The sequence below is a fragment of the Melospiza melodia genome, chromosome W, assembly GCF_035770615.1.
Source record: "Melospiza melodia melodia isolate bMelMel2 chromosome W, bMelMel2.pri, whole genome shotgun sequence".
Taxonomy (NCBI): domain Eukaryota; kingdom Metazoa; phylum Chordata; class Aves; order Passeriformes; family Passerellidae; genus Melospiza; species Melospiza melodia.
Window position 1 is genome coordinate 58,123,079 of NC_086225.1, and position 71,778 is coordinate 58,194,856.

The 71,778-nt window shown below is 39.0% G+C and overlaps 3 protein-coding genes and 2 long non-coding RNA genes across 5 annotated transcripts in view; 3 read left to right on the top strand and 2 right to left on the bottom strand.

Annotated features, from left to right (window-relative positions):
- The first annotated feature begins 5,514 nt into the window (after positions 1-5,514).
- Positions 5,515-35,524, top strand: LOC134431406 (mothers against decapentaplegic homolog 4-like). Its single transcript, XM_063179423.1, is given in 12 exon segments — positions 5,515-5,815; positions 12,980-13,081; positions 13,180-13,246; positions 19,410-19,439; positions 20,366-20,593; positions 24,230-24,340; positions 26,970-27,020; positions 30,709-30,892; positions 32,036-32,156; positions 32,158-32,205; positions 34,724-34,885; positions 34,959-35,524. Coding segments are annotated over 12 exon segments (1,557 nt in total). The 5' UTR covers positions 5,515-5,575; the 3' UTR covers positions 35,172-35,524.
- Positions 35,525-35,579: 55 nt separating this feature from the next.
- LOC134431547 (netrin receptor DCC-like) lies at positions 35,580-47,963 on the top strand. Its single transcript, XM_063179543.1, has 13 exons — positions 35,580-35,723; positions 35,853-35,862; positions 37,671-37,748; positions 38,933-39,025; positions 39,512-39,619; positions 40,580-40,773; positions 42,455-42,594; positions 43,184-43,380; positions 44,200-44,250; positions 44,499-44,591; positions 44,998-45,141; positions 46,224-46,287; positions 47,803-47,963. Exons 1-13 carry the CDS (start codon positions 35,580-35,582, stop codon positions 47,822-47,824), a joined length of 1,338 nt encoding a protein of 445 aa, XP_063035613.1. The 3' UTR covers positions 47,825-47,963.
- Positions 47,964-52,031: 4,068 nt separating this feature from the next.
- Positions 52,032-64,966, bottom strand: MBD2 (methyl-CpG binding domain protein 2). Its single transcript, XM_063179424.1, is given in 6 exon segments — positions 52,032-52,255; positions 54,195-54,323; positions 57,442-57,619; positions 60,338-60,427; positions 62,021-62,171; positions 64,793-64,966. Coding segments are annotated over 5 exon segments (717 nt in total). The 3' UTR covers positions 52,032-52,255; positions 54,195-54,199.
- A 2,137-nt stretch (positions 64,967-67,103) lies between these two features.
- On the top strand, positions 67,104-69,074 carry LOC134431512 (uncharacterized). Its single transcript, XR_010031013.1, has 2 exons — positions 67,104-67,893; positions 68,875-69,074. It is a non-coding gene; the product is annotated as an uncharacterized LOC134431512 (long non-coding RNA).
- A 1,202-nt stretch (positions 69,075-70,276) lies between these two features.
- LOC134431445 (uncharacterized) overlaps positions 70,277-71,778 on the bottom strand; it is a 1,925-nt gene continuing 423 nt past the window's right edge. The window contains exon 2 of the long non-coding RNA XR_010030978.1: positions 70,277-70,522. This is a non-coding gene — a long non-coding RNA (uncharacterized LOC134431445). The remainder of the gene's footprint in view (positions 70,523-71,778) is intronic.

Below are 71,778 nucleotides of genomic sequence, written 5' to 3' on the forward strand. Positions count from 1 at the left end.
CAGCCCCTGTGCCAGCCCCTGTGCCAACCCCTGTGCCAACCCCTGTGCCAGCCCCTGTGCCAGCCTCTGTGCCAACCCCTGTGCCAACCCCTGTGCCAACCCCTGTGTCAACCCCTGTGCCAACCCCTGTGCCAGCCCCTGTGCCAGCCCCTGTGCCAGCCTCTGTGCCAACCCCTGTGCCAGCCCCTGTGCCAACCCCTGTGCCAACCCCTGTGCCAGCCCCTGTGCCAGCCCCTGTGCCAACCTTGTGGGCATTTTTTTGGCATTTTTTGGGCATTTTTTGGGCACCTTGTGGGCATTTTTTGGGCATTTTTTGGGCACTTTATGGGCATTTTTTGGGCATTTTTTGGGCACCTTGTGGGCATTTTTTGGGCATTTTTTGGGCACCTTTTGGGCATTTTTTGGGCATTTTTTGGGCATTTTTTGGGCACCTTTTGGGCATTTTTTGGGCATTTTTTGGGCACTTTTTGAGCACCTTTTGGGCATTTTTTGGGCACCTTGTGGGCACTTTTGGGGCATTTTTTGGGCATTTTTTGGGCACCTTGTGGGCATTTTTTGGGCACCTTTTGGGCATTTTTTGGGCACTTTTTGGGCATTTTTTGGGCACCTTGTGAGCATTTTTTGGGCACCTTTTGGGCACCTTGTGGGCATTTTTTGGGCACCTTTTGGGCACTTTTTGGGCATTTTTTGGGCACCTTTTGGGCACCTTGTGGGCATTTTTTGGGCATTTTTTGGGCATTTTTTGGGCACCTTTTGGGCACCTTTTGGGCATTTTTTGGGCATTTTTGGGCATTTTTTGGGCATTTTTGGGCACCTTTTGGGCACCTTTTGGGCATTTTTTGGGCACCTTTTGGGCACCTTTTGGGCATTTTTTGGGCACCTTTTGGGCACCTTTTGGGCATTTTTTGGGCACCTTGTGGGCATTTTTTGGGCACCTTTTATGCATTTTTGGGCATTTTTTGGGCACCTTGTGGGCACTTTTTGGGCATTTTTTGGGCACCTTTTGGGCATTTTTTGGGCACTTTTTGGGCATTTTTTGGGGCACCTTTTGGGCATTTTTGGGGCATTTTTTGGGCACCTTTTGGGCATTTTTTTGGGCACCTTTTGGGCATTTTTTGGGCACCATTTGGACATTTTTTGGGCATTTTTTGGGCATTTTTTGGGCATTTTTTGGGCACCTTGTGGGCATTTTTTGGGCACCTTTTGGGCACCTTTTGGGCATTTTTTGGGCATTTTTTGGGCACTTTTTGGGCACCTTTTGGGCATTTTTGGGCACCTTGTGGGCACTTTTTGGGCATTTTTTGGGCATTTTTTGGGCACCTTGTGGGCATTTCTTGGGCACCTTTTGGGCATTTCTTGGGCACTTTTTGGGCATTTTTTGGGCATTTTTTGGGCATTTTTTGGGCACCTTTTGGGCATTTTTTGGGCATTTTTTGGGCATTTTTTGGGCACTTTTGGGCATTTTTTGGGCACTTTTTGGGCATTTTTTGGGCACCTTTTGGGCATTTTTTGGGCACCTTTTGGGCACTTTTTGGGCACCTTTTGGGCATTTTTTGGGCACCTTTTGGGCATTTTTTTGGGCATTTTTTGGGCATTTTTTGGCATTTCTTGGGCACCTTGTGGGCATTTTTTGGGCATTTTTTGGGCACCTCGTGGGCATTTTTTGGGGCATTTTTTGGGCACCTTGTGGGCACTTTTTGGGCATTTTTTGGGCACCTTTTGGGCATTTTTTGGGCACCTTGTGGGCATTTTTTGGGCACCTTGTGGGCATTTTTTGGGCACTTTTTGGGCACTTTTTGGGCACCTTTTGGGCATTTTTTGGGCACTTTTTGGGCATTTTTTGGGCACCTTGTGGGCATTTTTTGGGCATTTTTTGGGCACCTTTTGGGCATTTTTTGGGCACCTTGTGGGCATTTCTTGGGCACCTTTTGGGCACTTTTTGGGCATTTTTTGGGCACCTTTTGGGCATTTTTTGGGCATTTTTTGGGCACCTTGTGGGCATTTTTTGGGCACTTTATGGGCACCATTTGGGCATTTTTTTTGGGCACCATTTGGGCACCTTTTGGGCATTTTTTGGGCATTTTTAGGGCACCTTTTGGGCATTTTTTGGGCATTTTTTGGGCACCTTGTGGGCATTTTTTGGGCATTTTTTGGGCACCTTCTGGGCATTTTTTGGGCATTTTTTGGGCATTTTTTGGGCACCTTCTGGGCATTTTTTGGGCATTTTTTGGGCACCTTGTGGGCATTTTTTGGGCACCTTGTGGGCATTTCTTGGGCACCTTTTGGGCACCTTGTGGGCATTTTTGGGCATTTTTTGGGCATTTTTTGGGCACCTTGTGGGCATTTTTTGGGCACCTTTTGGGCATTTTTTGGGGCATTTTTTTGGCACCTTTTGGGCATTTTTTGGGCATTTTTTGGGCATTTTTTTGGGCATTTTTTGGGCACCTTTTGGGCACCTTTTGGGCATTTCTTGGGCACCTTTTGGGCATTTTTTGGGGCATTTTTTGGGCATTTTTTGGGCACCTTTTGGGCATTTCTTGGGCACCTTTTGGGCATTTCTTGGGCACCTTTTGGGCATTTTTTGGGCACCTTTTGGGCACCTTTTGGGCATTTTTTGGGCACCTTTTGGGCATTTTTTGGGCACCTTTTGGGCACTTTTTGGGCATTTTTTGGGCATTTTTTGGGCACCTTTTGGGCATTTTTTGGGCACCTTTTGGGCATTTTTTGGGCACCTCGTGGGCATTTTTTGGGCACCTTTTGGGCACCTTGTGGGCATTTTTTGGGCACCTTGTGGGCATTTCTTGGGCATTTTTTGGGCATTTTTTGGGCACCTTTTGGGGCATTTTTTGGGCATTTTTTGGGCATTTTTTGGCCACCTTGTGGGCATTTTTTTGGGCATTTTTTTGGGCATTTTTTGGGCATTTCTTGGGCACCTTTTGGGCATTTTTTGGGCATTTTTTGGGCACTTTTTGGGCACCTTGTGGGCATTTTTTTGGGCATTTTTTGGGCACCTTTTGGGCACCTTTTGGGCATTTTTTGGGCATTTTTTGGGCACTTTTTGGGCACTTTTTGGGCATTTTTTGGGCACCTTTTGGCTGCTGTCTGGGTGCCCATTTTTGTGCCCATTTTGGTGCCCATTCTGGGTGCCCATTTCAAAATCATTTTCAGGTCGAAAAATCCAAATTTCCAAATTTCCAAATCATTTTAACGTCGATTTTTTTTTTTTTTTTTCCTCTCCTAGGTTTGGCTTGGATCGTCGCCTGGAAAATCCCCAAAAAAATTCGAAAATTTTGATTTCGCTCGGATTTTCTCGTGTTCCTCACCTCAAAAATCCCCAAAAAAATTCCAAAATTTGATTTTCGCTCGGATCTTCACCTGGAAAATCCCAAAAAAAATTCCAAAAATTTTGATTTTGCTCAGATTTTCTCGTGTTCATCACCTCAAAAATCACAAAAAAAATTCCAAAATTTTGATCTGGAAGAGTTTGACTCGGATCTTCTCGTGTTCCTCACCTGGAAAATCCCCAAAATAATCGAAAATTTTGATTTCACTCGGATCTTCTTGTGGTCATCACCTCGAAAATCACAAAAAAAAATCCAAAATTTGATTTTCGCTCGGATCTTCACCAGGAAAATCCCAAAAAAAAATCCCAAAATTTTGATTTCGCTTGGATCTTCTGGTATTCACCACCTTGAAAATCCCAAAAAAAAATCAAAAATTTTGATTTCACTTGGATCTTCTTGTGGTCATCACCTCAAAAATCCCCAAAAAAAACCCCAAAAAATTTGATTTCGCTCGGATTTTCTCCTGTTCCTCACCTCGAAAATCCCAAATAAAATCAAAATTTTGATCCGGACGGACCCGGGACGGACAGACGGATGCCAAAATTTGATTTCACTCTTATCATCTCTTGATCATCACCTCAAAAATCCCCAAAAAAACTCCAAAAAATTCGATTTCGCTCGGATTTTCTCCTGTTCCTCACCTCGAAAATCCCAAAAAAAAATCGAAATTTTGATTTCACTCAGATCTTCTTGTGTTGATCAGCTCGAAAATCCCCAAAAAAATTCAAAATTTTGATTTCACTCGGATCTTCTCGTGTTCCTCACCTCAAAAATCACAAAAAAAAATCCAAAAATTTGATTTCACTCGTGTTCATCACCAGGAAAATCCCAAAAAAAAATCCAAAAATTTTGATTTTGCTCGGATTTTCTCGTGGTCATCACCTCAAAAATCCCCAAAAAAAAATCCCAAAATTTTGATTTCGCTTGGATCTTCTCGACTTCACCACCTTGAAAATCCCAAAAAAAAATCAAAAATTTTGATTTCACTTGGATCTTCTCGACTTCATCACCTTGAAAATCCCAAAAAAAATCCCAAATTTTGATTTCGCTCGGATCTTCTCGTGGTCGTCACTTCAAAAATCACAAAAAAAATTCCAAATTTTGATCTGAGAGAGTTTCAGTGGGATCATCACCTGGAAAATCACCTGGAAAATCCCCAAAAAAAATCCAAAATTTTGATTTCACTCGGATCTTCTTGTGTTCATCACCTCGAAAATCACAAAAAAAATCCAAAAATTTGATTTTGCTCGGATTTTCTCGACTTCCTCACCTGGAAAATCACGACAAAAACCCAAAATTTTGATTTCACTTGGATTTTCTCGACTTCACCACCTCAAAAATCCCAAAAAAAATTCCAAAATTTTGATTTCACTCTGATCATCACCTGGAAAATCCCAAAAAAAAATTCAAAATTTTGATCTGGAAGAGTTTCACTGGGATCATCACGTGGAAAATCACACAAAAAAAATCCCAAAAATTTGATTTCACTTGTGTTCATCACCAGGAAAATCCCAAATAAAACCAAAATTTTGATCGGGACAGACACCCAACCAGGACAGACAGACGCCAAAATTTGATTTCACTCTTATCATCTCTTGATCATCACCTCAAAAATCCCCAAAAAAAACCCCAAAAAATTTGATTTCGCTTGGATTTTCTCGTGTTCCTCACCTCCAAAATCCCAAAAAAAAATCGAAATTTTGATTTCACTCGGATCTTCTTGTGTTGATCACCTGGAAAATCCCCAAAAAAAATCCAAATTTCACCTCAAAAATCCCAAAAAAAACCCCAAAAATTTTGATTTCGCTTGGATCTTCTGGTATTCACCACCTGGAAAATCCCAAAAAAAAATCAAAAATTTTGATTTCACTCGGATCTTCTCGTGTTCATCACCTCAAAAATCCCAAAAAAAATTCCAGAAATTTGATTTCACTCTGATCATCACCTGGAAAATCCCAAAAAAAACCCCAAAAATTTGATTTTCACTCCGATCATCACCTCAAAAACCCAAATAAAATCAAAATTTTGATCGGGACGGACCCGGGACGGACAGACGGACGCCAAAATTTGATTTCACTCTTATCATCTCTTGATCATCACCTCAAAAATCCCCAAAATAACCCCAAAAAATTTGATTTCGCTCGGATTTTCTCGTGGTCATCACCTGGAAAACCCCCAAAAAATCCCAAATTTTGACCGGGGACGCACGGACGGACGGACGGACGGACGCCATGTCCATGCCCGCCACGCCCACCAGCAACGACGCCTGCCTGAGCATCGTGCACAGCCTGATGTGCCACCGGCAGGGCGGCGAGAGCGAGACCTTCGCCAAGCGCGCCATCGAGAGTTTGGTTAAAAAATTAAAAGAGAAAAAAGACGAGCTGGATTCGTTAATTACGGCGATAACGACGAACGGAGCACACCCCAGCAAGTGCGTGACCATCCAGAGGACGCTGGACGGCAGGCTGCAGGTGGGTGGAGAAAATTCCAGAAAAATTGGAAATTTGGGGAGGTTGAGGGTGGAAAAAATGCAAAAAATTGGGAGAAAATGGAAAAAATTTGGAGAAAATACAGAAAAATTTGGGTGGAAATCCCAAAAAATTTGGGTGGAAATCCCAAAAAATTTGGGTGGAAATCCCAAAAAATTTGGGAGAAAATTCAAAAAATTTGGGAGAAAATGGAAAAAATTTGGGTGGAAATCCCAAAAATTTGGGTGGTTGAGGGTGAGGGTGGGGGATGGGAAGATGAAAATGGAAATTGTGGCGGGAAATTTGAAAAAAAAGAGGTAAAATTTGGAGAAATTTGGAAATTTGGAGAAAAAAAAGATTGAAATTTGGAGAAATGAAATTTCGAAATTTGGAGAAATAAAATGTCGAAATTTGGAGGAAAAAAATGTCGAAATTTGGAGAAATGACATTTCGAAATTTGGAGAAATTTCGAAATCTGGAGAAATAAAATGTCGAAAATTGGAGAAATAAAAGATGGAAAGTTGGAGAAATTTCAAAATTTGGAGAAAGATCGAAATTTGGAGAAATTTGCAAATTTGGAGAAAAAAAAATGTCGAAATTTGGAGAAATAAAAGATCGAAATTTGGAGAAATAAAAGATTGAAAGTTGGAGAAATAAAAGATCGAAATTTGGAGAAATCAAATTTCGAAATCTGGAGAAATCAAATCTTCAAATTTGGAGAAATCAAATATCCAAATTTGGATAAATAAAATATTCAAATTTGGAGAAATCAAATCTCCAAATCTGGAGAAATAAAATCTCCAAATTTGGAGAAATAAAATGTCGAAATTTGGAGAAATCAAATTTCCAAATTTGGAGAAATCTCCAAAGACGAGTTGGATTCGTTGATCACGGCGATAACGACCAACGGGGCGCATCCCAGCAAGTGCGTGACCATCCAGAGGACGCTGGACGGGAGGTTGCAGGTGGGTGGAGAAAATTCCAGAAAATTTGGGAGAAAATGCAAAAAAATGTGAAATTTGGGGGGGTTGGGAAGAGAAAAATGGAAAAAATTTGGGAGAAAATCCCAAAAATTTGGTTGAGGGTGGAGAAAATGCAAAAATTTCAGAGGAAATTCCAAAAAATTTGAAATTTGGGGTGGTTGGTCCATGGGAGGTGGACAAAAAAATAAAAATGGAAATTGTGGAAAAGGAACCGGCAAAATGTCGAAATTTGGAGAAATCAAAATTTCGAAATGTGGAGAAGTTTCAAAATCTGGAGAAAAAAAAATGTCGAAATTTGGAGAAATAAAAGATTGAAAGTTGGAGAAAAGAAATTTCGAAATTTGGAGAAATAAAAGATCGAAATTTGGAGAAATAAAATTTCCAAATCTGGAGAAATCAAATTTCGAAATTTGGAGAAATTTCCAAATTTGGAGAAATAAAATTTCGGAATTTGGAAAAATCAAATTTCGAAATTTGGAGAAATTTCCAAATTTGGAGAAATAAAAGATCGAAATTTGGAGAAAGATCCAAATTTGGAGAAATAAAATTTCGAAATTTGGAGAAATGAAATCTGAAAATTTGGAGAAATCTTCAAATTTGGAGAAATAAAAGATCCAAATTTGGAGAAATCAAAGATCGAAATTTGGAGAAATTTCCAAATTTGGAGAAATAAAATTTCGAAATCTGGAGAAATTTCCAGATCTGGAGAAAATCCAAAAATTTGGGTGGTTGAGGGTGGAGAAAATGCAAAAAAATTTGAAATTTGGGGGGGTTGGGAAGAGAAAAATGGAAAAATTTGGGAGAAAATGGAAAAAATTTGAGTGGAAATGGAAAAAATTTGGGAGAAAATTCCAAAAAATTGGAAATTTGGGGGGGTTGGGAAGAGAAAAATGCAAAAAATTTGGGAGAAAATGGAAAAAATTTGGGTGGAAATGGAAAAAATTTGGGAGAAAATGGAAAAAATTTGGGAGAAAATGGAAAAAATTTGGGTGGAAATGGAAAAAAATTGGGAGAAAATGGAAAAAATTTGGGAGAAAATGGAAAAAATTTGGGTGGAAATCCCAAAAAATTGGGGTGGTTGAGGGTGGAGAAAATGCAAAAAAATTTGGGAGAAAATGGAAAAAATTTGGGTGGAAAATCGAAAAAATTTGTGTGGTTGAGGGTGGAGAAAATGCAAAAAATTGGGAGAAAATTGAAAAAAATGTGAAATTTGGGGGGGTTGGGAAGAGAAAAATGGAAAAAATTGGGAGAAAATGCAAAAATTTTTGGGTGGTTGAGGGTGGAGAAAATGCAAAAAATTTGAAATTTGGGGAGGTTGAGGGTGGAAAAAATGCAAAAATTTGGGTGGTTGAGGATGGAGAAAATGCAAAAAATTGGGTGGAAATCCCAAAAATTTGAAATTTGGGGTGGTTGGGAAGAGAAAAATGGAAAAATTTGGGTGGAAATGGAAAAAATTTGGGAGAAAATCCCAAAAATTGGGGTGGTTGAGGGTGGAGAAAATGCAAAAAATTGGGGTGGTTGAGGGTGGAGAAAATGGAAAAAATTTGGGTGGAAATCCAAAAAATTGGGTGGAAAAAATGCAAAAAATTGGGAGAAAATGGAAAAAATTTGGGAGAAAATCCCAAAAAATTGGGGTGGTTGAGGGTGGAGAAAATCAAAAAAATTTGGGTGGTTGAGGGTGAAAAAAATCCCAAATATTTGAAATTTGGGGTGGATGGGAAGAGAAAAATGGAAAAATTTGGGAGAAAATGCAAAAATTTGGGAGAAAATGGAAAAAATTTGGGTGGAAATGGAAAAAATTTGGGAGAAAATCAAAAAAATTGGGGTGGTTGAGGGTGGAGAAAATGGAAAAAATTTGGGTGGAAATGGAAAAAATTTGGGAGAAAATCCCAAAAAATTTGGGAGAAAATACAAAAAATTTGAGTGGAAAATCGAAAAAATTGGGGTGGTTGAGGGTGGAGAAAATGCAAAAAATTTTGGGAGAAAATTGAAAAAAAATGTGAAATTTGGGGTGGTTGAGGGTGGAGAAAATCCCCAAAAATTTGAAATTTGGGGGGGTTGGGAAGAGAAAAATGGAAAAATTTGGGAGAAAATGGAAAAATTTTGGGAGAAAATGGAAAAAATTTGGGAGAAAATGGAAAAAATTTGGGTGGTTGGTCCATGGGAGGTGTTGAGGGTGGGGGATGGGAAGATGAAAATGGAAATTGTGGCAGGAAATTGAAAAAAAAAGAGGTAAAATTTGGAAATTTGGAGGAAAAAAGTTTCGAAATGTGGAGAAATTTCGAAATTTGGAGAAATAAAAGATTGAAAGTTGGAGAAAAGAAATTTCGAAATTTGGAGAAATCAAATTTCGAAATTTGGAGAAATTTCGAAATTTGGAGAAATAAAATTTCGAAATTTGGAGAAATCAAATTTTGAAATTTGGAGAAATAAAATTTCAAAATTTGGAGAAATAAAATTTGAAAATTTGGAGAAATTTCCAAATTTGGAAAAATAAAATTTCGAAATTTGGAGAAATAAAATTTCGAAATTTGGAAAAATAAAATTTCCAAATTTGGAGAAATTTCCAAATCTGGAAAAATCAAAAATTCGAAATTTGGAGAAATTTTGAAATTTGGAGAAATCAAATTTCGAAATTTGGAGAAATCAAATTTCGAAATTTGGAGAAATAAAATTTCCAAATTTGGAGAAATAAAATTTCCAAAATTTGGAGAAATAAAATTTCGAAATTTGGAGAAATCTCCAAATTTGGAAAAATCAAAAATTTGAAATTTGGAGAAATTTTGAAATTTGGAGAAATAAAATTTCGAAATTTTGAAAAATCAAATTTCAAAATTTGGAAAAATCAAATTTCCAAATTTGGAGAAATAAAATTTTGAAATTTGGAGAAATCAAATTTCAAAATTTGGAGAAATTTCCAAATCTGGAAAAATCAAAAATTTGAGATTTGGAGAAATTTCGAAATTTGGAGAAATTTCGAAATTTGGAGAAATCAAATTTCAAAATTTGGAGAAATTTCCAAATCTGGAGAAATAAAATTTCGAAATTTAGAGAAATAAAATTTCAAAATTTGGAAAAATCAAAATTTTGAAATTTGGAGAAATCAAATTTCCAAAATTTGGAGAAATTTCCAAAATTGGAGAAATTAAATTTCGAAATTTGGAAAAATAAAATTTCAAAATTTGGAGAAATCTCGAAATTTGGAGAAATCAAATTTCGAAATTTGGAGAAATAAAATTTCCAAAATCTGGAGAAATAAAATTTTGAAATTTGGAGAAATAAAATTTCAAAATTTGGAGAAATTTCGAAATTTTGAGAAATAAAATTTCCAAATTTGGAGAAATTTCCCAAATTTGGAGAAATAAAATTTCGGAATTTGGAAAAATCAAATTTCAAAATTTGGAGAAATTTTGAAATTTGGAGAAATAAAATTTCCAAATCTGGAGAAATTTCGAAATTTGGGGAAATAAAATTTCGAAATTTGGAGAAATTTTGAAATTTGGAGAAATAAAATTTCCAAAATTTGGAGAAATAAAATTTCGAAATTTGGACAAATAAAATTTCGAAATTTGGAGAAATAAAATTTCCAAATGTGGAGAAATTTTGAAATTTGGAGAAATAAAATTTCAAAATTTGGAGAAACCAAATTTCGAAATTTGGACAAATAAAATTTCGAAATTTGGAGAAATGAAATTTCCAAAATCTGTAGAAATAAAATTTCGAAATTTGGAAAAATCAAATTTTGAAATTTGGAGAAATTTCCAAATTTGGAGAAATTTCCAAATCTGGACACCGCGGGCACCGGAGCTGTTGGTGCCAACCTTGCCGGCGGTGCCAACCTTGTGCCAGGGCATCGAGTGAGAATCGCAGAGCGGGCACCGAAGGCGTTGGCATGGCTGAGGTGCCAACCTCCATTTTGTATTGGAGCTGGTGCCAACCGTGCCAACCTTGACCGTGGTGCCAACCCTGTGGCATCGACTCAACTGTGCCAGGGCATCGAGAATCCCAGACCTGGCACACCAAACCTCTTTCCCTTGGCATTGCCTGATTGGCACACCTCAATTTGGTGTTGTTGATGCCAACCGTGCCCGTGATGCCAACCTTGTGCCATTGACTCAATTGTGCCAGGGCATTGCCTGAGAATGCCAGGGCTGGCACAACCCAGATAGAAAGGTGTTGCTGTTGGCATTGGGCATGGCTGAGGTGCCCACCTCCATTATGTGGTGTTGGTGGTGCCCTTCATGCCAGCCTTGCCCGTGATGCCAACCCCATGCCATTGACTAAGAATGGCAGGGCATTGACTGAGAATCCCAGAACTGGCACACAAAGGTGTTGGCATTGGCTTGGCCTGATTGGCACACCTCCATTGTGTGCCCTTCATGCCAACCCCCAACCATGGTGCCAACCTTGTGGCATCGACTCAATTGTGCCAAGCATTGAGTGAGAACCACAGGGCATCGACTCGACTGTGCCAGGGCATCGAGAATCCCAGAGCTGGCACCAAACCTGTTGGCATTGGGTTGGCCTGATTGGCACACCTCCATTGTGTGCCCTTCATGCCAACCCCCAACCATGGTGCCAACCTTGTGGCATCGACTCAATTGTGCCAAGCATTGAGTGAGAATCACAGGGCATCGACTCAACTGTGCCAGGGCATCGAGAATCACAGAGCGGGCACCAAACCTGTTGGCATTGGGTTTGCCTGATTGGCACCTCCATTTGGCATTGTTGCTGGTGCCCTTCATGCCAACCTTGCCTGTGGTGCCAACCTTGTGCCATTGACTCAAACTGTGCCAGGCATTGAGTGAGAATCACTGGGCATCGACTCAACTGTGCCAGGGCATTGAGAATCCCAGAGCTGGCACCAAACCTGTTGGCATTGGGTTTGCCTGATTGGCACCTCCATTTGGCATTGTTGGTGGTGCCCTTCATGCCAACCATGCCTATGATGCCAACCCCATGCCATTGACTCAACTGTGCCAGGGCATTGACTGAACTGTGCCAAGGCATTGCCTGGCAATAATAATCCCACAGTTGGCACCAAACCTGTTTCCCTTGGCATTGCCTGATCTGCACACCTCAATTGGGTGCCGTTCATGCCAACCATGCCCATGATGCCAACCCCATGGCATTGACTCAAACTGTGCCAGGCATTGAGTGAGAACCACAGGGCATCGACTCCACTGTGCCAGGGCATCGAGTGAGAATCCCAGAGCGGGCACACAAAGGCGTTGGCATTGGCTGAGGTGCCCACCTCCATTTTGTGTTGGTGCTGGTGCCAACCCCAACCATGGTGCCAATCCCGTGCCATTGACCAAACTGTGCCAGGGCATCGAGTGAGAATCCTAGGACTGGCACCAAACCTGTTTCCCTTGTGTTTCCCTGATTGGCACCTCCATTTGGCATTGTTGCTGGTGCCCTTCATGCCAACCATGCCCGTGATGCCAACCCCGATGCCCGTTCCGCAGGTGGCAGGCCGCAAGGGATTCCCGCACGTCATCTATGCCCGCCTGTGGCATTGATTGAGAATCCCAGAGCGGGCACAGAAAGGTGTTGGCATTGGCTGATCCGCACCTCCATTGGGTGCTGTTCATGCCAACCGTGCCCATGATGCCAACCCCGTGCCATTGACTAAGAATGGCAGGGCATGGACTGAGAATCACAGGGCATCGACTCAACTGTGCCAGGGCATTGAGTGAGAATCCCAGAGCTGGCACAGAAATGTGTTGGCATTGGGTTTGCCTGATTGGCACACTTCCATTTTGTATTGGAGCTCGTGCCAACCTTGCCCCTGGCATTGACTCCAACTGTGCCAGGGCATTGAGTGAGAATCACCGGGCATCGACTCAACGGTGCCAGGGCATTGCCTGATAATCACAAGACTGGCACAACCCAGCCAGAAAGTTGTTCCTGTTGGCATTGGCTGAGGTGCCAACCTCCATTTTGCGTTGTTGCTTTGGTGCCATTCATGCCAACCCCAACCATGGTGCCAACCTTGTGCCATTGAGTAAGAATGGCAGGGCATCAAGTCAACTGTGCCAGGGCATTGAGTGAGAATGAGAGACCTGGCACACCAAACCTGTTTTCCTTGGGCATGGCTGATTGGCACCTCCATTTGGCATTGTTGCTAGTGCCCTTCATGCCAACCATGCCCGTGATGCCAACCTCGGTGCCCGTTCCGCAGGTGGCAGGCCGCAAGGGATTCCCGCACGTCATCTACGCCCGCCTGTGGCGCTGGCCCGACCTGCACAAGAACGAGCTGAAGCACGTCAAGTATTGCCAGTTCGCCTCCTCACGGGGTGGGCGAGGGACTTTATATATGACAGTAGGCCCGTGGGCGGTAGGCCCCCCGTAGTACGGGAAACATGTACCGGGTGGAATTAGGACCTCAAGTGCGACAGCGTCTGCGTCAACCCCTACCACTACGAGCGCGTGGTGTCGCCTGGCATCGGTGAGTGCCCGCCGTGGTGCCAACCGGGCGAGATGTCACGGGTTTTGGGCACGGCGTTGAGTTGGCACCACTAATTTTGGTGTTAATTTTGGTGTTGTGTTTCTCTATGGAAATTGTTGGGTATGGAGGGAGATTTTTTGGGATTTTTTGGGGTTTTGGTGGTGCCAGGGTAGGGGTGGTTGGCACAGGTTGGCATCAAGTTGGTACAGGTAAGCATTGGGGTGGAACGGGTTGGGTATTGGGTTGGCACAGGTTGGCATCAGGGTGGAAAACAGGTTGGCATTGGGTCTATGTTTGCATTGTTGTTTTATTTGAAATTTGGATGAATGGGTTTGGAATTTTGATGAATGGGTTTTGAAATTTTGATGAATGGGTTTGAAATTTTTAAGAATGAGTTTGAAATTTTGATGAATGAGTTTTGAAATTTTGATGAATGAGTTTTGAAATTTTTAAGAATGAGTTTGAAATTTTGATGAATGGGTTTGAAATTTTGACGAATGAGTTTTGAAATTTTTAAGAATGAGTTTGAAATTTTGATGAATGGGTTTGAAATTTGGATGAATGAGTTTTCAAATTTGGATGAATGAGTTTTGAAATGTTGAAGAATGAAATTTTCCCCCTTGGGAGATTGTTTTGGGGGTCAACCCCGACCGCTACGAGCGCGTGGTGTCGCCTGGCATCGGTGAGTGCCCGCCGTGGTGCCAACCGGGGGAGATGTCACGGGTTTTGGGCACGGCGTTGAGTTGGCACCATTGATTTTTGGTGTTGTGTTTGGCAATGGGAATTGTTGGGTATGGAGGGAGATTTTTGGAATTTTTGGGGTTTGGTTGGTGGCAGGGTAGGGGTGGTTGGCACAGGTTGGCATCAAGTTGGTACAGGTAAGCATTGGGGTGGAATGGGTGTATGGGTAGCACAGGTTGGCATTGGGGTGGCACCTTCAGTGCCACTTTTTAAATGATTTTAAATGATTTTGAATTTCTAAAAATGAATTTTCCCCTTTAAGAGATTTTTTGGGTTTTGTTGCCATTTGGTGGTGCCAGCCTAGCAGTGGTTGGCACGGGTTGGCATCAGGGTGGCACGGGTGTATGGGTGGCACCTTCAAAGCCACTTTTTAAATGTTTTGAAATTTGGAAATTTCTAAAAATGAATTTTCCCCCTCGGGACATTTTTGGGGTTTTGGTGGTGCCAGCCTAGGGGTGGTTGGCACAGGTTGGCATTGGGGTGGAAAACAGATTGGCATTGGGGTGGCATCATCACTGTTGGTTTCTCAATGTTGATAAATGAGTTTGAAATTTTCCCCCTTGGCACATTTGGTGGGGTTTGGGTGGTGCCAGGCTAGGGGTGGTTGGCACAGGTTGGCATCGGGCTGGAAAACAGGTTGGCATTGGGTCTATGTTTGCACTGTTGTTTTATTTGAAATTTTGATGAATGGGTTTTGAAATTTTGATGAATGGGTTTGAAATTTTGATGAATGAGTTTTGAAATTTTTAAGAATGGGTTTTGAAATTTTTAAGAATGAGTTTGAAATTTTGATGAATGGGTTTTGAAATTTGGATGAATGGGTTTTGAAATTTTGATGAATGGGTTTTGAAATTTTTAAGAATGAGTTTGAAATTTGGATGAATGGGTTTTGAAATTTTGATGAATGAGTTTTGAAATTTCGATGAATGGGTTTGAAATTTTGATGAATGAGTTTGAAATTTTAATGAATGAGTTTTGAAATTTTTAAGAATGAGTTTGAAATTTTGATGAATGGGTTTGAAATTTTGATGAATGAGTTCTGAAATTTTTAAGAATGAGTTTGAAATTTTTAAGAATGAGTTTGAAATTTTGATGAATGAGTTTTGAAAGTTTGAAGAATGAAATTTTCCCCCTTGGGAGATTTTTTTGGGCGTCAACCCCGACCACTACGAGCGCGTGGTGTCGCCTGGCATCGGTGAGTGCCCGCCGCGGTGCCAACCGGCCGAGATGTCACGGGTTGTGGGCACGGCATTGAGTTGGCAGCGTTGGTTTTTGGTGGTTGTCTATGGGAGGTTGGGTTTGTCCATGGGAATGGAGGGAGATTTTTTGGGTTTGGTTTGGGGTTGGCAGTGCCACTCTAGCAGTGGTTGGCATTGGGGTTGGCACAGGTTGGCATTGGGTCTATGTTTGGAAGCCGCACTGTTGTTTGATTTGAAATTTTGATGAATGAGTTTTGAAATTTTGATGAATGGGTTGTGAAATTTGGATGAATGGTTTTGAAATTTTTAAGAATGAGTTTGAAATTTTGATGAATGGGTTTGAAATTTGGATGAATGAGTTTTCAAATTTGGATGAATGAGTTTTGAAATGTTGAAGAATGAAATTTTCCCCCTTGGGAGATTGTTTTGGGGGTCAACCCCGACCGCTACGAGCGCGTGGTGTCGCCTGGCATCGGTGAGTGCCCGCCAAGGTGCCAACCGGGCACATGGCGAAACGTCGTGGGCACGGCGTTGAGTTGGCACCGTTGGTTTTTGGTGGTTGTCTATGGGAGGTTGGGTTTGTCTATGGGAATGGAGGGAGATTTTTTGGGGTGGCACCCTTAGAGTGGCATCCTTAGAACTTGAAGTGGCATCCTTAGACTGGCATCCTTAGGGTGGCATCGTGAGAACTTGAAGTGCCATCCTTAGACTGGCATCCTTAGAACTTGAGTGCCATCCTTAGAGTGGCATCCTGAGAGTGGCATCTTTAGAACTAGGGTGGCATCCTTAGAGTGGCATCCTTAGAGTGGCATCCTTAGAGTGGCATCCTTAGAGTGGCATCCTCAGGGTGGCATCCTTAGAACTAGGGTGGCATCCTCAGAGTGGCATCCTTAGAGTGGCATCCTTAGAGTGGCATCCTTAGAACTTGAGTGCCATCCTTAGAGTGGCATCCTCAGAGTGGCATCCTCAGAGTGGCATCCTCAGAGTGGCATCCTTAGAACTAGGGTGGCATCCTTAGAGTGGCATCCTCAGGGTGGCATCCTTAGAGTGGCATCCTTAGAACTAGGGTGGCATCCTTAGGGTGGCATCCTTAGAGTGGCATCCTTAGAGTGGCATCCTTAGAACTTGGGTGGCATCCTTAGACTGGCATCCTTAGAACTTGAGTGCCATCCTTAGAGTGGCATCCTTAGAGTGGCATCCTGAGGGTGGCATCCTTAGAGTGGCATCCTTAGAGTGGCATCCTCAGAGTGGCATCCTTAGGGTGGCATCCTTAGAGTGGCATCCTCAGGGTGGCATCCTCAGGGTGGCATCCTTCGAACTGGCCAAGTGAGCTGGCAGGCCAAAATGGGGCATCCGAGCACACCACGACCCGCCCCCGATGCCAACCGGGCACATGGCGAAACGTCGTGGGCACGGCGTTGAGTTGGCACCGTTGGTTTTTGGTGGTTGTCTATGGGAGGTTGGGTTTGTCTATGGGAATGGAGGGAGATTTTTTGGGTTTGGTTTGGGGTTGGCAGTGCCACTCTAGCAGTGGTTGGCATTGGGGTTGGCACAGGGTGGCATTGGGTCGATGTTTGGAACCTGCACTGTTTCTCTTTTAAGGATTTCTAAATAATTTTGAAATTTCTCAAAATGAATTTTCCCCTTTAAGAGATTTTTTGGGTTTTGTTGCCATTTGTTGGTGCCAGCCTAGCAGTGGTTGGCACGGGTTGGCATCAGGGTGGCACGGGTGTATGGGTGGCACCTTCAATGCCACTTTTTAAATGTTTTGAAATTTGGAAATTTCTAAAAATGAATTTTCCCCCTCGGGACATTTTTGGGGTTTTGGTGGTGCCAGCCTAGGGGTGGTTGGCACAGGTTGGCATTGGGGTGGAACAGGTTGCAATTGAGGTGGAACAGGTTGGCATTGGGGTGGCATCATCACTGTTGGTTTCTCAATGTTGCTAAATGAGTTTGAAATTTTCCCCCTTGGCACATTTGGTGGGGTTTGGGCGGTGCCAGGCTAGGGGTGGTTGGCACAGGTTGGCATCGGGCTGGAAAACAGGTTGGCATTGGGTCTATGTTTGCACTGTTGTTTGATTTGAAATTTGGATGAATGGGTTTTGAAATTTTGATGAATGGGTTTTGAAATTTGGATGAATGAGTTTTGAAATTTGGATGAATGAGTTTTGAAATTTTGATGAATGAGTTTGAAATTTTTAAGAATGGGTTTTGAAATTTTTAAGAATGAGTTTGAAATTTTGATGAATGAGTTTTGAAAGTTTGATGAATGGGTTTTGAAATTTTTGAAGAATGAAATTTTCCCCCTTGGGAGATTTTTTTGGGGGTCAACCCCTACCACTACGAGCGCGTGGTGTCGCCTGGCATCGGTGAGTGCCCGCCGCGGTGCCAACCGGGTGAGATGTCACGTGTTGTGGGCACAGCATTGAGTTGGCACCAGTAATTTTGGTGTTGTGTTTCTCAATGGGAATTGTTGGGTATGGAGGGAGATTTTTGGAATTTTTGGGGTTTGGGTGGTGCCAGGGTAGGGGTGGTTGGCACAGGTTGGCATTGGGGTTGGCACAGGTAAGCATTGGGGTGGAACGGGTTGGGTATTGGGTTGGCACAGGTTGGCATCGGGGTGGGAAACAGGTTGGCATTGGGTCTGTGTTTGCACTGTTGTTTTATTTGAAATTTGGATGAATGGGTTTTGAAATTTTTAAGAATGAGTTTGAAATTTTGATGAATGGGTTTTGAAATTTTGATGAATGAGTTTTGAAATTTTGATGAATGAGTTCTGAAATTTTGATGAATGAGTTTTCAAATTTGGATGAATGAGTTTTGAAATGTTGAAGAATGAAATTTTCCCCCTTGGGAGATTTTTTTGGGGGTCAACCCCGACCGCTACGAGCGCGTGGTGTCGCCTGGCATCGGTGAGTGCCCGCCGCGGTGCCAACCGGGCACATCGCGAAATGTCGTGGGTACAGGTTTGATGTTAGTGGCACCAATTTTTGATGCCACGCTGTTGTGTTGGGCAATGCGGATTGTTGGCGTGGAGGGAGATTTTTTTGGGGTTTTGGTGGTGCCAGGGTAGGGGTGGTTGGCACAGGTTGGCACAGGGTGGCATTGGGTCTACGTTTGGCACCTTCAGTGCTGGTTTTTCAATGTTGGTAAATGAGTTTTGAAATGTCGAAAAATTTGGAAATTCCTAAAAATTTGGAAAATTTCTAAAAATGAATTTTTCCCCTTTAAGAGATTTTTTGGGTTTGGTTGGGTTTTGGTGGTGCCAGCCTAGGGGTGGTTGGCACAGGTTGGCATTAGGGTGGCACCGTCACTTTTGGTTTTTCAATGTTGGTAAATGAGTTTGAAATTTCTCAAAATTTGGAAATTTCTAAAAATGAATTTTCCCCCTCGGGACGTTTTTGGGGTTTTGGTGGTGCCAGCCTAGGGGTGGTTGGCACAGGTTGGCATTGGGGTGGAACAGGTTGCAATTGAGGTGGAACAGGTTGGCATTGGGGTGGCATCATCACTGTTGGTTTCTCAATGTTGATAAATGAGTTTGAAATTTTCCCCCTTGGCACATTTGGTGGGGTTTGGGCGGTGCCAGGCTAGGGGTGGTTGGCACAGGTTGGCATCGGGGTTGGCACAGGTTGGCATTGGGTCTATGCTTGGAACCCGCACTGTTGTTTGATTTGAAATTTTGATGAATGAGTTTTGAAATTTTGATGAATGGGTTTTGAAATTTTGATGAATGGGTTTGAAATTTGGATGAATGGGTTTGAAATTTTTAAGAATGAGTTTGAAATTTTTAAGAATGAGTTTGAAATTTTGATGAATGGGTTTTGAAATTTTGATGAATGAGTTTTGAAATTCGGATGAATGAGTTTGAAATTTTGATGAATGGGGTTTGAAATTTGGATGAATGAGTTTGAAATTTTGATGAATGGGTTTTGAAATTTTTAAGAATGAATTTTGAAATTTTGATGAATGGGTTTGAAATTTTTAAGAATGAGTTCTGAAATTTTTAAGAATGAGTTTGAAATTTTTAAGAATGAGTTTGAAATTTTGATGAATGAGTTTTGAAATTTTGAAGAATGAATTTTCCCCCTTGGGAAATTTTTTGGGGTTTTGTTGGTGCCAGCCTCAGAGTGGTTGGCACAGGTTGGCATCGGGGTTGGCATTGGGGTGGCACCTTCAGTGCCACTTTTTCAAATCTCTACAAATGAATTTTTCTCCCTTGGCAGATCTGTCGGGGCTGACGCTGCAGAGCTCAGGTGGGTACCGATGCCAGGAGAGGTGCCAGGCTGTGCCCTGGCGGCGTTTTTGGGCTGGCACAAAGGTTCCCGCAGCCTTGGCATGGGGGCAAGGAGGAAGAAATCTGTGCCGTGTGTGCCAGTTCTGTGCCCATGTGTGTGCCCATGTGTGCCATGTGTGTGCCAGTCCGTGCCATGTGTGTGCCAGTTTTGTGCCCATGTGTGTGCCCATCTGTGCCCATGTGTGTGCCAGCTCTGTGCCCTGTGTGTGCCAGTTCTGTGCCCATCTGTGCCCTCTGTCTGTGCCCATGTGTGTGCCCAGTCCATGCCCTCTGTGTGCCAGTTCTGTGCCCATCTGTGCCCTCTGTCTGTGCCCATTCTGTGCCCTTTCCATGCCCATTCTGTGCCCATCTGTGTGCCCTTTCCATGCCCATTCTGTGCCCATTCCGTGCCCTTCCCATGCCCCCTCAGTGCCTATTCTGTGCCCATATCTGTGCCCTTTCCGTGCCCCCTCAGTGCCCATATCTGTGCCCTTTCTGTGCCCCCTCAGTGCCCATTCTGTGCCCATATCTGTGCCCTTTCTGTGCCCCCTCAGTGCCCATTCTGTGCCCTTTCCATGCCCCCTCAGTGCCCATTCTGTGCCCATATCTGTGCCCTCTGTCTGTGCCCATTCTGTGCCCTTTCCATGCCCCCTCAGTGCCCATTCTGTGCCCATGTGTGTGCCAGTTCTGTGCCCATCTGTGCCCTCTGTCCGTGCCCCCTCAGTGCCCATTCTGTGCCCATATCTGTGCCCTTTCCGTGCCCCCTCAGTGCCCATTCTGTGCCCATCTGTGCCCTCTGTCCGTGCCCTGTGTGTGCCAGCTCTGTGCCCATCTGTGCCCTCTATCCGTGCCCATCCGTGCCCTCTCTCCGTGCCCCCTTCAATGCCCCGTTCCATGCCCGCACAGCCCCGCCCAGCCTGCTGGTCAAGGACGAATACGTGCCCGACTACGACGGGCAGCCGCCCTTGGCATCGGCCGACGGGCACTCGGTGCAAACCATCCAACACCCGCCTGCCAACCGTGCCAACTCCGAACCCTTCAGTGCCAACCCCGCCATGTTGGCACCACCCGAGGGCACCACCAGCGGCGGCGGCGGCGGCACCAACTTCCCCAACATTCCCGTGGCATCCACAAGTGAGCTGGGGGTTGGCACAAGGGGTGGTTGGCATCGGGGTGGGCACCTTGGTGGGCACCTTGGTGGGCATGGCAAGGGGGGGTTGATGGCGAGAGATGCGCTGAGTCTGAGTGGTTTCGTCCAACATGAGCAGCCCTAAATCTGAGTGGTTTCGTCCAACATGAGCACCCCTAAATCTGAATGGTTTCGCCCAATACGAGCACCCAAAATGGTTTCGCCCACCCCTAAACCTGAATGGTTTCGCCCAATATGAGCACCCCTAAATCTGAATGGTTTCGCCCAATACGAGCACCCAAAATGGTTTCGCCCACCCCTAAATCTGAATGGTTTCGCCCAATATGAGCACCCCTAAATCTGAATGGTTTCGCCCAATATGAGCACCCCTAAGTCGGAATGGTTTCGCCCAATACGAGCACCCAAAATGGTTTCAGCCACCCCTAAATCTGAATGGTTTCGCCCAATATGAGCACCCCTAAATGTGAATGGTTTCACCCAATATGAGCACCCCTAAATCTGAATGGTTTCGCCCAATACGAGCACCCAAAATGGTTTCGCCCACCCCTAAATCTGAATGGTTTCGCCCAATATGAGCACCCCTAAATCTGAATGGTTTCGCCCAATACGAGCACCCAAAATGGTTTCGCCCACCCCTAAATCTGAATGGTTTCGCCCAATATGAGCACCCCTAAATGTGAATGGTTTCGCCCAATGTGAGCACCCCTAAATCTGAATGGTTTCGCCCAATACGAGCACCCAAAATGGTTTCGCCCACCCCTAAATCTGAATGGTTTCGCCCAATATGAGCACCCCTAAGTCTGAATGGTTTCGCCCAATATGAGCACCCCTAAGTCTGAATGGTTTCGCCCAATACGAGCACCCAAAATGGTTTCAGCCACCCCTAAATCTGAATGGTTTCGCCCAATATGAGCACCCCTAAATCTGAATGGTTTCGCCCAATACCAGCACCCAAAATGGTTTCACCCACCCCTAAATCTGAATGGTTTCGCCCAATGTGAGCACCCCTAAATGTGAATGGTTTTGCCCAATATGAGCACCCCTAAACCTGAATGGTTTCGCCCAATACGAGCACCCAAAATGGTTTCACCCACCCCTAAATCTGAATGGTTTCGCCCAATATGAGCACCCCTAAATCCGAATGGTTTCGCCCAATACGAGCACCCAAAATGGTTTCGCCCACCCCTAAATCTGAATGGTTTCGCCCAATATGAGCACCCCTAAATCTGAATGGTTTCGCCCAATACGAGCACCCAAAATGGTTTCACCCACCCCTAAATCTGAATGGTTTCGCCCAACATGAGCACCCCTAAATGTGAATGGTTTCGCCCAATATGAGCACCCCTAAGTCTGAATGGTTTCGCCCAATACGAGCACCCAAAATGGTTTCACCCACCCCTAAATCTGAATGGTTTCGCCCAATATGAGCACCCCTAAATCTGAATGGTTTCGCCCAATACGAGCACCCAAAATGGTTTCGCCCACCCCTAAATCTGAATGGTTTCGCCCAATATGAGCACCCCTAAATCTGAATGGTTTCGCCCAATACGAGCACCCAAAATGGTTTCACCCACCCCTAAATCTGAATGGTTTTGCCCAATATCAGCACCCCTAAATGTGAATGGTTTCGCCCAATATGAGCACCCCTAAATCTGAATGGTTTCGCCCAATACGAGCACCCAAAATGGTTTCGCCCACCCCTAAATCTGAATGGTTTCACCCAATATGAGCACCCCTAAATCTGAATGGTTTCGCCCAATATCAGCACCCCTAAATCTGAATGGTTTCGCCCAATACGAGCACCCAAAATGGTTTCGCCCACCCCTAAATCCGAATGGTTTCGCCCAATATGAGCACCCCTAAATCTGAATGGTTTCGCCCAATATGAGCACCCCTAAATCTGAATGGTTTCACCCAATACGAGCACCCAAAATGGTTTCGCCCACCCCTAAATCTGAATGGTTTCGCCCAATATGAGCACCCCTAAATCTGAATGGTTTCACCCAATATCAGCACCCCTAAATCTGAATGGTTTCGCCCAATACGAGCACCCAAAATGGTTTCGCCCACCCCTAAATCTGAATGGTTTCGCCCAATAGGAGCACCCCTAAATCTGAATGGTTTCACCCAATACGAGCACCCAAAATGGTTTCGCCCACCCCTAAATCTGAATGGTTTCACCCAATATGAGCACCCCTAAATCTGAATGGTTTCACCCAATACCAGCACCCAAAATGGTTTCACCCACCCCTAAATCTGAATGGTTTCGCCCAATATGAGCACCCCTAAATGTGAATGGTTTCGCCCAATATGAGCACCCAAAATGGTTTCGCCCACCCCTAAATCTGAATGGTTTCGCCCAATATGAGCACCCCTAAATCTGAATGGTTTCGCCCAATACGAGCACCCAAAATGGTTTCGCCCACCCCTAAATCTGAATGGTTTCGCCCAATATGAGCACCCCTAAATCTGAATGGTTTCGCCCAATACGAGCACCCAAAATGGTTTCGCCCACCCCTAAATCTGAATGGTTTCACCCAATATGAGCACCCCTAAATCTGAATGGTTTCGCCCAATACGAGCACCCAAAATGGTTTCGCCCACCCCTAAATCTGAATGGTTTCGCCCAATGTGAGCACCCCTAAATCTGAATGGTTTCGCCCAATATCAGCACCCAAAATGGTTTCACCCACCCCTAAATCTGAATGGTTTCACCCAATATGAGCACCCCTAAGTCTGAATGGTTTCACCCGATATCAGCACCCAAAATGGTTTCACCCACCCCTAAATCTGAATGGTTTCGCCCAATGTGAGCACCCCTAAGTCGGAATGGTTTCGCCCAATACGAGCACCCAAAATGGTTTCACCCACCCCTAAATCTGAATGGTTTCGCCCAATATGAGCACCCCTAAATCTGAATGGTTTCACCCAATACGAGCACCCAAAATGGTTTCAGCCACCCCTAAATCTGAATGGTTTCACCCAATATGAGCACCCCTAAACCTGAATGGTTTCGCCCAATATCAGCACCCAAAATGGTTTCACCCACCCCTAAATCTGAATGGTTTCGCCCAATACGAGCACCCAAAATGGTTTCACCCACCCCTAAATCTGAATGGTTTCGCCCAATGTGAGCACCCCTAAATCTGAATGGTTTCGCCCAATATGAGCACCCCTAAATGTGAATGGTTTCGCCCAATATGAGCACCCCTAAATCTGAATGGTTTCGCCCAATATGAGCACCCCTAAATCTGAATGGTTTCGCCCAATACCAGCACCCAAAATGGTTTCACCCACCCCTAAATCTGAATGGTTTCGCCCAATATGAGCACCCCTAAATCTGAATGGTTTCGCCCACCCCCAGCACCCAAAATGGTGCCACCCACCATGGGCACCCTGAGGCTGAGGGCTGGCACCCACTCCCACAGCTGGCACCCACTCCCACAGCTGGCACCCACTGCCAGCACCCTGATGCGTTACCCAGTCCAACTTACGGACCAGCAGTGCCCCTGCCAGGTTGGCACCGATGCCATGCTGGCACCGATGCCATGTTGGCGCTGATGCCATGTTGGCACCGATGCCAAGCTGGCACTGATGCCAGCCTGTGTGTTGTTTTTCAGACAGTACCACCAGCTGGACCGGAAGCCGCACGGCCGCCTACACGCCCAGCATGGCACACCATCAAAACGGGCACCTGCAGCACCACCCGCCCATGCACCCCGGGCATTACTGTAAGAGAACGGTGCCAGTCTGTCCGTGTGCCAGTCTGTCCGCGTGCCAGTGTGCCAGTCTGCCCGTGTGTGCCCTCACGGCCCCTTCATTTCGGCTCGGGAAACCCCTCATGGCTGCTCTGAGGCCCTCACGGGCCCCTTCGTTTCTGCTCGGGAAACCCCTCGTTTCTGCTCTGCCCCCTCACAGCACCCCCAAATTTCTGCCCCTGAACCCCCAAATTTCTGCTTTGAACCCCAAATTTCTGCTCCTGAACCCCAAATTTCTGCTTTGAACCCCTCATTTCTGCCCCTGAACCCCCAAATTTCTGCCCCTGAACCCCAAATTTCTGCCCCTGAACCCCAAATTTCTGCTTTGAACCCCTCATTTCTGCTTTGAAGCCCTCACGGCCCCTTCATTTCTGCTCGGGAAACCCCTCGTTTCTGCTCTGCCCCCTCACAGCACCCCCAAATTTCTGCCCTGAACCCCCAAATTTCTGCCCCTGAACCCCAAATTTCTGCCCCTGAACCCCAAATTTCTGCTCCTGAACCCCAAATTTCTGCTTTGAACCCCTCATTTCTGCTCCTGAACCCCAAATTTCTGCTCCTGAACCCCCAAATTTCTGCCCCTGAACCCCCAAATTTCTGCTTTGAAGCCCTCACGGCCCCTTCATTTCTGCTCGGGAAACCCCTCATTTCTGCTCTGCCCCCTCACAGCACCCCCAAATTTCTGCCCCTGAACCCCAAATTTCTGCTCCTGAACCCCCAAATTTCTGCCCCTGAACCCCCAAATTTCTGCTCCTGAACCCCAAATTTCTGCTTTGAACCCCTCATTTCTGCTCTGCCCCCTCACGGCCCCTTCATTTCTGCTCGGGAAACCCCTCATTTCTGCTCTGCCCCCTCACAGCACCCCCAAATTTCTGCCCCTGAACCCCCAAATTTCTGCCCCTGAACCCCAAATTTCTGCCCCTGAACCCCCAAATTTCTGCTTTGAACCCCAAATTTCTGCCCCTGAACCCCAAATTTCTGCTCCTGAACCCCCAAATTTCTGCTCCTGAACCCCCAAATTTCTGCTTTGAACCCCTCATTTCTGCCCCTGAACCCCCAAATTTCTGCTTTGAACCCCTCATTTCTGCTTTGAGGCCCTCACGGGCCCCTTCGTTTCTGCTTGGGAAACCCCTCGTTTCTGCTCTGCCCCCTCACGGCACCCCCAAATTTCTGCCCCTGAACCCCAAATTTCTGCCCCTGAACCCCCAAATTTCTGCTCCTGAACCCCAAATTTCTGCCCCTGAACCCCAAATTTCTGCCCCTGAACCCCAAATTTCTGCTTTGAACCCCTCATTTCTGCTTTGAAGCCCTCACGGCCCCTTCATTTCTGCTCGGGAAACCCCTCGTTTCTGCTCTGCCCCCTCACAGCACCCCCAAATTTCTGCCCCTGAACCCCAAATTTCTGCCCCTGAACCCCAAATTTCTGCTCGTGAACCCCTCATTTCTCCTCCTGAACCCCAAATTTCTGCCCCTGAACCCCAAATTTCTGCTTTGAACCCCAAATTTCTGCTCCTGAACCCCCAAATTTCTGCTTTGAACCCCTCACGGCCCCTTCATTTCTGCTCGGGAAACCCCTCGTTTCTGCTCTGCCCCCTCACAGCACCCCCAAATTTCTGCCCCTGAACCCCAAATTTCTGCCCCTGAACCCCAAATTTCTGCCCCTGAACCCCTCATTTCTGCCCCTGAACCCCCAAATTTCTGCTTTGAACCCCTCATTTCTGCTTTGAACCCCTCATTTCTGCCCCTGAACCCCAAATTTCTGCCCCTGAATCCCCTCACGGCCCCTTCATTTCTGCTCGGGAAACCCCTCGTTTCTGCTCTGCCCCCTCACAGCACCCCCAAATTTCTGCCCCTGAACCCCCAAATTTCTGCTCCTGAACCCCAAATTTCTGCCCCTGAACCCCCAAATTTCTGCTTTGAACCCCAAATTTCTGCTTTGAACCCCTCATTTCTGCCCCTGAACTCCAAATTTCTGCTTTGAACCCCTCATTTCTGCTCCTGAACCCCAAATTTCTGCTTTGAACCCCTCATTTCTGCCCCTGAACCCCAAATTTCTGCCCCTGAACCCCTCACGGCCCCTTCATTTCTGCTCGGGAAACCCCTCGTTTCTGCTCTGCCCCCTCACAGCACCCCCAAATTTCTGCCCCTGAACCCCAAATTTCTGCCCCTGAACCCCAAATTTCTGCCCCTGAACCCCCAAATTTCTGCTCCTGAACCCCAAATTTCTGCCCCTGAACCCCAAATTTCTGCCCCTGAACCCCCAAATTTCTCCTCCTGAACCCCAAATTTCTGCTTTGAAGCCCTCACGGCCCCTTCATTTCTGCTCGGGAAACCCCTCGTTTCTGCTCTGCCCCCTCACAGCACCCCCAAATTTCTGCCCCTGAACCCCCAAATTTCTGCCCCTGAACCCCAAATTTCTGCCCCTGAACCCCCAAATTTCTGCTTTGAACCCCTCATTTCTGCTTTGAACCCCCAAATTTCTGCCCCTGAACCCCAAATTTCTGCTCCTGAACCCCAAATTTCTGCCCCTGAACCCCTCATGGCCCCCTCACACCGAGCTTCTCCTGCTTTTCTCACTCGTCCCTTTTGTCTCCCTTGATTCCAGGGCCGGTCCATAACGAGTTGGCATTCCAGCCGCCCATCTCCAACCATCCCGGTGAGTAATGCCCAGCGGGCACGGCGGGCACGGCGGGCACCGTGGCACTGATGGTGTGCCCAGGTGTGCCAGGCTGTGCCCGGGTGTGTCTGAGTGTGCCAGGGTGTGCCCAGGAGTGTCTGAGTGTGTCTGGGGCCGTGCCCAGGTGTGTCTGGGGCTGTGCCCCGGTGTGTCTGGGGCTGTGCCCAGGTGTGCCAGGCTGTGCCCAGGCGTGTGATATTATTTATTATATATTATGTATTATGTATTATACATTATTATATAAATATATAATTATAATATGCAAATTTATTCTTATAAAATCGCGATTTGCATATTGCAGAATGTTAATTATACTTAATATGACATCATAATCATGATCATAATTATAATATTCGGTCACATGATCTATAACACATTATATATTAGACATTATTGTAGAAATAGGCAATGATATGTAATATTCAAATTTATTATTATTATAAAATCGCGATTTACATATTCTAGAATCCTTGTTATGCTTAATATGACATCATAATAATTTTCTCATAATTTTAATACTATATAACATTATATATAACACATTATATATTAGACATTATTGTAGAAATAGGCAATGATATGTAATATGCAAATTTATTATTATAAAATCGCAATTTACATATTCTAGAATCCTTGTCATGCTTAATGTGATATCATAATAATTATCATAATTATAATAATTCTAATAATAAATAATAAATTAATACTATCAAATCAGCCTTCTGAGGCACAGAGTCAGGATTCTCACCTCCTCCCTGATCCTGGCGCCCCTGTGTGTATATTATATGTTATATGTTATATGTTATATGTTATATGTTATATGTTATATGTTATATATATTATATATTATACATTATACATTTTACATTATACATTACACATTATATGTAACACATTCTACATTATATATTATATATTTTTGCATAAATACGCAATAATATCTCTATTATGGAACGATATTCTTATAAAATCCTGTTTATATATTATCGAATCCTGATTTTTTATATATATATATATTTATATTTATTTACTTAATTATTTATATTTATTTATTTATATATTTATTTTTATTTATTTATTTATATATATTTATATTTATTTATTTATGTGTGTGTGTGTGTGTGCTGAGTGTGTGTGTGTGTGCGCGTGTTGTCGTGCAGCTCCGGAGGACTGGTGCTCCATTATATATGTTATATATTATATATTTTATGTTATATATTATATGTTATATGTTATGTATTATATATTAGATGTTATGTATTATATATTATATATTATATATTATATATTATATATTATATATTATATATTATATATTATATATTATACATTATATATTATACATTATACATTATATATTATACATTATACATTTTACATTATACATTATACATTATACATTATACATTATATATTATACATTATACATTATACATTACATATTATACATTATACAATTATACATTATACCTTATATATTATATATTATATATTATACATTATATATTATACATTATACATTTTACATTATACATTATACATGATACATTTTACATTATACATTATACATTATACATTATACATTTACATTTACATATACATTACACATTACACATTATACATTATATATTATACATTATACATTATAAATTATACATTATACATTATACATTTACATTATACATTATATAATATACATTATACATTATACATTATATATTATGCATTATACATTATACATTATACATTTTACATTATACATTATACATGATACATTTTACATTATACATTATATATTATACATTATACATTATACATTATATATTATACATTATATATTATATATTATACATTTTACATTATACGTTACACATTACACATTATACATTATACATTATACATTATATATTTTACATTATACATTATACATTATATATTATATATTATACATTTTACATTATACATTGTATATTATACCTTATATATTATATATTTACATTATACATTATATATTATACATTATACATTATACATTATATATTATACATTATACATTTTACATTTTACATTATACATTATACATTTTACATTATACATTATACATTATATATTATACATTTTACATTATGCATTATATATTATACATTATACATTATACATTATACATTTTACATTATACATTATACATTTTACATTATACATTATACATTATATATTATACATTATATATTATACATTTTACATTATATATTATACATTATACATTATAAATTATACATTATACATTATACATTATTTATTATACACTATACATTATAAATTATACATTATACATTATACATTATACATTATAAATTATACATTTTACATTACATATTATACATTATACATTATACATTACATATTATACATTATACATTATACATTATACATTATAAATTATACATTATACATTTTACATTATACATTATACATTATACGTTATACATTATACATTATACATTATACATTATATATTATGCATTATACATTACATATTATACATTATACATTATACATTATATCTTATACATTATACATTATACATTATACATTATACATTATACATTATACATTATACATGATACATTTTACATTATACATTATATATTATACATTATACATTATACATTATATATTATACATTATACATTATACATTATACATTATACATGATACATTTTACATTATACATTATATATTATACATTATACATTATACATTATATATTATACATTATACATTATATATTATATATTATACATTTTACATTTTACATTATACATTATACATTTTACATTATACATTATATATTATACATTATACTTTATACATTATATATTATACATTATACATTATATATTATATATTATATATTATACATTATACATTATACATTATATATTATACATTATACATTACACATTATACATTATACATTATATATTATACATTATACATTATACATTATATATTATACATTATACATTATACATTATACATTATATATTATACATTATACATTATATATTATATATTATATATTATACATTATACATTATAAATTATATATTATACATTATACATTTTACATTATACATTATACATTATATATTATACATTACACATTACACATTATACATTATACATTATATATTATACATTATATATTATATATTATACATTATACATTATACATTATACATTATATATTATACATTATACATGATACATTTTACATTATACATTATACATTATACATTTTACATTATACATTATACATTATACATGAGACATTTTACATTATACATTATACATTATATATTATACATTATGCATTATACATTATACATTATATATTATACATTATACATTATAAATTATACATTATACATTTTACATTATACATTATACATTATACATTATACATTTTAAATTATACATTATACATTATGCATCATATATAACACCTTATATATTACACATTATGTAATATATATTGTATTTTATACATTATACATTACGCATTATACATTATACATTATCAATTATCCATTATACATTATAATATTATATCTTATATATCATACATTATATATTATATACAACACCCTATATATTCCCGCAGCTCCCGAGTACTGGTGCTCCATCGCCTACTTCGAGATGGACGTGCAGGTGGGGCGAGACCTTCAAGGTTCCTTCCAGCTGCCCATCGTCACCGTCGACGGCTACGTCGACCCCTCCGGCGGCGACCGCTTCTGCCTGGGCCAGTTGTCCAACGTGCACCGGACGGAGGCCATCGAGCGAGCGAGGTGCCGTCTGTGTGTCCGTGTGTCCGTGTGTCTGTGTGTGTGTGTGTGTGCAGGGCACAGGTTCTGCTTGGGCCCAGCTGTCCAACGTGCAGCGACGGAGGCCATCGAGCGAGCGAGGTGCCGTCTGTGTGTCTGTCTGTGTGTCTGTGTGTCTGTGTGTCTGTGTCTGTGTGTGTGTGTTGGGTGTGATCATCTCTATGTGTGTGTGTGTGTGTGTGTGTGTGATCATCTCTGTGTGTGTGTGTGTGTGTGTGATCATCTCTATGTGTGTGTGTGTGTGTGTGATCATCTCTATGTGTGTGTGTGTGTGATCATCTCTATGTGTGTGTGTGTGTGAGTGTGATCATCTCTATGTGTGTGTGTGTGTGTGTGTGATCATCTCTATGTGTGTGTGTGTGTGTGGGTGTGATCATCTCTATGTGTGTGTGTGTGTGTGTGCTCATCTCTATGTGTGTGTGTGTGTGTGTGTGTGATCATCTCTATGTGTGTGTGTGTGAGTGTGATCATCTCTATGTGTGTGTGTGTGTGTGTGTGTGATCATCTCTGTGTGTGTGTGTGTGTGTGTGATCATCTCTCTGTGTGTGTGTGTGTGTGTGTGATCATCTCTATGTGTGTGTGTGTGTGTGTGTGATCATCTCTATGTGTGTGTGTGTGATCATCTCTCTGTGTGTGTGTGTGTGTGATCATCTCTGTGTGTGTGTGTGTGTGTGTGATCATCTCTATGTGTGTGTGTGTGTGTGGGTGTGATCATCTCTATGTGTGTGTGTGTGCGTGTGTGAGTGTGATCATCTCTATGTGTGTGTCTCTGTGTGTGTGTGTATGTTTGTCTGTGTGTGCTCTATGTATGTTTACGCGTGTATGTTTCCGTATGTCCTCTGTATGTCTGTCTGTGTCTTATGTGCTGGCCGTCCCTCCCACCCCCCTACAAACCTTGCTGCCACACGTGTGCATTTCCTGCAACACCTCTCCACCCTCACTCCGCCACCTGCATTTCCTGCAACACCCCTCCCCCCTCACCGCATCACATGCATTGCTGCCCACACCCCATTCCCCTTCAGCATTTGCATTTCCTGCAACGCCTCTCCACCCTCACCGCATCGCATGCATTGCTGCCCACACCCCATCCCCCTCTCTCCCCCGCAGGTTGCACATCGGCAAGGGCGTGCAGCTGGAGTGCAAGGGCGAGGGCGACGTCTGGGTGCGCTGCCTGAGCGACCACGCCGTCTTCGTGCAGAGCTACTACCTGGACCGCGAGGCGGGCCGAAGCGCCCGGCGACGCCGTGCACAAAATCTACCCCAGCGCCTACATCAAGGTGGGCACCGGGGCGGGCAAAGTTGGCACCGGGTGGAAAAAGCAAAATTTTTTGGGGGGTTTTGACCATGGCGGCTCAAAATCTGAGCGTGTTCAGCCTTTTTTCCTTCTTCTTCTTCTTGGCGTCCATCTTCTGGTGTGGTGGTCGTCCATCTTCACTTTTAGAGTGTCTAACATTGGTGATGGGTATGGGGTGGTTATTGCCGATAACGCACCGCGTATGAAAAGATGACGCCTCCAGAGTGCCAGGAACAAAAAAATGGAATTTATATATAAGAAACAAGAAAGGAATTTAAAGATAAGGAACAAGAAAGGAATTTGTATATAAGAAACAAGAAAGGAATTTATGGATAAGGAACAAGAAAGGAATTTAAAGATAAGAAACAAGAAAGGAATTTAAAGATAAGAAACAAGAAAGGAATTTAAAGATAAGAAACAAGAAAAAACCTCGAGATTGAGGAGTGAGCAGCTCCTTTTTCAGTTTCTATCCCCATTTTTCTGTCCAGAGGAGAAGCTTGGGCCAGGGAGGAGAAAAAGGGAAAAAAAAAGGGGAGGAGGAATTGTAAAACCGAAAAGTTTGGCAAAAGAACTGGCGGGAAAACTGAGGAGGGCAGAACCATTTTACACAAAACGGGGGGAGGGAGCAGACGCATGAAATGGCGGAGGAATGAAATGAACTGAATGAATGAATGAATGAATTAATTAATTAATTAATTAATTTCATGAACATAACCTGAAAGATTGACGGTAGAACTGGCGGGAAAACTGAGGAGGGCAGAACCATTTCCCGCCAAACGGGGGGGGGGGAGCAGACGCATAAAATGGCGGAGGAATGAAATGAACTGAATGAATGAATGAATGAATGAATTAATGAATGAATGAATGAATGAATGAATGAAGTAATGAATGAACACGCGACAACAGGTTGAGAGAACGAGGAGGGTCTGTAGGAATAGGATCGGGGCTGAAGTGAAGGAATGGGATCAGGGCTGGAATGGGATCAGGGCTGGAATGGGATCAGGACTGGAATGGGATCAGGACTGGAATGGGATCGGGACTGGAATGGGATCAGGACTGGAATGGGATCAGGACTGGAATGGGATCGGGATTGGAATGGGATCGGGACTGGAATGGGATCGGGACTGGAATGGGATCAGGACTGGAATGGGATCGGGACTGGAATGGGATCGGGGCTGGAATGGGATCAGGACTGGAATGGGATCAGGACTGGGAGTGAAGGAATGGGATCGGGGCTGGAAGTGAAGGAATGGGATCAGGACTGGAATGGGATAGGGACTGGAATGGGATCGGGATTGGAATGGGATGGGGACTGGAATGGGATGGGGACTGGAATGGGATCAGGACTGGAATGGGATGGGGACTGGAATGGGATGGGGACTGGAATGGGATCAGGACTGGAATGGGATCAGGACTGGAATGGGATTGGGACTGGAATGGGATCAGGAGTGGAAGTGAAGGAATGGGATCAGGACTGGAATGGGATCGGGACTGGAATGGGATCGGGACTGGAATGGGATCGGGGCTGGAATGGGATTGGGACTGGAATGGGATCAGGACTGGAATGGGATCAGGACTGGAAGTGAAGGAATGGATCGGGAGTGGAAGTGAAGGAATGGGATCGGGACTGGAATGGGATCAGGACTGGAATGGGATCGGGACTGGAATGGATGGGGACTGGAATGGGATCAGGAGTGGAAGTGAAGGAATGGGATCAGGACTGGAATGGGATCAGGACTGGAATGGGATCAGGACTGGAATGGGATCGGGACTGGAATGGGATCGGGACTGGAATGGGATCGGGACTGGAATGGGATGGGGACTGGAATGGGATCAGGACTGGAATGGGATCAGGACTGGAATGGGATCGGGACTGGAATGGGATCAGGACTGGAATGGGATGGGGACTGGAATGGGATCGGGACTGGAATGGGATCAGGACTGGAATGGGATCGGGACTGGAATGGGATCAGGACTGGAATGGGATGGGGACTGGAAGTGAAGGAATGGGATCGGGAGTGGAAGTGAAGGAATGGGATCGGGACTGGAATGGGATCAGGACTGGAATGGGATCGGGACTGGGAGTGAAGGAATGGGATCGGGACTGGAATGGGATCGGGACTGGGAGTGAAGGAATGGGATCGGGACTGGAATGGGATGGGGACTGAATGGGATCAGGACTGGAATGGGATCAGGACTGGAATGGGATCGGGACTGGAATGGGATCGGGACTGGAATGGGATCGGGATTGGAATGGGATCAGAACTGGAAATGTTGGAAATGGGATCGGGATTGGAAATGTTGGAAATGGGATCGGGAGTGGAAATGTTGGGAATGGAAATGTTGGAAATGGGATTGGGATTGGAAATGTTGGAAATGGAAATGTTGGAAATGGGATCGGGAGTGGAAATGTTGGAAATGGAAATGTTGGAAATGGGATCGGGAATTGGAAATGTTGGAAATGACAGGATTGGAATTTTTGGAATTTTTTCCCCTCGCAGGTTTTCGACCTGCGGCAGTGCCACCGGCAGATGCAGCAGCAGGCGGCCACGGCGCAGGCGGCAGCAGCCGCTCAAGCCGCAGCTGTTGCAGGAAACATCCCCGGGCCCGGATCCGTGGGTGGCATCGCGCCCGCCATCAGTGAGTGGGCACAGGGGCACTGGGTGCAGTGAATGCACAGGAATGGCTGCATTGAATGCACACAATGCTTGCAATAAATGCATCTCTCACATGCAGGCCTCCTCCGCCGCCGCCGGCATCGGCGTGGACGACCTGCGGCGCCTCTGCATTTTGCGCATGAGCTTCGTCAAGGGCTGGGGCCCCGATTACCCGCGCCAAAGCATCAAGGAGACGCCGTGCTGGATCGAGATCCACCTGCACCGGGCGTTGCAACTTTTGGATGAAGTGCTGCACACCATGCCCATCGCCGACCCGCAGCCGCTGGATTGAGCCGGCGCATTTCCTGCACCGCCGCGTCGCCGTTTGCCCACTTTGCTCTGAGCAAAACGCGCAGGATTTGGAAGAATTTCCCAAATTTGCAGGATTTGGAACTGCGCCGGAGTCGTCGCATCCCAGCTGTGCCCACCGTGGGCTGTGGGGCACAACTCTGCCATCCCTGTGCCCACATCACAGCTGTGCCCACCCTGAGTGCCCCCGGCCGCGCCTTTGGGCCTTGTGTCCCCTCAGGTCTCCGCCCCTTCTGCCGCCGCCCCGCCCCAGCGAATTTCCCGCCCTCACCGCGAGAACAACCCGAATTGTCCCAATTAATCATTAAAATTAATCATTGCAATTAATAATTCCAATTAATCATCGCAATTCATCATTACATTTAATTATTCCGACTCCCCGCCATCCAAGATGGCGGCCCCCGTGTCGTCACGTGATGCTTTTCCAAGATGGCGGCGCCCAGGCTTTCCCGCGCATTCCGGCAACAAGATGGCGGCGCCCACGTTTTCCCGCGCTTTCCGGCAACAAGATGGCGGCGCCCAGCGGCGACTTCCGGCAACAACAAGATGGCGGCGCCCAGCTCGGCCTTTTCTTATCTCCTTTTGATAAGCGCTCAACGGAATTCCCGGTAGTTTTTTTTTTGTAGCTTCCTGTACGTTTTTTTTGGTTTTTTTGTTTCATTAGGAGCTAGTCGGTGAAAAATATAATTTTCACAAATATAATGTAGCTAAATTTGCTGAAATTCTGTAATTCAGAGTTATGGTTTTTGATTAAAAAAGGAAAAAAATTCCGCTCTGGGCTCTGTTGTTTCTCATTGGGTTTGGGAGGGCGAGTTCGTGAGGGCCGGGGTCGGAGCTGCGGTTCCAGGGTTTTATTTTATTTTATTTTAATTTTAATCCAGTTTCTGGGATTTTGGGGGAGATTTGGTTTTGATTTTTGATTTTTCTTTTTGATTTTTTTGGGGATTTTTTCGGGATTTTTTTGGTGGATTTTTTTGCTGGGAATCTTGAGGCGCCCGCGAGCGGCTCCCGCCCCCTTTTATTTTTCTCCTTTTTTCTGTCCATTTTTCTCTTTTTTTCCCTCAAATTTTCGCTAAAATTGCCCGGACACACCCCGAAGATGAAGCGAGGAAGGATTAAAAGGTAAAAATTTCCAGGTTTTTATTAAAAACCCCCCAAAAATCGGATTAATTCGACCACTCCCCCTTTCCCCCCCCCTTCCCCTCAGAGGCCTCTGAGGGCGCCGGCGAGCGGCTCCCGCCCCTTTTATTCCCAATTTTTCTCTTTTTTTTTGCCCATTTTTCCTCTTTTTTCCCTCAAATTTTCGCTAAAATTGCCCGGAACACCCAGGAGATGAAGCGAGGAAGGATTAAAAGGTAAAAATTTCCAGGTTTTTAATAAAAACCCCCCCAAAAAATCGGAATTAATTCGACCACTCCCCCTTTCCCCCCCCCTTCCCCTCAGAGGCCTCTGAGGGCGCCGGCGAGCGGCTCCCGCCCCTTTTATTCCCAATTTTTCTCTTTTTTTTGTCCATTTTCCCCTTTTTTTTCCCTCAAATTTTCGCTAAAATTGCCGGAACACCCAGAAGATGAAGCGAGGAAGGATTAAAAGGTAAAAATTTCCAGGTTTTTATTAAAAAACCCCCCAAAAATCGGAATTAATTCGACCACGCCCCCTTCCCCCCCACCCCTTCCCCTCAGAGGCGCCGGCGAGCGGCTCCAGCCCCTTTTATTCCCAATTTTTCTCTTTTTTTTGCCCATTTTTCCTCTTTTTCCCTCAAATTTTCGCTAAAATTGCCCGGAACACCCAGGAGATGAAGCGAGGAAGGATTAAAAGGTAAAAATTTCCAGGTTTTTATTAAAAACCCCCCAAAAATCGAATTAATTCGACCACTCCCCTTTCCCCCCCCCCCTTCCCCTCAGAGGCCTCTGAGGGCGCCGGCGAACGGCTCCCTCCCCTTTTTTATTCCCAATTTTTCTCTTTTTTTTGTCCATTTTCCCTTTTTTTTCCCTCAAATTTTCGCTAAAATTGCCCGGGACACCCAGGAGATGAAGCGAGGAAGGATTTAAACGCAAAATTTCCAGGTTTTTATCGGATTTTTCTTTGTTTTTCCAAGGGTTTGGGGAGGGTTTTGTTCGCGTGAGGGGAGGGATCGAGCGGCGCGGCGCGAGGGGATAAAAGAGCTAAAAATTAATTTTTTTACCCCCAAAATTGCGATTTTTACCCCAAAATTCCCAGTTTTAATCGCCTTAAACCTTAAATTTTTAACCCTAAAACTCCCGGATTTTAAACCCCAAAAATTCCGGATTTTTTCCCCTCACGATTCCCATGTTTTCCCCTTCCAAGACCCAAACTGGCCGGGTTTTAACCCCTAAAATTCCCATTTTTTTCCAAAAATTCCCAGTTTTTTCACCCAAAATTCCCCATTTTTAACTCCCAAACCTTAAGTTATTAACCCTAAAAGGTTTTTTAATGAATTTTTTGGGTTTTTTTGGCATTTCAGGTGGGCACAGAATGGAAATCTCCTGGATTTGGCTCCTGGTGCTGCTGGCGGGGACAAAGGGACAGCAAAAATCCAAAGGTGAGAGCCTAAAAAATTCCCAAAAAATCCCCCAAAATTCCCCAAAAAATCCTAAAAAATTAAAAAAAAAAAAGAAAAACAAGGGAAAAATTGAGGAAAAATGGGAAAAAATGGGAAAAAATTGAGGAAAAATGGGAATAAAATAGGGGAAAATTGAGAATAAAATTGGGGAAAAAATTGAGAAAAAATGGGAATAAAATGAAAATAAAATGGGGAAAATTGAGGAAAAATGAGAATAACATGGGAAAAAATTGGGAAAAAATTGACAAAAAATTAGGAAAAAATCCATTAAAAAACCCATAAAAAACCCAATTTTCGTCCGATTTTCGCCAAATTTTTTTTAAATATTAATTTAATTTTTTTATTTTTTATTTTTTTTTACAGAATCTCAAGTTCCTGACCAACCCAGCTCCCTCCAGCTCCATCCTTTACCCTCAGGGATCTCCTTGAACTGGAGCCCCCCCTGAACCCCAAAATTTTCATTCGGGGTTTTCTTCTTTCTTATGGCTTGGGCAGTCCCTATGCTCACACTGTGACCTTGGACAGCACCCCAAAACTCCTACAAAATCCTTAATTTAGGTAAGTTTTAATTAATTTCTTCATTAAAAAATTAATTCATTCCCCAATTTTTCTGATTTTTTCCCATTTTTTCCCCATTTTTTCCCAATTTTTTCCCATTTTTTTCCAATTTTTTTCACCAATTTTCCCCACTTTATTCCCAATTTTTGTCTAACTTCTAACCAGTATTTCCCCCATTTTCCCCCAATTTCCCCCAAATTTTCAGAAATTTTCTCCAATTTTTTCCCCACTTTTTTCTTCCAATTTTTCCCCATTTTTTCCCCATTTTTCCCCCATTGGCCGCCATTTTGTGCCGATTTTCCCCCAATTTTTCCCCAATTTTTTCAAAAATTTTATTCAAATTCTCCCCAATTTTATTCCAATTTTTCTTTAACTTCTCTCACATTTTTTCCCCTTTTTCCCTCAATTTTCCCCAAAGTTTCAGAAATTTTCTCCAAAATTTTTCCTACTTTTTCTCCATTTTTCCCCATTTTTTCCCCATTTTATTCCAATTTTTCCCCAATTTTCCCCCATTTTTTCCCAATTTTTCCCCAATTTTTCCCCCATCCAAACTCCCTTTAATAACATTTTCATTAATTAAAAATTTAATTAATTTTTAATTCCAGAGCCCAATTCCCATTACGTGGTTTCCCTCAAAGCTTTCAACAACGCCGGCCCAGGAATTCCCCTCTATGGAAGTGCAACCACCAAAGCTGCAGGTAAAAAATAAATTAAAAATTAATTTAAAATTAAAATTTTTTTGCAGGAAAAAATGAGAAAAAATTTGGGAAAAAATGAGAAAAAATTGGGAAAAAATGGGAAAAAATCAGATTAAAATGGAATAAAATGGGGAGTTTTTCCTCATTTTTTTCCCATTTTTTCCTCATTTTTTCCTATTGAATTCCAATTATTTTCCCCAATTTTTCCCATTTTTTTCCTCATTTTATTCCCATTTTTCCCCAATTTTCCCATTTTATTCCCAATTTCTTCCTAATTTTTTCCCATTTTATTCCAAATTTTTTCCCATTTTTTCCTGATTTTTTTTCCATTTTTCCCCAATTTTTCCCCCATTTTTCCCCCATTTTTTCCCCAATTCTCCCCCACTAAAAAACCCTGAAAATTCCCATTTTTTTTCCCCAAAATTCCAATTTTTTTATTAAAAAAAATTCCAATTTTTTATTCAAAAATTCCCATTTTTTTTCCAGCCCCGAGTTCTCCTCCCAAGGATCTCACGGTGATTTCCCGGCAAGGAAAATTCCGGAACGCGGAGCTGAGCTGGCAACCCCCAGTGGAAGCAAACGGGAAAATTACAGGTAAAAAACACCCAAAAACTCAATTAAACACTAATTAAAAATTAATTAAAAGAATTAAAAACATTTATTAAAAAATTCCTGCAAAAAATTCCCAAAAAATCAAAAAAAAACCTCAAAAAATCCCCTAAAAATCCTTCTCCCTCAGGGCTCAGCTGTCAATCACGCTGAAGCCCCGCCCCTTGTTTGCCTCAGCCAATCAGAACGCGCCTCCTTCTCCCTCATGGCTCAGCTGTCAATCACGCTGAAGCCCCGCCCCTTGTTTGGCTCAGCCAATCAGAACGCGCCTCCTTCTCCCTCATGGCTCCCCTGTCAATCATGCTGAAGCCCCGCCCCTTTTTTGCCTCAGCCAATCAGAACGCGCCTCCTTCTCCCTCATGGCTCACCTGTCAATCACGCTGAAGCCTTTGGCTCAGAAAAATCAGAAAAATCCCCCAAAAAACTCAGAAAAATCCCCAAAAGAATCCCCAAAAAATCCAAAAAATTCTTAATTAATCCCCCACCACCTCTGACTAAATCCCCATTAAAAGCTAATTAAAAGCTCGTTAAATTAATTAACAAAAAAATTAATTTCTCACTTTTGGCTGCTCTAATATCAACAAGCTCTGCCAGGGGATGGGCTCCCAAAATGGGGCCAAAAATGGCCTCAAAAAATCCCCAAAAATCCTAAAAAAATCTCAAATAATCCTGAATCCATCCTTAATAAAACCTAATTAAAAGCTAATTAAAAGCTCATGAAATTAATTAACAAAAAAAATTAATTCTCACCTTTAGGAGAATGGTAAGGGAGAGGTTCTGTCAGGGATCCCGGTCCTTCGGAATTCCTGGCCTGGACTTTCAAAACGGCACCAAAAATGGCCTAAAAAAATCCCAAAAAAAATCCCCCAAAAATCCCAAAAAATCCCCAAAAATTACTTTATAATGATGAATAATTAATTCTAATTAATTTTAATTATTTTTTAGGTTATACAATCTTTTATTCACCGAGAAAAAATGCTCCAATCTCGGAATGGATCCCTCAGGCTGTGGGAGCCGAGCGCCTTTCCCAGCCCATCCCTGAGGCCTTGCTGGACTCCGGATCCTTCTTCAGAATCCAGGCCAGGAATTCCAAGGACCGGGCCCCCTCTCCGAATCCATCTATTACCGTTCGCCTAAAGGTAAGAAATTCATTTTTTTTCTTAATTAGTTTAATTAATTGTTAATTAGGTTTTAATGGGGATTGATTGGGGATGGGGTCAGGATGATTTGGGAATTTTTTGGGATTTTTTGTGGATTTTTTGGGGCCATTTTTGGCCCCATTTTGGGAGCCTTTCCCAGCCCATCCTCTGCCAGAGCCTGTTGATATTAGAGCAGACAAAGGCGAGAAATTATTTTTTTTGTTAATTAATTTAATGAGCTTTTAATTAGCTTTTAATTAGGTTTTATTAAGGATGGATTCAGGATTATTTGGGAATTTTTGGGATTTTTTGGGGATTTTTTTGGGGCCATTTTTGGCCCCATTTTGGGAGCCTTTCCCAGCCCATCCCCTGGCAGAGCCTGTTGATATTAGAGCAGCCAAAGGCGAGAAATTAATTTTTTTGTTAATTATTTTAACGAGCTTTTAATTAAGTTTTAATTAGGTTTTATTAAGGATGGATTCAGGATTATTTGAGAATTTTTGGGGATTTTTTAGGGATTTTTTTGGGCCATTTTTGGCCCCATTTTGGGAGCAATTCCAGAGGACCGGGCCCCCTCTCCGAATCCATCTATTACCATTCTCCTAAAGGTGTAAAATTAAATTTTTTATTAATTAATTTAACGAGCTTTTAATTAGCTTTTAATTAGGTTTTATTAAGGATGGATCCAGGATTATTTGGAATTTTTGGGGATTTTTTGGGGATTTTTTTGGGGCCATTTTTGGCCCCATTTTGGGAGCCTTTCCCAGCCTATCCCCTGCCAGAGCCTGTTGATATTAGGGCAACCAAAGGCAAGAAATTAATTTTTTTTGTTAATTAATTTAATGAGCTTTTAATTAGCTTTTAATTAGGTTTTATTGAGGATGGATTCAGGATTATTTGGGAATTTTTTGGGATTTTTTTGGGGGATTTTTTGGGGATTTTTGGGGATTTTTCAGAGATTTTTTGGGGATTTTTCTGATTGTCTGAGCCAAACAAGGGGCGGGGCTTCAGCGTGATTGACAGGGGAGCCGTGAGGGAGAAGGAGGCGTGTTCTGATTGGCTGAGGCAAACAAGGGGCGGGGCTTCAGCGTGATTGACAGGGGAGCCATGAGGGAGAAGGAGGCGCGTTCTGATTGGCTGAGGCAAACAAGGGGCGGGGCTTCAGCGTGATTGACAGCTGAGCCATGAGGGAGAAGGATTTTTAGGGGATTTTTTGAGATTTTGTTGGATTTTTTGGGAATTTTTTGCAGGAATTTTTTAATAAATGTTTTTAATTATTTTTAATTTATTTTTAATTAATGTTTAATTGAATTTTTGGGCGTTTTTTTACCTGTAATTTTCCCGTTTGCTTCCTCGGGAAATCACCGTGAGATCCTTGGGAGGAGACCTCGGGGCTGGAAAAAATGGGAATTTTTTAATAAAAAAATTGGAATTTTTTAATTAAAAAGATTGGAATTTCGGGGGAAAAAAATGGGAATTTTCAGGGGTTTTTAGTGGGGAAAAAATGGGGGAAAATTTCGGGGGATTTTTCTGCATTTTTAATGTGATTTTTTTTGCATTTTTAATGGGATTTTTTCCATTTTTAATGGGATTTTCGCAGGGATTTTTTGCCAATTTGCATTTTTATCAATTTTTCCTTGTAATTTACTTAATTTTTTTTTTTTTTTTTTAATTTTTAGAGGTTCCCATTGGTGAAAAAACCCCAAATTCCAACCCTGGGGTTCTGCTGTTGATCCTGGGAATTTCTGGAGGCGTCTCCGCAGTGGCGGCGGCTGTGGGAGCCTGGATCTGCTCCAAGAAACACCAGGAGAGGAAAAAAAAGTGAGAAATTGCCAAAAATCCCCCCACAATTCTGCCCAAAAAATCCCCCAAATATTCTCCAAAAATTGGCAAAAAATTCGGCCCCAAAAAAATCCCAAAAAATCCCCAAAAAATTCCAAAATATTCTCAATAATTGGGCAAAAAGTCCCTAAAAATCACCAAAAAATCCTAAAAAAATCTCCTAAAAATCACTAAAAAATTCCAAAAAAAATTCCTAAACAATTCCCAGAAAGTCCACCCAAAAATTTCCCAAAAAACCCCCAAAAAATTCCCATAAAAAAATCCCAAAAAATCCTAAAAAAATTCCCCAAAAATAAATTGAATTTTCCCCAAAAATAAATTGTATTTTCCCCCAATTTTTCCTTAAAATAAATCCCAATTTTTCCCATATTCTTTCCCAATTTTTGCCCAATTTTTCCTCAAAATAAATTGAATTTTTTCCCCAATTTTTTCCATATTTTCCCCAATTTTTCCCCAAAATGAATTCAATTTTTTTCCCAAATTTTTCCCAAATTTCCCCCAATTTTTTCCCAATTTTTTGCCCAGTTTTTCCCCAAAATAAATTGAATTTTTCTCCAATTTTTCACAGGAATCAAGGCAAAAGAACCCTGAGCCAGACCGAGCCCAGACCTCCGGATTTGTGGATCCACCACGAGGAAATGGAGCTGAAAAATGTGGAAAAAACCTCAGAAAATTCAAAAGCGACGGCTCCAAACCCCCAAGAAATCCAAAACGAACCCAAAAATTCAGAAATGGAACCGGGAAATCCAAATATTCCACAACCAGGTAAGAAATTCTGAAAAAATTCCATTTTTTTCCCCAAAAAATCCCAAAAAATCCAACATTTGGTCCAAAAATTCCCCCAAAAAATCCAAATTTTTGGTCCAAAATTCACCCATAAAATCCCCCAAAATTCCCCAAAAAATCACCAAAAATTCCCCAAAAATCCCCCAAAATTATTCTCAAAATTTCAAGAAAATTCCCCCAAGATTTCAATTAAAATTCCATGAAAATTCTGCAAAATTTCTCCCAAAAAATTCCCCAAAAATTCTCCAAAAATCCCCAAAAAATTCCTTCTCCCTCACGGCTCACCTGTCAATCACGCTGAAGCCCCGCCCCTTGTTTGCCTCAGCCAATCAGAACACGCCTCCTTCTCCCTCAGGGCTCAGCTGTCAATCACGCTGAAGCCCCGCCCCTTGTTTGGCTCAGCCAATCAGAACGCGCCACCTTCTCCCTCAGGGCTCAGCTGTCAATCACGCTGAAGCCCCGCCCCTTGTTTGCCTCAGCCAATCAGAACGCGCCTCCTTCTCCCTCAGGGCTCAGCTGTCAATCACGCTGAAGCCACGCCCCTTGTTTTCCTCAGCCAATCAGAACGCGCTTCCTTCTTCCTCATGGCTCACCTGTCAATCACGCTGAAGCCCCGCCCCTTGTTTGCCTCAGCCAATCAGAAAAATCCCCAAAAAATCCCCCAAAAATTCCAATTTTTCCCCCAATTTTCCCCCAATTTTTTAATTAAAATTTTTATTTTTTTGAATAAAAAAATTTGATTATTAATTAAATCAAATTTTAATTAATTTTTGATTAAAAAATTATATTTTATTTCAGTTCCTGAGCCTGAACATTCTGGAATCGGCCGCAGAGGAAAACTCAATGCTGGTAAATGGGGAAAAATTTCTGGAATTTAATTATTTTTAATTAATTTAATTATTTATTAATAAAATTTAATTATTTTTTAATTAAAAAGGGGGAAAAAATTGAAATTATTTTGGTAAAAAATTGCAAAAAAATTCGGATATTTGCCCAAAAAAAATCAAATTTTTTTGGGGAAAAAAAGGGGAAAATTCTGGAATTTGATATTTTTAATTAATTTAATGAATTTTAATTATTTTTTAATTAATTTTTAGCAGTGGTGAGTGGAATCCCAGTGCCCAACCCGGAGCCGCCGTTTCCCCATTTGCCCCTGAGGCCGCTGCCTTTCCCCAGCTTGCCCAGTAAAAGTGAGTGAAAATTAATTAATTTTTAATTATTTTTAATTAATTAAAAATATTTTAAAAATTGGATTAAAAATGGGGAAATTTGGGGGAAAAATTGGGAAAAAAAATTGGGAAAAAAAATACGGAAAAAATGAGGAAAAAATGGAATAAAATGGGGCAAAATTGAGAAAAAATAGGGGAAAAATTGAGAAAAAATTGGAAAAAATTCCGGGAAAATTTGGAATAAAATGGGAAAAATTGGGAAAAAAATTGAGAATAAAATGGGGAAAAATTGAGAAAAAATGGAATAAAATGGGGAAAATTGGGGAGAAAATTGAGAATAAAATTGGAATAAATTAGGGAGTAAAATCAGGCAATTATTGAGTGAAAAATTAGCAATAAATTAAATTTATTTTGATTTTTTTAACAGTTTTGGGCGAATCTGAGGCGGGAAATCCCGAGGAAATTCCCAGCAGGATCATCCCCACCGCCTGCGTCCGTCCCACCCATCCCCTGAGGAGCTTTGGCAATTCTTTCCCGCCCAAAATCTCCTACAATTCCATCCTCCAACAAGGTAAAAATTAATTAATATTCATCATTAATTATTCTATTAATCCCCTTTTTTTCCCATTTTTTTCCGATTTTTTTTCCGATTTATTTTGAATTTTTTTTGTTTTTTTTTCTATTTTTTTCACAAATTTTTCCACATTTTTAATCCAATTTTTCTCCAACTTCTCGCACATTTTTTCCCATTTTTCCCCCCAATTTTCCCCAAATTTTCAGAAATTTTCTCCCAATTTTTCCCCACTTTTTTCCATTTTTCCCCATTTTTTCCCCATTGGCCGCCATTTTGTGGCCATTTCCCCCCAGTTTTCTCCCCATTTATTTCAAAAATTTTTCCCAAATTTTCCCCAATTTTCTTCCAATTTTTCTCCAACTTCTCTCACATATTTTCCCAATTTTCCCCCAATTTTCCCCTAATTTCAGAAATTTCTTCCAAATTTTTTCCCACTTTTTCTCCATTTTTCCCCATTTTTTCCCCATTTTTTTCCCATTGGCCGCCATTTTGTGGCCATTTCCCCCCAGTTTTCTCCCCATTTTTTCAAAAATTTTTCCCAAATTTTCCCCAATTTTATTCCAATTTTTCTCCAACTTTTCTCACATATTTTCCCAATTTTTCCCCAATTTTCCCCAAATTTTCAGAAATTTCCTCCAAATTTTTTCCCACTTTTTTTCCATTTTTCCCCATTTTTTGTCCCATTTTTTGCCATTTTCCCCCATTTGCCGCCATTTTGTACCCATTTTCCCCCAATTTTCCCCAATTTTTCCAAAAATTTTTCCCAAATTTTCCCCAATTTTATTCCAATTTTTCTCCAACTTTTCCCCAATATTTCCCAAATTTTCCCCCAATTTTCCCCAAATTTTCAGAAATTCCTCCAAATTTTTTCCCACTTTTTCTCCAATTTTCCCCTTTTTTTCCCCATTTTATTTCCATTTTTTCCCAAGTTTATTCCAATTTTTTCCCTCATTTTATTCCCACTTTTCTCCAATTTTTTCCCCATTTTTCCCAATTTTTCCCTTAATTTCTTAATATCAATTCAATTATCAATTTAGTCCTTATTTTAATTAAAAATTTAATTATAATTTCATTTCCAGCCCCTTTCAAGCCTCTGCCTCCACGGCTCCGGAAGCTTCCGAGGACCCCAAGAATTCCTTCAATGTAAGAACCCCCCAAAACCCCTAAAATTAATTTGCATAAAATTTCCATAAAATATGCATACAATTAACATAAATTTGATCGAAATTGGAATAAAAATTATATATATTATGCATAAAATTTACATACAATTTGAATAAAATTGTTTACAATTGAGAAAAAATTGGGAAAAAAATTGGGGAAAATTGAAATAAAAATTAGATAAAAACTGGATCCCATTCAAACTCAAAATGGGAATCACATTGAGATGAAATTTGCATAAAATCTGCATGGAATTTGCATAAAGTTTGCATAATAGATGCATAAAATTGAGAAAAGTGCTAAAAATGGGGGGAAAATGGGAATAAAATTCGATAAAAATTGGATCTTTTATAAGTCCAAATGGGGATCAAATTTAGATGACATTTGCATAAAACTTGCATAAATTTTGCATAACATTTGAATGAAATTGAAAAATAATGAGAAAAAATGGTGAAAACATTGGGAAAAATTAAATTAAAAATTAGATAAAAACGGGATCAATTTAAAAATCAAAATGGGAATAAAATGTAAAGGAAAATTGCATGAAATTTGCATAAAATTTGCATAAAATTTGCATAAAATTGGGGAATAAAGGTGAAAATTTTGCAAAAAATTGGGATAATTTGGATTAAAAATAGATTTTAAAAAGATCAATTTAAGAATCAAAATGGGAATCAAATTAAGATTAAATTTGCATCAAATTTGCATAAAATTTGCATATAATTTGAATAAAAATGTGAAATATTTGCGAATGCATTGGGATAATTGGGATTAAAAAACAGATTAAAAATAGATCAATTTAAGAATCAAAATGACAATCAAATTGAGATTAAATTTGCATGAAATTTGCATAAATTTACATATAATTTGAAGAAAATTAAGAGAAATTGAGAAGAAACTGTGAAAAAATTGGGAAAAATTAGAAAAAATTAGATTAAAAAAAGATCAATTTAAGAATCAAAATGAGAATCAAATGAAGATGGAATCTGCATAAAATTTGCATATAATTTACATATAATTTGAATAAAATTTGGAATATTTTGAGTAAAATTGCTAAGAAATTAGCAAAAAATGGAATTAAAGTTAGATAAAACTGGATCCATTTCAAAATCCGAAATAAGATCAATTTTAGGTGAAATGTAGCCTAAAATTTGCATAAAATTTACATATAATTTACATATCATTTGAAGAAAATTCGGAAAATATTGAGTAAAATTGGAAAAAATCAGAATAAAAATTCGATAAAAACAAGATTCATTTCAGAATCAAAATGACAATCAAATTAAGATGAAATTTGCAGCAAATTTGCATAAAATTTACATACAATTTGAATAAAATTAAGATAAAATTGCGGGAAAATTGCGAACGAATTTGGATAATTTGGATTAAAAAATAGATTAAAAAAATATCAATTTAACAATCGAAATGGGAATCAAATTAAGATGAAATTTGAATTAAATTTGCATAAAATTTACATAAAATTTGCATTTTTTTCAGGTTTACGAGCAGGACGAGCTGAGCGAACAAATGGCGAGCCTGGAGGGGCTGATGAAACAACCTCAACGCCATCACCGGATCTGCTTTTTAAAAAATTCCCAAAAAATTCCCAAATTTTCCTTCAAAATTCCCCAAAAATTTCCGAAAAAATTTTGAAAAAAATTTGGGAAAAATTTGGAAAAAATTCGGAAAAAATTCGGGAAAAATTCGATTTTTTCATCATTTTTTAGGCGAAAAAATTGGAATTTTTTACCAATTAATTTCATTTTTCTCCTTAATTTTGGAATTCTTTTTCCCCCTCAAAAAATTTGGAATTATTTTCCCTAAAAATTCCCCTAATTTATGCTAATTTATGCTAATTTATTCATGGATTTTTTTTTTTTTCCTCTTTTTTTTAGGGATTTTTTTTTTTTTGTTTTTTTGTAGGAATTGTTGAATAAAGTTCGGGTAGAAAAAAATAAAAATTTTTTTTTTTTTGGTGTGTTGGTGTCGTTATTAATTAATGAATAATTAAAAATTAATGGACTGTTGATTTCTTATTAATTGTTCATTATTACTCATTAATTATTAGTTATTAATTAATCTATTAATGAGTTATTTATTAATTTATTATGAATTCATACATGTTCTAGGCATGTTCTAGGCATGTTCTAGGTATGTGTTGCTTATTAATTAATTATTAATTATTAATGAATTATTAATTATTAATTAATTATTTATTATTCGTTATTAATTACTGATTAATTAATTGGCCCAGATCAAGTTAAAAATTCAGCTATGTTCTAGGTAGGTGTTGCTTATTAATTAATTAGTATTTATTAATTATTAGTTAATTACCTATTATTAGTTATTAATTATTAATTAATTAATTGGCCGAGGGCAACTGGAAAATTCAGATCTGTTCTAGGCAGGTTCTAGGTATGTTCTAAGTACGCGTTGCTCATTAATTAATTATTATTTATTAATTAATAATTATAAATTAATTAATTATTAATTAATTAATACGCCGAAGTCAACTTCTAGAATTCAGCTATGTTCTAGGTATGTGTCGGTTATTATTAGGTATTAATTAATAATTATTAATTATTAATTATCAATTAATTATTAGTTATAGGCCAAGGTCAACTTAAAGGTCAAAGGTCACCCGGGTCAAAGTCACCCCGAAAGGTCAAAGGTCACCCCGGGGTCAAAGGTCAGAGGTCAAAGGTCACCCCGGGGTCAGAGGTCAAAGGTCACCCCAAAAGGTCAAAGGTCACACCGGGGTCAAAGGTCAAAGGTCACACCGAAAGGCCAAAGGTCACCCAAAAGGTCAAAGGTCACCTAAGGTCAAAGGTCAGGGGTCAACCTGGAAGGTCAAAGGTCACCCGGGGTCAAAGGTCACCCCAAAAGTCAAACGGGGTCAAAGGTCACCCCAAAAGGTCAGAGGTCAAAGGTCACCCGGGGTCAAAGGTCACCCACAAAGGTCAAAGGTCTTGGGGTGACCTTTGGCTGACCTTGACCTTTGACCTTTTGCAGCGACTTTCACCTCGATCTAGAACACACCTAGAGCACGCCTGGAACACGCCTGGAACATACCTAGCACATACCTAGAACACGCGACGACCGATTTGCGACATGCCTAGAACGTGCCTGGAACGTACCTGGAACATGCCTGGAACACGCCTAGAACATATCTAGAACATGCCTGGAACATGCCTAGAAAATGCCCTAAACCTAATTACGACATACCTAGAACATGTCTAGAACACGCCTAGAACATGTCTAGAACATGGCTGAGCTTTAGAGTGGACCTTGGCAATTAATCAATTAATAATTAATAAATTTATTAATAAATAACACCAAATTTATTAATTAATTTATTAATTACTAATCAATTAATCAATTATTAATTAATAATCAATTATTATTTAATTATTAATTAATAAGCAATTAATAATTAATTATTATTTATTAATTGATGGATTAATTAATAATTGATTTTTTATTGCGTTATTATATTAGAAACTAATAATTAATTTTTATATTTATAGCTAATTATATTATAAATTAATGATTGATAAATTAATAAATTTATTATAAATGATAACTTGATTATAATTAATAATTAATTAATTAGATTAATCAATTATTTATTAATTAATCAATTAACAATTAATAATCAATTAATAATTAATTGATTATTAATTACTACTTGATTAATTAATAATTCATGGCTTAATTTTCATTTCTATTTTTATATTATAAATTAATTACTAATTATAACTAATTATTTATAATTTATTACTTGATTAATAATTCATAATTAATTATTTAATAATAAATACATTATTAATAATAAATAATAGCTAATAATAAATATTAACTTAATAACTAAATTTAATTAAGAAATTAATAATTAATAAGTATTGAATTAATAAATTTATTAATAATAACATGATTATTAATTAATAATTAATTCATTATTCATTAATAAATATTAATTTAATAAATAAATCTTATTAAAATAAATAAGTATTAATTTAATAAATATTTATTAATTTAATAATGTCTAGACGTCTCTATTTGATTATTAATAATGAATTTATTATTTATTAATAAATATTATCAATGTACGACATTTTATGTAAATAAAGATATGAATATTAATTTAATAATTGAATATTAATTCAATGTCGTGACCTTTGACCTTTGACCTTTGACCCCCTTTAATTTCCATTCTTTTCCCCAAAATTTTTCTTTTTTTTCCCAAATTTTTCCCATTTTTCCCCCCAAAATTCCAAATTTTTCCTCCCAAAATTTCTGATTTTTTTCCCCTAAAAATTTCAAATTTTTTCCCGAATTTTTCCCCATTTTTTTCCCCAAAAATTCTCATTTTTTTCCTCCCAAAAATTCCCATTTTTCCCCCCAAAAAATTCAAATTTTACCAGGTTTTGAAAATGCAATTTTTATTTACACAATTCTGTTTTTCCAGCTCCAACTTCCCCTTAAAAACCCAAAAAAATTCCCAAAAAATCCCAAAAAACATTCCCAAAAAAATTCCAAAAAAAAAAAAAATCTCAAAAAAATTCCCAAAAATTTCAAAAAAAAAATTCCCAAAAAATTCAAAAAAAATTAAAAAAAATTCCCAAAAATTTCCCAAAAAAATTCCCAAAAAATTAAAAAAATTTCCCAACAAAAATAAAAAAAAAAATTCCCAAAAAATTAAAAAAATTCCAAAAAATTCCAAAAAAATTCCCAAAATTTCCCAAAAAATTCCCAAAAAATTTCCCCAATTTCCAAAAAAATTCCCAAAAAAATTCCCCAAAAAAAACCCCAAAAAATTCCAAAAAATTCAAAAAAAAATCCCAAAAAATAAAAAAACCCCAAAATATTCCCAAAAAAATTCAAAAAAATTCCCCCAAAAATTCCAAAAAATTTTAAAAAAAAATTCACAAAAAATTCCAAAAAATTCCCCAAAAAATTCCCCAATTTCCAAAAAAATCCAAAAAAAATTCCCAAAAAAAAATTCCGAAAAAAAAATCCCAAAAAATTCCCCCCAAAAATTTTTAAAAAATTAAAAAAAAATCCCCAAAAAATTCCCAAAAAATTAAAAACCAAATTCCCTAAAAATCAAAAAAGATTCCCCAAAAAATTCAAAAAAATTTCCCAAAAAATTTCCCAAAAATTCAAAAAAAAATTCCCCAAAATGCAAAAAATTCCCAAAAAAATTCCCAAAATTCCCAAAAAATCCAAAAAATTCCCCAAAAATATCCAAAAAATTAAAAAAAATTCCAAAAAATTCCAAAAAAATTCCCAAAAAAGAAAAAAAAATCCCAAAAAAATCCCAAAAAAATTTTCCAAAAAATCAAAAATTCCAAAAAATTCCCAAAAAATTTAAAAAAATTCCCCAAAAATTCCCAAAAAAATTCCCAATAAATAAAAAAAATTTCCCCCAAAAAAATTCCAAAAAATACCCCAAATAAATTCCCAAAAAATAAAAAAAAAAACCCAAAAAAATTCCCAAAAAAATTCCCCAAAAATTCCCAAAATTCAAAAAAAAACCAAAAAAATTCCCAAAAAAATCCCCAAAAAAATCCCCCAAAAAATCCAAAATTTTTTAATTTTTTTTAACGTGGAGCCTCCAAAAAACCAAAAAAAAAAAATTTTAAAAATAAAAATAAATTTTAAATTTTTTTATTTGGGAATTTTTAAAATTTTTAGAATTATTTACATCCCAAAAAAATACGGAATAAATTTCATTTTTTATTATTACAAAAAGGCATTTTATGCAAATTTTATGGTAATTTTATGCATACTTTATGCAAATTTTGCAGTCTGTGCAAATTTTGCGCATGTTTTATGCAAATTTTGCATTTTATGCAAATTTTATGCAAATTTTGCATTTTATGCAAATTCCCAAAGTGCCTTAAACATTGGGGATTTTCCAGGGTTTTCCTCCTTGGTCTCCAAATACCTAAAAATGGGAAATAAAATAAAAATTTTTAATTAATTTTATTAAAATAAATGAAAAATAAATTTAATTTTATTTTTATTTTTAGCCACATTTTTCGCATTTTTTTCTGATTTTATTCCAATTTTTTTCCCATTTTTATTCCCATTTTTTTCCATTTTTTTTTCCAAATTTTTCCCCATTTTATTTCAATTTTTTCTCCAATTTTTCCCAATTTTTTCCCCATTTTATTCCAATTTTTTCTCCAATTTTTCCCTATTTTTTTCCAATTTTTTCCCATTTTTATTCCAATTTTTTTCTCCAATTTTTCCCCAATTTTTCCCCATTTTATTCCAATTTTTTTTTCCAATTTTTCCCTATTTTATTGCAATTTTTTCCCATTTTTATTCCCATTTTATTCCATTTTTTTTTCCAATTTTTCCCTATTTTATTCCAATTTTTTCCCATTTTTATTCCCATTTTATTCCAATTTTTTCCCATTTTTTCCCCATTTTATTCCAATTTTTTTTCATTTTTTCCCCAATTTATTCCAAATTTTTTCCCATTTTTTCCCCATTTTTATTCCCATTTTATTCCAATTTTATTCTGATTTTTCCCCCCATTTTATTCCAATTTTTCCCCATTTTATTCCATTTTTCCCCCAATTTTTCCCCATTTTTATTCCATTTTTCCCCATTTTATTCCCATTTTTTCTCCAATTTTATTCCCATTTTTTCTCTATTTTTCCCCCATTTTTTCCCAATTTTTCCCCATTTTTATTCCAATTTATTCCCATTTTTTCCCCAATTTTTCCCCAATTTTTCCCCATTTTATTCCAATTTTTTTTCATTTTTTCCCCATTTTATTCCAAATTTTTTCCCATTTTTTCCCCAATTTTTCCCCATTTTATTCCAATTTTTTTCCAATTTTTCCCTATTTATTCCAATTATTTCCCATTTTTTTCCCCATTTTATTCCAATTTTTTTCATTTTTTCCCCAATTTATTCCAAATTTTTTCCCATTTTTTCCCCAATTTTCCCCCATTTTATTCCCATTTTATTCCAATTTTTCCCCATTTTTATTCCCATTTTTATTCCCAATTTTCCCCCATTTTATTCCCATTTTATTCTGATTTTTTCCCCATTTTATTCCAATTTTTTAAAATTTATTCCCATTTTCCCCCATTTTATTCCAATTTTTCCCCATTTTTTCTCTATTTTTCCCCCAATTTTCCCCCATTTTATTCCAATTTTATTCCCATTTTTCCCCAATTTATCCCCAATTTTTTCCCATTTTTTCCCCAATTATTTCCCATTTTATTCGAATTTTTTCTCAATTTTTTCCCATTTTATTTCAATTTTTTTCTCTAATTTTTCCCAATTTTCCCCCATTTTATTTCAATTTTATTCCCAATTTTTCCCCATTTTATTCCAATTTTTTCCCATTTTTTTCCCCATTTTATTCCAATTTTTTTCCCATTTTCATCCCATTTTATTGCAATTTTTTTCTCCAATTTTCCCCATTTTTATTCCATTTTATTCCAAATTTTCCTGATTTTATTCCCAATTTTCCCCCATTTTTTTCAAATTTTCCCCCAATTTATTCCAATTTTATTCTCATTTTTCCCCAATTTTTTTCCTCATTTATTCCAATTTTTTTCCAATTTTTTCCCAATTTTCCCCCATTTTATTCCAATTTTATTCTCATTTTTCCCCCATTTTTTCTTAATTTTATTCCCAATTTATTCCCATTTTTCCCCATTTTTTCCAATTTTTTCCCCATTTTATTCCAATTTTTATTCCAAATTTTTCCCCATTTTTTCCCCAATTTTTCCCCATTTTATTCCAATTTTTATTCCAATTTTTCCCCATTTTTTTCCCCATTTTTCCCCCGATTTTCCCCATTTTTTTTTTCATTTTTTCCCCTTTTTCCCCCCAAAAAAATCCCAATTTTTTCTCCTCACCTTTTTTAACTTTCCTTTCCATTTTCTGCCTCGTTTTTCTCTTGATTTTCACAATTCCTGGACAGGACGTCGGCCAAAAGCGCCTCCTCCAACTTCTTCCTCACCGCCTGAACCCTTTCCTCTTGTTTCCTAAAAATAATTTAATTTTCATTTTAAAAATAAAATTTTTATATCAAAAAATCCATTTTTTATTCCACGAAAAAATCTCATTTTTTTGGGAAAAAATCCCATTTTTTTTCCCACAAAAAATCCAATTTTTTGCCCCAAAATTTCCATTTTTTCCCTAAAAAAATCCAATTTTTTCCTTCAAAAAATTCAAATTTTTTCCTTCCAAAAAATCCAAATTTTATCCCCCAAAATTGGATATTTTTGGCTAAAAATTTGAAATTTTTATCAAAATTTTTCCTGAAAAAAATTCAATTTTTCCTCCTCCAACTTCTTCCTCACCGCCTGAACCCTTTCCTCTTGTTTCCTAAAAATAATTTAATTTTCATTTAAAAAAATAAAATTTTTATATCAAAAAATCCCCTTTTTATTCACGAAAAAATCTCTTTTTTTGGCCAAAAAATCCCATTTTTTTCTCCAGAAAAATTCAATTTTTTGCCCAAAAATTCCAATTTTTTCCCTAAAAAAATCCAATTTTTTCCTTCCAAAAATTCAATTTTTTTCCTTCCAAAAAATCCAAATTTTATCCCCCCAAAATTGGATATTTTTGGCTAAAATTTGAATTTTTTATCAAAATTTTTCCAGAAAAAAATTCAATTTTTTCTCCTCCAACTTCTTCCTCACCGCCTGAACCCTTTCCTCTTGTTTCCTAAAAATAATTTAATTTTCATTTTAAAAAATAAAATTTTTATATCAAAAAATCCACTTTTTATTCCACGAAAAAATCTCATTTTTTGGCGAAAAAATCCCATTTTTTTCCACAAAAAATCCAATTTTTTCCCCAAAAATTCCAATTTTTTCCCTAAAAAAATCAAATTTTTTCCTTCAAAAAATTCAATTTTTTCCTTCCAAAAAATCCAAATTTTATCCCCCAAATATTTGATATTTTTGGCTAAAAATTTGAATTTTTTATCAAAATTTTGCCTGAAAAAAATTCAATTTTTCCTCCTCCAACTTCTTCCTCACCGCCTGAACCCTTTCCTCTTGTTTCCTAAAAATAATTTAATTTTCATTTAAAAAAATAAAATTTTTATATCAAAAAATCCTCTTTTTATTCACGAAAAAATCTCATTTTTTGGCGAAAAAATCCCAATTTTTTCCACAAAAAAATCCAATTTTTTTGTCCTAAAATTTCTTTTTTTGCCCCAAAAATTCAATTTTTTTCCTTCCAAAAATTAAATTTTTTCTCCAAAAAAAATCCAAATTTTTTCCCCAAACAACCAAATTTTTAATCTCCAAAATATTCAAAATTTTCCCCCAAAAATTCCAATTTTTTTTCCCAAAAATTCCAAATTTTTCCCCAAAAATTCCAATTTTTTTGGCCCAAAAAGTCAAAATTTTTTCCCCAAAAATCCAATTTTTTTACCCAAAATCCCCGGGAAAATGGAGAATTTTTTTGGAATTATTTTTAATTTTTTGGGGAATTTTTGAGGGATTTTTGGGGGATTTTTTTAGGATTTTTTAGGGATTTTTGGGGAATTTTTTAGGAATTTTTTGGGATTTTTTTGGGATTTTTTTTAAACTTTTTTGGGATTTTTTGGAGCATTTTTGGGGAATTTTTTGGGTGATTTTTTGAGGATTTTTTTGGGATTTTTGAAGATTTTTTTTTGATTTTTTGGGAATTTTTTGTGGCATTTTTTAGGGATTTTTTGGAGATTTTTTTAGGAATTTTTTGAGATTTTTTTAGGGATTTTTTGAGAATTTTTGGGCGATTTTTAGGGATTTTTTGAGATTTTTTTAGGGATTTTTTAGGGATTTTTTGAGAATTTTTGGGGGATTTTTAGGGATTTTTGAGGGATTTTTTAGGGATTTTTTGAAATTTTAATCCGAATTTTTTGGAGTTTTTTTGGATTTTTTTTAGGAATTTTTGGGGGATTTTTTAGGAATTTTTTGGGGAGGAATTTTTGGGATTTTTAGGGAATTTTTCGAGATTTTGGGGGGGACTTATAGGATTTTTTTGAGATTTTTTTAGGAATTTTTTGAGATTTTTTTAGGGATTTTTTGAGATTTTTTTAGGGATTTTTTGAGAATTTTTGGGGGATTTTTAGGGATTTTTTTGAGATTTTTTTAGGGATTTTTTTAGGAATTTTTGAGATTTTTTTAGGGATTTTTTGAGAATTTTTGGGCGATTTTTAGGGATTTTTTTGAGATTTTTGGGGGGATTTTTAGGGATTTTTTTGGAACTTTTTCCGAATTTTTGTGGGGGATTTTTTCGGAATTGTTTTGGAATTTTGGGGGATTTTTTTGAATTTTTTGGGGATTTTTTTTGGAATTTTTTTTGGATTTTTTTGGGAATTTTTTGGGAATTTTTTGGGAATTTTTGGGGAATTTTTTGGGCAATTTTTAAGGAATTTTTTTTTGGATTTTGGGTGGATTTTGTGTGTAAAAAAAGCAAAATTTAGACAGACCTGATGTCCTCATCAGTGACCACGAAGGCCCTGCACAGGGGCTGCGCCGTGTTCAGCCAAATGCCCGGGAAAATGAAGAATTTTTTTGGAATTTTTTTTTTTATTTTTTAGGAATTTTATGGGAATTTTTTATGGATTTTTTATGGATTTTTTGGGGGGATTTTTTAGAAATTTTTTCGGAATTTTTTTCTGATTTTTTTGAGAATTTTTTGGGGAAAATTGGGGGGAATTTTGTGGGATTTTTTCTGAATTTTTTAGGATTTTTTGAGGAATTTTGGGGGGGTTTTTTAGCATTTTTTTTTTATTTTTTGGGGAATTTTGGGTGGATTTTTTGACATTTTTTCCACATTTTTTCTGAATTTTTGGGGAATTTTTGAGAATTTTTTTGGAATTTTTTCGTGATTTTTTTTTTTTTATTTTTTTATGATTTTCTAGGGGATTTTTGGGGCATTTTTGGGTGATTTTTTGAGAATTTTTGGGGATTTTTTTGGTATTTTTGGGGGAATTTTGGTGGATTTTTCGGGATTTTGGGAGGATTTTTTTGGGATTTTTTGGGGGATTTTTTTGGGATTTTTTGGGGGATTTTTTTGGGATTTTTTGGGGGATTTTTTTTCTGATTTCTTGGGAGACTTTTGTGATGATTTTGTGTGTAAAAAAACCAAATTTTCACTCACCTGATATCCTCATCAGTGACCACGAATGCCCTGCACAGGGGCTGCGCCGTGTTCAGCCAAATGCCCGGGTTCTTCTCCACGGCCGCCGAGTTCTGGCCGGTGATGGGAGCCGAGCTGGTGTGGAGGGCGCTGGCCACGGCCGACAGCAGAGATTCTGTGCTGGCTCCCGGCCCAACTCCTGCAGAAAAAAATCAAAAATTTTTCACCAAATTTGCCATTTTTTACCCCGAAAAAATCCGACTTGGTTTGGCCGAAATATGGAATTTTTCCCGCAAAATAATCCAATTTTTTTGGGCCAAAATTCCGATTTTTTCCTCCAAAAAAATCGCCCCAAATTCCATTTTCTAACTGTAAAATTCCTGCCCAAAAATCCCCTTTTTACCCCCAAAAATCTGATTTTCTTAACCAAAAAAATCACGTTTTTCCGCAAAAAAAATCTGATTTTTTAACCAAAAATAATCTATTTTTTTGGGCCAATATTCCCATTTTTTACCACCAAAAATTCCTATTTTTCTCCTCAAATTCCCATCTTTCTGACCCCAAAATTTTAATTTCTTTTCAGAAAAAAATTCCCTTTTTTTCTGCCAAAATCCCCATTTTTCCGACATAAAACCCCCCAAAAAATTCCTATTTTTGCCTCTCAAAATTCTGAATTTTTTCAGCCACAATTTCGCCCCGCTTTTGGCCAAAGAGTTCAAATTTTTTTCCCAGCAAAATTCCCATTTTTTAGAGCCAACTCCTGCAGAAAAAAATCCAAAATTTTTCACCAAAATTGCATTTTTTACCCCGAAAAAATCCCTTTTTATTTGGCCGAAATATCCCTTTTTTTCGCCCCAAAATTCGCTATTTTTTCCCCAAAAAAATTCAATTTTTTTCAGGCAAAATTCACATTTTTTCCCCCCAAAAAATTGAATTTTTTTTGCCAAAATTCGCTTTTTTTCTACCCCCAAAAAAGAAAAAATTTTTAGCCAAATTTGCCATTTTTTACCCCAAAAAAATCCCTTTTTATTTGGACGAAATATCCCTTTTTTCCCTCAATTTATTCCCATTTTTCCCCCATTTTTCCCCATTTTATTCCCATTTTTCCCCATTTTTTCTCCATTTTATTCCCATTTTTCCCCCATTTTTTCCCATTTTATTTCCAATTTTTCCCCATTTTATTTTCATTTTTCTCCCCATTTTTTTCCCCCATTTTATTCCAATTATTTTCCCATTTTTCCCCCATTTTCCCCCCAATTTTTCCCCATTTTATTCCATTTTTGCCCCAATTTTTCCCCATTTTATTCCCATTTTTTCCCCATTTTCCCCCCATTTTATTTTAATTTTTCCCCCATTTTATTCCCATTTTTCCCCCAATTTTCCCCCAATTTTTTCCCCATTTATTCCAATTTTTTTCCCAATTTTTCCCCAATTTTCCCCATTTTATTCCCATTTTTTCCCCAATTTTCCCCCATTTTATTCCCATTTTTCCCCAATTTTCCCCCCATTTTATTCCCATTTTCTCCCCATTTTTACCACATTTTATTCCAATTATTTCCCATTTTTACCACATTTTATTCCAATTATTTCCCATTTTTTTCCCCATTTTATTCCAATTTTTCCCCCAATTTTTCCCCATTTTTTTCCCATTTTATTTTCATTTTCCCCCAATTTTTCCCCATTTTATTCTCATTTTTTCCCCAATTTTCCCCCATTATATATTGATTTTTTCCCCATTTTATTCCATTTTCCCCCATTTTATTTCCATTTTTCCCCATTTTTATTCCAATTTCTCCCCAATTTTTCCCCATTTTATTCCAAATTTTTCCCCCATTTTTCCCCATTTAATTCCCATTTTTTCCCCATTTTTTCCCCATTTTATTCCCATTTTTCCCCATTTTTCCCGCCATTTTATTTTCATTTTTTTCCCCATTTTATTTTCATTTTTTTCCCCAATTTTCCCCCATTTTATTCCAATTTTCCCCAATTTTTCCCCAATTTTCCCCCAATTTTTCCCCATTTTATTCCAATTATTTTCCCATTTTTTCCCCCATTTTCCCCCCAATTTCTCCCCATTTTATTCCATTTTTGCCCCAATTTTTCCCCATTTTATTCCCTTTTTTCCCCAATTTTCCCCCATTTTATTCCAATTTTTCCCCATTTTATTCCAATTTTTTTTCCATTTTTTCCCCAATTTTTCCCCATTTTATTCCCATTTTTTCCCCATTTTCCCCCCATTTTATTTTGATTTTTCCCCATTTTATTCCCATTTTTCCCCAATTTTCCCCCAATTTTTTCCCCATTTATTCCAATTTTTTCCCAATTTTTCCCCATTTTATTCCCAATTTTTTCCCAATTTTCCCCCATTTTATTCCCATTTTTCCCCAATTTTTCTCCATTATTTCCCCCATTTTTTCCATTTTATTCCCATTTTTCCCCCAATTTTCCCCCATTTATTCCCATTTTCTCCCCATTTTTACCACATTTTATTCCAATTATTTCCCATTTTTTTCCCCATTTTATTCCAATTTTTCCCCCAATTTTCCCCCATTTTATTCCCATTTTATTCTCATTTTTTCCCCAATTTTCCCCCATTTCATATTGATTTTTCCCCCATTTTATTCCATTTTCCCCCATTTTATTTCCATTTTTTTCCCCATTTTATTCCAATTTCTCCCCAATTTTTCCCCATTTTATTCCAAATTTTTCCCCATTTTTACCCCATTTTATTCCAATTTTTCCCCAATTTTTCCCCATTTTATTCCAAAATTTTTCCCCATTTTTTCCCCATTTTATTCCAATTTTTTTTCCATTTTTTCCCCATTTTATTCCCAATTTTTCCCCCATTTTTTCCCCTTTTTATTTTAATTTTTTCCCCATTTTTCCCCATTTTATTTTCATTTTTTCCCCTTTTTACCCTGCAGTCCCTTGGGCAGCTCCATGCATTTGATGATTTCCTCGCTCACGTCCGACGCGCTCAGGCCCTGCAGCCTCTTCTCGCAAAAAGCTGCAAAAAATTCAAAATTTTTTATCAAAAATTCAAAAAAAATTCAATTTTTTTCTTCTCCTTTCCCTCCCCCTTTTTCCCATTTTATTCCTATTTTTTTCCCAATTTTTCCCCCATTTTATTCCCATTTTTTTCCCCATTTTTTCCCCAGTTTTTCCCCATTTTATTCCATTTTATTCCCATTTTATTCCATTTTTATTCCATTTTTTCCCCAATTTTTCCCCATTTATTCCAATTTTTTTCCCAATTTCCCCCATTTTTATTCCAATTCTTTCTCCCATTTTTTCCCCATTTTATTCCCAATTTTTCCCCATTTATTCCCATTTATTCCCATTTTATTCCCATTTTATTCCCCTTTTATTCCATTTTTATTCCCATTTTTTCCCTATTTTCCCCAATTTTATTCCAAATTTTCCCCCATTTTTCCCTATTTTATTCCCAATTTTTCCCCATTTTATTCCCATTTTTTCCCAATTTTTTTCCCAATTTTCCCCCAAATTTTCCCCATTTTATTCCAATTTTATTCCAAAATTTTCCCAATTTTTCCTCATTTTATTCCCATTTTTCCCCATTTTTTCCCCAGTTTTTCCCCATTTTATTCCCATTTTTTTCTCCATTTTTCCCCATTTTATTCCATTTTTTTTTCTAATTTTTTCCCATTTCCCCCCCATTTTATTCCCATTTTTCCCCATTTATTCCAATTATTTTCCCATTTTTACCCCAATTTTTGCCCAATTTTTCCCCATTTTATTCCAATTTTATTCCATTTTTATTCCTATTTTATTCCATTTTTATTCCCATTTTTTCCCTATTTTTTCCCCATTTTATTCCCATTTTTCCCCATTTTATTCCAATTTTTTCCCCATTTTCCCCAATTTTTTCCCATTTTATTCCTATTTTTTTCCCCATTTTTCCCCCAATTTTTCCCCATTTTATTCCCATTTTTTCTCCATTTTATTCCAATTTTATTCCCATTTTTTCCCCATTTTCTTCCAATTTTTTCCCCTTTTCTTCCAATTTTTATTCCCATTTTATTCCAATATTTTCCCCATTTTATTCCAATTTTTTCCCCAATTTTCCCCATTTTATTCCCATTTTATTCTCATTTTTTCCCCATTTTATTCCAATTTTTTCCCCATTTATTCCCATTTTATTCCAATTTTATTCCAATTTTTTCCCCATTTTATTCCCATTTTTTCCCCAATTTTCCCCAATTTTTCCCCATTTTATTCTCATTTTTCCCCATTTTCTTCCAATTTTTTCCCCTTTTATTCCAATTTTTATTCCATTTTATTCCAAATTTTTCCCATTTTATTCCAATTTTTTCCCCATTTTTTCCCCAATTTTTCCCCATTTTATTCCCATTTTTTCCCCATTTTCTTCCAATTTTTTCCCCTTTTATTCCAATTTTTATTCCAATTTTATTCCAAATTTTTCCCCATTTTATTCCCATTTTATTCCAATTTTATTCCAATTTTTCCCCATTTTTTTCCCCATTTCCCCCCATATCTTCCCCATTCCTCGCCCGATTTTCTTCATTTTTTTTTCTTTTTCTCCCCAACCTCTCCCTAATTAACAAACCCATTAATTAACCTCCTTAATTAACCTGTTTTGGCTGATCACTCATTCTTTGAGGGTCACTCCTGACTTTGTTGCCCGGGTGATTCGTCACCTTGGTCACCGGCTGCTTGAAAATGGAGGCGGTTTGGCGGATGGGGAGGGTGGTGTTCAGGTCGGGTTTGCCCTGGAATTAATTAATAATTTGTTAATTAATGGGGTAATTAATGAAGGGGAAGTGAAGGGGAAAAATTGGAAAAAAAAAATGGAGAAAATCGGGGAAAAAAACGGGGAAAAAATGGGGAAAAAATGAGGGAAATGGGAGGAAAAATTGGAATAAAATTGGGGGAAAAATTGGAATAAAATGAGGGAAAAAATGAGAAAAAAATTGAAAAAATTGAGGAAAAAATTGGAATAAAATGGGGGAAAATTGGGGGGGAAATAGGAATGAAATGGGGAAAAATTGGGAATAAAATGGGGAAAAATGAGGGAAAAATGGGAAAAAATGAGAAAAAGATGGAATAAAATGGGGAAAAAATTGGAATAAAATGGGGACAAATTGGTGAAAAAATGGGAATAGAATGGGGAAAAAAATGGGAATAAAAATGGGGAAAAATGGGGGAAAAATGGGAATAAAATGGGAAAAATATTGGAATAAAATGGAGAAAATTGGGGGAAAAATGGGGAAAAATTTGGAATAAAATGGGGAAAAAATGGGAATAAAATGGGAAAAATGGGGGAAAATTGGGGAAAAAATGGAATAAAATGGGAATAAAATGGGGAAAAAATGGGAATAAAATGGGAAAAATATTGGAATAAAATGGAGAAAAATTGGGGGAAAAATTGGGGAATAAAATGGGGAAAAAATGGGAATAAAATGGGGAAAAATGGGGGAAAATTGGGGAAAAATGGGAATAAAATGGGAAAAAATTGGAATAAAATGGGGAAAATTTGGGGAAAAATTGGGGAAAAAACTGGGGAAAAATGAGAAAAAAATGGGAAAAACTTGGAAAAAATGGGGGGAAATTGGAATAAAAATGGGGAAAAATTGGGGAAAAATTTGGAATAAAATGGGAATAAAATGGGGAAAAAATGGGAATAAAATGGGAATAAAATGGGGGAAAAATGGGAATAAAATGGGAAAAATATTGGAATAAAATGGGGAAAATTGGGGGAAAATTGGGGAAAAATTGGGAATAAAATGGGGAAAAAATGGGAAAAATGGGGGAAAATTGAGAATAAAATGGGGAAAAATTGGGGAAAAATTTGGAATAAAATGGGGAAAATATTGGAATAAAATGAGGAAAAACTTGGGGAAAAAATGGGAATAAAATGGGAAAAATATTGGAATAAAATGGGAAAAATATTGGAATAAAATGTAGAAAATTGGGGAAAAATGGGGGAAAAATTTGGAATTAAATGGGGAAAATTGGGGGAAAGTTGGAATAAAATGGGGGAAAATTGAGGAAAAAATTGGAATAAAATTGGGGAAAAATCAGGAAAAAATTGAGAAAAAATTGGAATAAAATGGGGGGAAATTGAGGAAAAAATTGGGGGAAAAATGGGAATAAAATGGACAAAAATGGAATAAAATGGGGGAAAAGATTGGAATAAAATGGGGAAAAAGTGGGGAAAAAATTGGGGAAAATTGGAATAAAAAGGGAAAAATTGGGGAGAAAATGGGGAAAAATTGGGGGAAAATTGGGAATAAAATGGGGGAAAATATTGGAATAAAATGAGGAAAAACTTGGGGAAAAATGGGAATAAAATGGGAAAAATATTGGAATAAAATGGGAAAAATATTGGAATAAAATGTAGAAAATTGGGGGGAAAAATTTGGAATAAAATGGGGAAAATTGGGGGAAAAATGGGAATAAAATGGGGAAAAAATGGGAATAAAATGGGGAAAATATTGGAATAAAATGGGGAAAATTGGGGAAAAATCAGGAAAAAATTGAGAAAAAATTGGAATAAAATGGGGGGAAATTGAGGAAAAAATTGGGGGAAAAATGGGAATAAAATGGGACAAAAATGGAATAAAATGGGGGAAAAGATTGGAATAAAATGGGGAAAAAGTGGGGAAAAAATTGGGGAAAACTGGAATAAAAGGGGGAAAAATTGGGGAGAAACTGGGGAAAATTGGGGAAAAAAAAGGGAAAAAATCAGGAAAAAATAGAAAAAATGGGGGGAAATTGGAATAAAAATGGAGAAAAAATTGGGGAAAAAATTGGGAATAAAATGGAGAAAATTGGGGGAATAAAATTGGAATAAAATGAGGAAAAAAATGGGGAAAAAATGGGAATAAAATGGGAAAAATATTGGAATAAAAGTGGGTAAATTTGGGGGAAAATTTGGGGAAAAAATGGAATAAAATGGGGGAAAATTGGGGGAAAAATAGGAATAAAATGGGGGGAAATTGGGGAAAAATTGGGGAATAAAATGGGGAAAAATTGGAAATAAAATGGGAAAAAATGGGGGAAAAATGGGAATAAAATGGGGAAAATTGGGGAAAAATGGAGAAAAAATGGAGAAAAATTGGGAATAAAATTGGGAAAAATCTGGAATAAAATGGAGAAAAATTGGGAAGAAAATGGGGAAAATTGGGGGAAAAATTGGGAATAAAAATGGGGGAATATTTGGAGGAAAATTGGGGAAAAATTGGGAAAAAATGGGGAAAATTGGGGAAAAAAAGGGAAAAAAATCAGGAAAAAACGGGAAAAAATTGGGGAAAAAAAGAGGAAAGACTGGAAGTGATGTAGAATGAATAAAACCATGAATAAAATCTTAAAATTTAAATTTTTTACTGACTTTGTTGGGGTTGAGGGCGTCATTTCGGAGTTTCTGCTTGTTCTTCTGCAGCTTGCTGGGCATCATCTTCCCCGTGCGGAAATCGAAGGAGCTCAGGTCCACGGCGTTGCCCAGGTAGCGCGCCAGCTGCGGCTTGCTGCGGAACTTCTTCCCGCTGGGGCTAAAAAAATTCATTAATTTTATTAATTAGGTTAATTAGCAGCATTTTGGCAAAAAATTTGGGGAGTTTTGGTGAAAAAATGGCGATTTTCGGTGAAAAAAACGGCGATTTTACGGCGATTTTTGAGGGGAAAATTCGGATTTTTTTCCCATTTTTTGAGGGGTTTTTAATTTTTTTGGAGGGGTTTTTTAATGGGAATTTAGGGAAAAAAAATTGGGGATTTTTTTGGGACTTTTGGAAATTTTGAGGGATTTTTTGGGATTTTTTAGAGAATTTTTAGGGATTTTTTGGGATTTTTTAGAGAATTTTTAGGGATTTTTGGGGGATTTTTTGAGGATTTTTGAGAATTTTTGGGGGATTTTTAGAGAATTTTTGGGGGATTTTTTCAGGATTTTTTGGGATTTTTTTCAGAATTTATTGGGATTTTTTGGGAATTTATTGGGATTTTTTGAGAATTTTTGGGGGATTTTTTGGGGATTTTTGTCAGGATTTATTGGGGAATGGTAGGTGAAAGTTTGAGAATTTTTGGGGAATTTTTTGAGGATTTTTGAAATTTTTTAGGATTTTTTGGAATTTTTTGAGGATTTTTTGGGATTTTTTAGAGAATTTTTTGAGGATTTTTTGAGAATTTTAGGGGAATTTATTGGAATTTTTTGAGGATTTTTTGGGATTTTTAGGGGATGTTTTGGGAATTTTTTGAGACTTTTTAGAGATTTTTGGGGGATTTTTTTAGGGGATTTTTTTGAGAAATGTTTCAAAATATTTTTGGAATTTTTTGAGATTTTTTAGAGAATTTTTGGGATTTTTAGAGATTTTTTGAGAGCCCGGTTCGCCCTCATGGAACCGGAACCCGCCCCGTGAGGGAAGCCCGGTTCGCCCTCATGGAACCGGAACCGCCCCGTGAGGGGAGCCCCGGTTCCCCCTCATGGAACCGGAACCGGTTCCCCCTCATGGAACCGGAACCGTCCCGGGCCAAAACTCCGAGCTCCCCCCGTGACAAGAGCCCGGTTCTCCCTCAGAAAGTGAACCGGAATTCCCCCTGCCATGACAGCTCCCCCTCACACCGGGAACCGGAACCGCCCCGTGAGGGGAGCCCCGGTTCCCCCTCATGGAACCGGAACCGCCCCGTGAGGGGAGCCCCGGTTCCCCCTCATGGAACCGGAACCGTCCCGGGCCAAAACTCCGAGCTCCCCCCGTGACAAGAGCCCGGTTCTCCCCTCAGAAAGTGAACCGGAATTCCCCCTGCCATGACAGCTCCCCCTCACACCGGGAACCGGAACCGCCCCGTGAGGGGAGCCCCGGTTCCCCCTCATGGAACCGGAACCGCCCCGTGAGGGGAGCCCGGTTCGCCCTCATGGAACCGGAACCGTCCCGGGCCAAAACTCCGAGCTCCCCCGTGACAAGAGCCCGGTTCTCCCTCAGAAAGTGAACCGGAATTCCCCCTGCCATGACAGCTCCCCCTCACACCGGGAACCGGAACCGCCCCGTGAGGGGAGCCCCGGTTCCCCCTCATGGAACCGGAACCGCCCCGTGAGGGGAGCCCCGGTTCCCCCTCATGGAACCGGAACCGTCCCGGGCCAAAACTCCGAGCTCCCCCCGTGACAAGAGCCCGGTTCTCCCTCAGAAAGTGAACCGGAATTCCCCCTGCCATGACAGCTCCCCCCTCACACCGGGAACCGGAATCGCTCCGTGACAGGACAGCCCTGGCAGAGCCATGGCGGAAGCGAGCGAGCTCTGACAGCCGGCACCGACCCCACCGTCCTTCCCCAACCGCGCCACCGGGAGTTCCCCAACCTCGGCAGCCCTACCGGGCCCGTACCTGAAGTAGTACACATCGCTTTTCCGGCGCTTAGGCCCGACTTGCGGATCACCTCTTCCTTCTTCCAACCGGGAGGCAGCGCGGGACAGTCCATCCTGCCCGGCTTCTCCATTGGCCGGCCCGGTGGCACGGGGCCGTTCGGGCCCGGGTTTGGCGGCCCGACTCGGCCGTTGCTTGTTACCGGCGCCGTTCGCTGTTGCCGGCCCGGCTGGGCCCGGGGCCGGGACCCCGCGGCGATGGCGGAACGGGCGCGCGGCGCCAGGAGCGCGGGGCTGCGCGCGCAGCCGCCGGGGCGAGCCCGGCCCGGCCCGAGCGCGGCCTCCGAGCGGGGCAGAGCGGCCTCGCCGCACCATAGAGAGAGAACCAGCGGGGGCGGGACCGGGCCACGGCCGGGCTCGGAGCGGGAACCGTGAGGGGAAAGCATGGCGGGAGAGCCGGGACGGGGAACGGGAAGGGGGAAGAGGAGCGGGAGCTATGGCGGGACGTCAGTGTGAGAGGCCTGAGGCGGAACCATGGCGGGACCCCTGAGGGGAAACCATGGCGGGACCCCTGAGGGGAAATCATGGCGGCACCCCTGAGGGGAAACCACGGCGGGACCCCTGAGGGGAAACCGGATCGGGATTCCTGAGGAGAAATCATGGCCGGACCCCTGAGGGGAAACCGGATCGGGATTTCTGAGGGGGAATCATGGCGAGACCCCTGAGGGGAAACCGGAGAGGGATCCCTGAGGAGGAAACCATGGCGGAACCCCTGAGGGGAAACCGGAGAGGGACCAATGGCGGCACCTCTGAGGGGAAACCATGGCGGCCTTCCTGAGGGGGAATCATGGCGGGACCCCTGAGGGGAAAGCGGAGAGGGATTCCTGAGGGGAAAACCATGGCGGAATTCCTGAGGGGAAACCGGAGAAGAAGCCCTGAGGGGGAATCATGGCGGGATCCCTGAAGGGGAACCGGAGACAGGGCCCTGACCGGGATCCATGAGGGAGAATCATGGCGGGACCCCACAGGGACCCTAAAAAAAGCCGAATTCGCCGTTTCCCTTCCCGCTTTTTCCATCCCGGCGCTAGGACCGAGCCCGAGGGCGGCCATACCACGTCCGGTGTCCTTCCCATTTCCGTTGCCGGTAAAATTACCGGGATCGGCTGCCGGGATAACGGAGGGATCCGTGCGGGGAGCCATTGCTGTGAGGGGCGAGCGCGGGAAAAGGGGAGGGGGAGCCAAGATGGCGGCGGTCGTGAGGGGAAGCGGCGGCTCGGAGGGAAGCGCTTTTTGGTTGAAAAATAAAATTGAAATAAGAAATGGAAATAAAAAGTTTTTGGGGGTGGGGTGTGAATTCTGTGAAATAAAAGCCTAAAAAAGGCCATTAAAACCCCTAAAAATTCCCTGAAAGACAAAAAAATTCCATGAAAAATCCCCTAAAAATTCCCTTTAACCCCCCTAAAAGTTCCATTTAAAACCCCCCAAATTCTATTAAAAATTCCATTGAAACCCCTAATAATCCCATTAAAATTCAATTTCAAAGCCCAAAATTCCATCTAAAAGAAAAAAAATTCCTTAAAAATTCCATTAAAAACCCCCAAAATCCATTAAAATTCCATTAAAATCCCTCAAAATACCCCAGAATTTCAGTTAAAATATCTTTAAGAAACTCCAAATTTCATTAAAATCCCCCCAAAATTCAATTTAAATATCCCCAAACTTTTTTGGGGATTTTTTGGGGGAATTTTGGTTTTTTTTTCCTTCAATTCCCAATTTTTCTCCGAGCCTGAGGGGACCCGGAGCTGAGGGGGCGGAGCCTGACGGGACCGGGAAAAAAACCCGAGAAATTTTTGGAATTTCTGTTTTTTTTTAGGGATTTATGGATTTGATTTGGGATTTCAGGACTTTTTTGTGGGTTTTTTTTAGGATTTTGGGGTTTTTTTCTGGCTTAAATTCCGATTTTTCCTTGAATCTGAGGGGACCCCGACCCTGAGGGAAAAGGCGGGGGAAAACCTGAGGGGGCTCCGATCCTGAGGGAAAACAGAAAAACCCCCGATAAATTTTATAATTTCTCTATTTTAACTTTAACTTCAGGTATTTTTATTTCTTTTTTTTTCCTTTTTAGGAACTTTTTTTGCCACTTTTTCCCATCTCGAGCCCCGTTGGAAGTTCCGGAGCTTCTCCCTCACGGATCCGCCGCCATCTTGGAGCTCGTGTGGAGATTAAATCATTTCCGCTTTTTTTTTGTGTGTTTTATTCCGGGTGTTGTTGATATTTATTGTAAATATTTGTGTTGATAAAATGTTTATGTTTTTCTCCTTTTTATTCCTTTTTTTCTGGGTTATTTTTCTTCCCTTTTTTCTGAGTTTTCTTAAGTTTTTTAGTCCATTTTTTCCCAATTGCCCCTCCCCGATTTTATCCAATTTCCCCATTTTTTTTCCTTATTTTTGCCTTTTTTATCCCATTTTCCCCTGATTTTTCTGATATTTTATCCCACTTCCCCCCCACATTTTTCCTGATTTTTCCTGATTTTTCCCCCTCATTTTCCCTCAAATTTTTCCTGATTTTATCCCTTTTTTCCTGATTTTCCCCCCATTTCCCCCTCAGATTTTTTCCACATTTTATCCCAATTTTTCTCCCATTTCCCCCCCCAAATTTTCCCAATCTTCCCCCTTTTTTTTCCCCATTATTTCCCCCAATTTTTTACCAATTTTTTCCTTTTTCTCCCCTAATTTCCCTCCATTTTTTCCCATTTTATTCCCAATTTTCCCCAGCCCGGCCGGACAATTCCACAACTCAGGGAAACACCAAAAATCCATGGAAAAATCGAGGCACTGGTACATTTTTATTTCTGTTTTTTTTTCCTTTTTTTTCGTTTTTTCCTCTTTTTTTTCATCGTTTTTATTTTTCCCCATTTTTTCTGATTTTTCCCCCAATTTTTTCCCATTTTCCCTCCCCTTTTCCCCCCAATTTTTCCTGATTTTTTTCCCATTTTTTCTTCATTTTTCCTCCCATTTTCCCCAATATTTTCCTCTATTATTTCTCTCCATTTTTACCCCATTTTTTCCTTCCTTTTTCCCAATTTTTCTCCCATTTTTTCCTTATTTCTTGCCATTTTTTCTCCATTTTCCCCTCATTTTCCCCCCTTTGTTTTCTCTTTTTTTTCCCAATTTTTCCTCCATTTTCCCCCCCATTTTTATTCCCATTTTCCCCCCAATTTTCCCCCATTTTATTCCAATTTTTCCCCCCAGATTTCCCCCAATTTCCCATTTTTATTCTCAATTTCCCCCCATATTTTTCCTGGTTTTATTCCAATTTTTCGCACAATTTTTCCCATTTTTTCCCCAAATTTTCCCCCCTTTTCTCCTTATTTTTATTCCAATTTTCCCCCCTTTTATCCCAATTTTTTTCCCTTTTTTCCCCCCTTTCCCCCCGCCCCAAAAATTCTCATTTTCCCCCCATTTTTTTTTGTCCCATTTTTCACTTTATTTCCTCCAAAAAAAAAAAAAACAAAAAAAAACAAAAAGAAAAAACCAAAATTCAACAATTTTTTAGGCACAAAATCCACAGTGTGGAAGCGAAAAATTCCCAAATTTTCCAGGATTTTTGGGGGAATTTTTGGGAATTTTTTGGGGAATTTTGGGGGGATTTTTAGGGATTTTTTAGGGATTTTTTGGGGTTTTTTTAGGGAATTTTCAGGCGTCTGTGCCCATGGAATGACTCAGACTTGTCGAGATTTTTGTACAAAATTTTCTCCATTTCTCGGCCCAAGGCTACAAAAGACAGAAAAAGAAAAAAAATTACATTTTTAGATGAAAAAATGTGAATTTTTAGATGAAAATTTGTAAATTTTCTAGCATTTTTTGCAGATTTTCCCCCATTTTTTATTCCATTTTATTCCCATTTTTTCCCCAATTTATTCCCATTTTTTTCCCAATTTTTCTCCATTTTATTCCCATTTTTTCCCAATTTTTCTCCATTTTATTCCAAATTTTCCCCAATTTATTCCCATTTTTTCCCAGTTTTTCTCCATTTTATTCCAATTTTTTCCCAATTTTTCTCCATTTTATTCCCATTTTTTCCCAATTTTTCACCATTTTTTCCCAATTTTTTTCCCATTTTTATCCCAAACTTTTCCCTTTTTCCCCCCAAATTTCTCCCAAATTTCCTCCAATTTTATTCCAATTTTTCTCCAACTTTTCCCCAATATTTCCTAAATTTTCCCTCAATTTTCCCCAAATTTCCGAAATTTCCCCCAAATTTTTTCCCACTTTTTCTCCATTTTTTCCCCATTTTTCCCCCATTTGTTCCCATTTGTTCCCCATTTTCCGCCATTTGTGCCAATTTCCCCCCAAAATTTTCCCAAATTTTTTTTAAAATTTTCTCCCAAATTTTCTCCAATTTTATTCCCAATTTTTCTCCAACTTTTCCCCAATATTTCCTAAATTTTCCTCAATTTTCCCCAGATTTTCAGAAATTTCCTCCAAATTTTTTCCCACTTTTTCTCCAATTTTCTCCCCATTTTCCCCCCATTTGTTCCCCATTTTCCGCCATTTTGTGCCAATTTCCCCCCAAAAGTTTTCCCAAATTTTTTTTAAAATTTCTCCCAAATTTCCTCCAATTTTATTCCAATTTTTCTCCAACTTTTCCCCAACATTTCCTAAATTTTCCCTCAATTTTCCCCAAAATTTCAGAAATTTCCTCCAAATTTTTTCCCACTTTTCCCCCAATTTTCTCCCCATTGTTCCCCATTTGCCGCCATTTTGTGTCACATTTTCCCGCCATTTTGTGCCAATTTCCCCCCAAAATTTTCCCAAATTTTTTTTTTAAATTTCTCCCAAATTTCCTCCAATTTTATTCCAATTTTTCTCCAACTTTTCCCCAATATTTCCTAAATTTTCCCTCACTTTTCCCAAATTTTCAGAAATTTCCTCCAAATTTTTTCCCACTTTTTCTCCAATTTTCTCCCCATTTTTCCCCCATTTGTTCCCCATTTGCCCCCATTTGCCGCCATTTTGTGCCAATTTCC

Coding starts and splice junctions, on each gene's coding strand:
- LOC134431547 (XM_063179543.1), top strand. CDS start 35,580: ATGGCGGCCCCCGTGTCGTCACGTGATGCTTTTCCAAGATGGCGGCGC. Junction 42,595..43,183: donor CACCAGGAGAGGAAAAAAAA/GTGAGAAATTGC, acceptor AATTTTTCACAG/GAATCAAGGCAAAAGAACCC. Junction 44,592..44,997: donor CCCCAGCTTGCCCAGTAAAA/GTGAGTGAAAAT, acceptor TTTTTTTAACAG/TTTTGGGCGAATCTGAGGCG.